General features: G+C 34.2%; 1 protein-coding gene and 1 long non-coding RNA gene across 2 annotated transcripts; one reads left to right on the forward strand and one right to left on the reverse strand.

Moving 5' to 3' along the window:
- Nucleotides 1-596: 596 nt before the first annotated feature.
- Nucleotides 597-5136, reverse strand: LOC123535616 (uncharacterized). Its single transcript, XM_053527698.1, has 6 exons — nt 5016-5136; nt 2694-2799; nt 2363-2454; nt 1834-1933; nt 781-908; nt 597-611 (listed from the first exon to the last, which is right to left on the reverse strand). The coding sequence occupies exons 2-6, from the start codon at nt 2797-2799 to the stop codon at nt 597-599; spliced, it is 441 nt and encodes a 146-aa protein (XP_053383673.1). The 5' UTR covers nt 5016-5136.
- A 22991-nt stretch (nt 5137-28127) lies between these two features.
- Nucleotides 28128-30911, forward strand: LOC123537622 (uncharacterized). The gene is made up of 3 exons (XR_008368146.1): nt 28128-29537; nt 30125-30294; nt 30587-30911. It is a non-coding gene; the product is annotated as an uncharacterized LOC123537622 (long non-coding RNA).
- The last annotated feature ends 41178 nt before the right edge of the window (nt 30912-72089 follow it).

A 72089-nucleotide genomic window follows, 5' to 3' on the forward strand; every position in this document is an offset into this window, starting at 1 on the left:
TTTTGAGGCGTGTAATTCCATGAAGAGCGGCGTTTGGTCCCCAGATAAAGTAAAGGGTTTGCCCTAAACGAGAGTCGCCATATGATCTGTTTTGTGTCGGTGTTTCGTTAAATCCAACAAAAAAAAAATAAATACATGTATATATTTCATGATTTTACACATCATAGTTGCATAACATTTGTTATTTTTCAGCGTTTTCCGATTCGCTCTCACCGACAGCTGTGTCCTTGTAAGGTAAAATACCTTTCACTTACAGTATTTCCGTGGTCTGAAACAGAAATGGAAAGAAGAACATAAACATGAGCCGCCAGTTTTATATACAGAAACAAAACATACATATACCTGTATGTGACTTACATTTGAAGTTATATATTTTTTTTACTTTGACGTCTTATATTAATGTTGTCTTTTATTTTACAAGATTTCTAAAAGGACAGCTTATGCAAAAATGCATCTATACAGTAGTAGGCCGAAGCTAGCGATTGCGCTTAATTTTACATTGCGCTCTAGTAATATCAATATAATTGGATGCAGTGATTATGATTCCATCAGTTGCGCGAATATATACAGATCACACATAACAAGACCAATGAGATTCAAAGTCCCCTTCCCTACAAATAAAAATATATTGAGTCAACAATAAACAAAAAAAAAAACATCGCAGAGGATATTACAGGATATATCCAGAAACTACGTTAAAAAAAGGTACCTAAACAAATCAGATGGTTATTCCGTGTTAAGAACACGAGAGATAAAGTATCTAATGAATGTTATAATTACCTCTGATTCTGTTGTAACACACGTAGGAGGGAGATATGAAGGCACCGGATCAATATCAAAATACTGCTTAAACGAACACTTGGTGGTTGTCATTTGAGCAAGCTGGCCAGGTATTTCTTTATAATATCCTGTAACATTCAGACATTTGTAATAATTTGAAACGATGATATTGGTCGCTTTTCCATGTCATATATGCCGTTCATGTATTATCAAAGCCAGATTATTTTATAACAGTATTGAGAAGAATACTGGCACGTCCAGACAACTCAAATTAACTGTACGACTTTGATCCTTAGCGTATTCCATACACCCTTGTATAAAACTGTAAAAAAGACTAATTGCAGATCTTGTGTTTAAGAGATTCAACAATACCCTGTGAGATTTGATGCACGGTAAAGCGGATTACACTCAGCTCAGTTATGTTTAGAACCACTGAAGCTGCAACTTCGGTGAACAACTGTGTTCTTTGTTTCATTTTCTCTGTTAATTTCGTCTATAGGTTTTACTTTATCACATACTCCTTATGTACATGTACACATTCATATTTACACTCCTTTAAAGGGAATTTGAATATAGCTGTTCCTCTTGGATCTTAAGTACTGTTTTATATGCCTTTGTGTCCACTGGGAACCCTTATCTTGATTTAATGGTAAGGCGCAACAGATTGTAATTGAAATTGCAACTACTATACAGAAAATCCACTATGCGTGAAAGAGTTATAGACAGGACACGTAAAACGAGATGTAAGACCTCTTAAAGTGACATTTACCTTAGTGCACTAGTATACCTTACACTTACCTTTTCAAACAAAATCCATGCGTAACGAAAACCAGGAAGAGTTTGAAATTCATCTTGGTTTTTGTTGAGTCTCAAACGTGAATATTTACTAGATGTCACTGTGGTGAAGTGTGTTGTAATTCATTTGAAAAAAAAAATGTTGACCATGGTAAAGAAATAAAAGTTTCATAAGAATCAATTTCTCTTTCAATTGTTTGGATAGTCACATAAGCAGTAAAGTCATTTAATTGAGATGAAATGTACCTCAATATTTACCTGAGACAACATAGTAGGCATTTGAGACAAAAGTAGTTCCACATGCTCGGCTATCTGCTGGGGTAAATAACTTCCATGGACCAGGGTTATTTTTTGTAATCTGTCAAGTTAATACTATCATTACATTTCTCCTTGTATAAATTGCCATTAAACAGTTTGTGCTAAATGAAAGGGTAATAAGTACAACATCTATAAATTTTAAGTTTGATATGTTTTGACGGTTAAAAAAACTTGGATTCCTTAAATCCCCACATTTCCAGTTTATTGTATGTTCTGAAACATTAAAAAGCTACTTCCATTTATTTACAATACTCTGGTGAATGAATATTCGTTCTTAAATTAACTGATTATTTCCGTGAAGGATAATGAAAAATTCTTTGAGTAATACAACTGACAACTGATTAAAAAATTGCATGAATAATAATCAATAATATATCGGAAGAATATATTTAAGTCAAGACAAAAATGATCTATTGCGACATTGAACTTACCATAGTTTTTTCAAATGATATCGTATAAAAATGCTTACAGTAGTTTTTCTGTATAGGGTACGCAACTTCACTTCATACACTCTGTCAACCCCTATAACCGTTCCATTGTCCATTATTTTAAACACCCCGGCTGCAAAAAACACATACTACAAAAATCAACTTAAACGATGGTATTGAAACATTCTTTATGGTTAACATCTTGTCCTTTGGTCATTATAAAAATGTAAACTATTAATGCGACAAAAAATACACAGGCTACTTTAAAATGTCCTCTTAATTAACAAATTTGGAAAGTCATTATTAATCAAAAAGCAAAATGTATGACTATGTTAATCCGGAACTACAATGACAAAACCAAACGTGCCGTACCAAAATCAGCTTGGCAGAACTTTTGATTTTCATTCATCGGTAAGCATCTTCTACATGCCGCCGTGACGTACGTTATGGTGCAAGCCAGTACCAGTAACTGTAACATCTGTAAAAAATAAGAGTATTTTAGTGTAATAAACTATAAATAAGTATTGTTTCCGTTACATTTTGACAATAGTTGTCAAGGTTGAACAAGAAACCTTTCCCAATATGTTCTACAGTACAGGTATTTTTGATCTAAATACAAAAAACACGGATACAAACAAAATCCCTGCACAAGTAAATGAAGGTAGTTCTGCATGTTTGATAATTTACAGGAAGTAATGACGGTATGTCGTTCATCCAGATAACATAGACTAAAACTTGTACACCGCGTGCGGAAAACAAAATCATCCTAAACGATCATATAAATGTCATTTCCTGTGTCGTTTTTCGTAAAACCGATAACATTTCTACAAGGTAAAATCTGCTTGAAATGTAAGAATCTCTTAAATGAAGGTCAAATATCTCTGAAATAAGACGCGTATATTTCATTTGAACATATACATGTAAAAGCATGATGACGATTTACATGTGTTAACAGTATCATTAGAATCTACATTGTAGAGAAATATCTATTCGCAAAAAATGTCATCACAATTATTATTACAACAGATATTCCGTTATGTAAACTTACGTGAGGTCCATTTTGTTTCCAAAATCAATTGCATGTTTCAAGACTACTGTCATTAATAAATATGCATGACGGTTTTGCAGAATGCATTTATTCATTTTCGTTAAAAGACAGCAAACAAAAAGTAGGTATAAAATAAAGAGTGATTATAACAGTAGCGTGATTAGGGATGTTGTATTCAGCTCTCGCGGATTCTGTTAAGCTGGATCACTACCGACGCCTCGTGTGATCCGGCCTGACAAACATCCACTCGAGTCGAACCAAGCCACTGTTATATACTTATTATCATATCTCTATGATTCATGGAAGCTTGAATCATAAAATATTTTTTTCTTATAGTTCAAAGATTTGCTTTCACTCAGAAAAAATATTCAATTATTTCAATGAATAAAATTGACATTTGGGTGAGCCGCGTTTTATTTTTATTTCCATGACATTATGACATCTTTGAATAAAGTCATTAAGGCAAGAATTTCCGATGAAAGATTGTCTACGGTCCTTTGTTATAGCAAATATATGTAAAACAGAATCGTTTTATTTGAATACAATATTCATTGGGTGAAAATTGGCTAAGTACAAAAATGCATTTGCTTCATGCATTCAGGAATATTTCCTTATTGCTATAAACGTTGGTAATAAGACGTTGATGAATATAACCAGAAAATAAAAGAAAAATGATTAAGTATTAGAAGACGTTCATTAGCCATCATACAATACTTTACACGCCCTGAAGCACTGGCTTAAATGGAAACCTATAAGGCAGAAAAAATGTATAGACCTAATGAGGACCAGAAAGCAAAACAAACTGGGCCAAAGTACGGTGTCTCAATTTTACAATCGTCGCGAAACATTTGCAAGACTGTAGCTGTGATAAAATACAATCTAAAGTCGTTCGGTCATAAAATGCAACACAGACTTAATTGATTGGGCCTCTTTAGTTCCGGTCGCTGACTTCAAATCACTTGCTCCTCACAGATGATCGTTCGAAACCTCGTCTGAAGTGCATATGACCGAATGTTGTTTTTTTTTCTAGATTTATTCTTTGGCACAAATGTTAACAAAATTGTTGTGACGAAGGTTTCGGTAGAGACATCCCAAACTTAGCACACTGGTGATAAGATGAAAAAAAGGCTTTTGTTATAGTTTACTCCTATTTGAAATATTTGTAGTTGATGTCCGTGCTTGGACAGTGTAACATATCGTTAATTATGACTGCTTTACAGAGGACATTTTTAGTTTCTGTGTAAGACTGAGCTAGCTTTCACTGCTTATCACCATATGCAATATGTAAACATGTATTGCCGCAGTTAGTGAAATTATAATCTCCGGTATTAACTTTTAAAATGTTATCTCCGGTATTGGCTTCCGGTGCTAACTTGTGAACATCTCCAGTGTTAACATGTGAAAATATTATTTCGGGTGTTAGTGTGTTGAAATGTGATCTCCGGTGTTCACCTTGTGAAACAGTTTGTTTTAAGATGTATAATACATAAACATAATTTTGATATTCTCCTTGTGATATAAGCTGACACAGTTTACTGTTATATTATAAAAAATCTGCTTAAAGTATTTTTTTTCATACATAAAAATATTTACTAACGACTGCCCTTTACATGTCGTATAAAAGCAATGTATATGTATAGACTTACAATTTTCACAGTTGTTCAATATCCAATTTCAAAACCAAGCTGCACAAAAGACGTACTACCAAGTCTCTACCTTAAAAAATCTCGGTCGAACCTTTTGAATATTCGCGAGACAACACTTTAATTAGAAACAAAAAGTATGCATTATTCATGAATTGATGTGCATAAGTCAGCAAAAGTTTCAAAAAAAAAAATATTTTGATTTAAATATCTTATAAATCACTGTCCTGTTTCACTTACATACATGACGTTTCATTATAATAAATTTGAGTGCAGTTTTAAATGTAGCAATAAATATGAGAAAAAGGTAATACATTGCATGTGCAATTATACAGTACAAACATGTAAATATTTGATAAAGCCATGATGAAATTGATAGCTTATCTTTTTTTCTTATTTCAAGGGGCTAACCTGAATTAGGTAACAATCCATTGCCCATATTTGAGATCAATTGAGATCCATTCTTAGTATTTCAAGCTAATCGCTCAAGTTTTAGGTGAAATATTTCAACAAAGTTTGGTATAGAAGTTATATAATTTATGACACTGAAAAATGATAAAGTGGGTGAAAATAAAAGTTAGATACTGGTAAAAATGCAAAAAGAATGTAATTTTCTGCATTATTTAAAAGCGTTGCAGCAAAATTCTACCTTCTGCTCAATATTTTTAGTTATTTATAAAAATATCTTGCTAAAATCTTAAGGCAATAAGTTTGTTCCACTAGACATTTTCAGAGTACTCATTTTTATGGATTGTTCGAGAGAAAATATTTTTCGGCTAAAATGTGTGAATGTGTGGGTTAGTCCCTTTTATTTTTAATAAAAAAGCGTAATTTTCATCAGCGGGTCTGAAATTAAACTTTTCTTTACTATAGATTTTATATCAATCGATCTTTCAATTTTTTCTTTTTTTATTATTCATTATAATTATAACATACGTCATTAAACTGAAGCAATAGTAAATATAAGCCCCGAAAGATATTTACAAAATTTGCAAAAACAAGCATTTTTTGCACTGTTGAAAGATCAGTGTGTTTGTGACTTGTACTAACAGGTTAGAATTCACGTCGAAAATGAAATTGGTGGTATATATTAATTTAACAGGTTTAAAATTTCACGACAGGTGATAAAATCAGGGCAAAAATAGTATTCTTTATTAACACGTTAATATATGACAGATGCTCAAATCGGGAAAGCAACTAATGGTCTCTGTTAACAGGTAAGAATACATAGCAGGTGGTTTAAATTATTAACTAATGGCCAATATTTTAGATGCATCACTGGTTTGGAAAATGAACAGTGCACACCATTTATCAACCTATGACCGGGACAAATAATATGTCGGCGGGAATCTTTATAACAACAAAGCAACCGGTAAACGCTGACAACGATGATAATATGCAAACGTGGCCTTGACACATTGTTTGGATGAAATCTTAACCCGTAGATTCTGAGTAGTCTAGACAATTAAAAAAAGCAGTTCATACATAATTTATTTACTTGATATTTTAAAGTTCAATAATTCTTTGAAACATCATCCAACTATAAATCGGTAAATTATGCGCAACTAGGCTTGGTACTGATCATAACATTTTGTGCCATTCTAATCCTTATTACAGTACTGAAAAAGTATTCAAACTGGCATTGATGAGACCATAGCTCAAGAAAGAATAAGCACCTATGAATAAAGTTTAAGTGCCAAACGGACAACGGATAAACAGACGGCGAAGGCAAAACAATATATCACGAGACATGATGAATACAAAAATGGATAAATCATACCTCGAAACAAACAAGTAAAACAAAACGACCTATTTACATAGTGAATTTAGATTTCGACATTTATGCAACAGATATAAACGCCCAGAGTCATATGAATCATTCCTTGAAAGAAGTAAGTTAATCACAACGACCCATTTACATAGTGCATTTAGATTTTGACATTTGTGCGACAGATATATACGCTCAGAGCCATATCTTGAAATGAAAGACATTAATGTCCGCTTGTAAAAATAAAATTATGTTACATTTGCACGACATATATATGGTGGCTGATTTCTGCCATTTTGCGTTTTCGCCCCGCAACACCGCCGAACAAAAACACGAGAATTGACAAGTTAAAATGGCGGGGCGCGGGGCGAAAACTCGCTAGCGGGGGTGCGGAGCGAAAACACGATAATTAGCGGGGTCGCGGGGCGAAAAGTCGGCATTGAGTAACTCTAATGTCGGGGGCGCGGTGCGAAAACTCGACGTTTGAAGAGCGCTAATTATCGTGTTTTCGCCCAGCGCCCTGACCATTTTAGTTACTAAATTTCGCTTTATCGCCCCGCGACCTCGTGTTACACGGCTTTTATGTAAATCATATGTTCAGAGTTATAGGAAAATTACTTTTTTATTAATAATTTTCTAAAGATGTGCCGCTTTGTGATCAGTATGAGCAGATGTACCAATTAATTGAACACATCATGTTCCTTAGGGACAGTTACCTTTTAGCTCACCTGAGCACGAAGTGCTCATAGTGAGCTATTGAGATCGATCAATGTCCGTCGTCCGTCATCAGTCAGTCCGTCCGTCTGTCAACAACTTCTTTAAACGACATCTCCTCCTAAACTGCTAATTTGATTTTGACCAAACTTCACAGCAATGATCCTTGGGTGGTCTTTTTTCAAAGTTATTCAGATGGTTTCGGTCCATTGCACAACTAGGTCACAGGAGCTAAACAAATATTTTTAACTGAAAACTTTAAAAAATCTTTTTGTTTTAAACCACAAGGCCTAGGCCTTTGATATTTGGTGTGTAGCATTGCTGAGTTCAAATTATGCCCCGCCCGGGGAGTCCGAAGTTTTACATACACTTATATAGGAAAAAAAACTTCAAAAAATCTTCTTGTCTGAAACTGCAAGGCCTTGGGCTTTTGATATTTAGTATGTTGCATTGCCTGGTGGTCCTCTTCTAAGATTGTACAAATAATGCCCCTGGGGTAAAAAATGGCCCCGCCCGGGCAATCCCAAGTTTTTCATAGCCTTTTTTTATAGGAAAAACTTTTAAAATATTCTTGTCTGAAAGTTCAAGGCCTAGGCCTTTGATATGTGGTATGTAGCATTGCCTAGTGGTCCCCTAACAAGATTGTTCCAATTATGCTCCTAGGGTGAAAAGAGGCCCCGCCCGGGGGTCACTCGTTTCAAATAGAGCAAAAAGCCCTTATAACGCGACAGTGATTGGGCCTAGGACTCACAAACTAATGGAGAGGTTTGACCTGATGACCTTTAAGTCAAAGATAAAGGTCCCTGCTTATAACTCTGCAATGCTTACGGCTACGACCTTCCAACTTAGTAGGAATGCTGGTCCTGACCAGTAAATGACCCTGAGGGTAAAGGTCATAATAAAGATCACCATGATCGTTAGTAACAAAAAGCTTGATAACTCTGCAGCGCTTGGTTCTAGAACCCTCGAACGTAGAAGACCATAAGGGCAAAGCTCACAGTCAAACACATTGGCTCAACATTCTTCAAAATAATTTTAGAACATACCCCTGGCTGACCTTTATCATGACCTTCTATGTTTTGGTTACTTGAATAACGTGATTCAGGTGAACGATATGGGGCCACCATGACCCTCTTGTTTGTCCCCTAGTTATAACCATGCTTACTTTTCTCATTAAAAGCATTATATCTCTTGAAAGAGTAAAGTAACGTCTTTTGGATTTGAGAAATACAAAACGAAAATGCAAAAAGTTGCGGGGCGAAAAGTACAGCATCCAGGAAGTGCCCTTTGTGTATTTTTGAGACACTGAATTTTATATTACTTTTTTGTAACTTTGCTCCTGTATTTTATAAAAACATGTAAATAATTCAAAGAAAAATCTCCAAAGTCTGCTGCCGTATGTCGTTACATCAGCGGACTGACTTTATAGATGATACGAACGATGGAGTTAAAAACTGTAGGCGTTGCCCCTATTGTTCAGTACGTTGCATACATTCAACTAACACTGTTTCCATTTGCTCTGTAACCCTATTTTGTAATGACAAGTCCGTATTGAGTCCAAAGAAACTTAATATTCGTGGCCACTTATTTGATACACGTCTATAAAATTATGAAGACAAGGAAAATATTATTTAAATTATTTCATATTTACGAGCATGCAAAGTAAGGTCAAATATCGACGAAATATTGTTATGAAGAACTTATCGTGAGGGCGATCAGTCTTAATCGTAAGAAGGTAAATATTGAGAAGGCGTGTTTTAAAAAGCAACGACAATAATATTACTTAAATCTTTGCTTTTTTTCTTAATGTATTTGTCTCATATTTTGCATACATCAATCCAAACTGAAAAAAAAATTGATTAAACTTGGAAACTTAGAAATTAACTGCAAACTATCTGATTCAGCATTTTTAGAGGAAAAAGTAAACTACCTGATTCAGCATTCTTAAGACGAAGACGTAGGCTTTGTTTTATTAAATTTTAATAAATGTGTATTTTTAACTATTCCATAAATAAATAAAAGGTAACTGGAACAAAACCTCGCCGACACAGTTAACCGACACTTTGTAAAACCAAGTATTAGAACATCAATGACAAATGATAGCAGAAAAGTGGTCGATCTTATTTTCAAGTAGTAATTTTTTTAGGCAAAATCGAAATTCTGAGAACTGCGCATCATTGAAATGAGTCATTATAATAAAATAATGCCTGTCACCGAGTATTGAAAACAATTTTTCTAAAGTAATAGGAAGCATTATTATATTTCATCTAAGTCTGTCCTTAAAGTTTTTGTTAAATTTTCCTATTATAGTATATATCAGCTTTATTTCAACATTTGTGATATCTTTTATTATGACAAGATGTTAAATTTTATCAATTAATCAAATTAATACATTAATGTTTATGTCCGCTTCTAATTATATACTTATATAACACGTAATCTAATACACATAGTTACATTACATTTACATATAATTAACGGGTTGTAGTGTAAAACTTGTCCTACAGAATCGACTTGGAGTTTTTAAATTCGTCCTGCACTACTAGCATGGTATCGGAAATCAGTCTCAAAGTAAACGTACATTTTCTATTTCCATTAAAACATAGAAAAGAGTGCAAACTTGCATGTGGTACCATTTAAATCATAATATATATCACAGAAACAAAGATTTATAATAACATCTTATTCATTTTAAGTTTGCAAAATTTACATGTATAAATTAAATAGGCCGTTAATTGTTCGTTCACAAAATCTTATCATTGACAAGCTTAAACACCATTTTCTTTTTTACTATGTTTAGTTATTATAATTGTTGTTTATTTTTTTTTGCTTTATTTAAAACGAAACATTTTAAGAGATATGGAGACTTTCCAGTTATTAATTGTGGAGGAAGACCCCAGTCAAAGGCCAGCAACAGGTTAGAAGCATTGGCCTAGATGACTCCTCACATGAGGAGTTCTACATCCCAAGCGTTTTTTACAAACCTAAAGAGGGCAAGTCAGTCGAAATCAACGAACATAATTTGGACACGGAGGCCCCATATATCATATTAGTTAAGTAAATTTATATATAAACTGATATAATCATGATTTAATTTCATAATTGAAAGAACATAAATTATAGTAAGAAAACACTGGTACTAAGTATCACAAGGCAGCAAAGAATGGGGACAAGTAAGTATCACCCATTGAATGTAATTCAGGTCAGGAAGAAAGTAAGTACTACACACAGCAAGATATTCAGATCAGGAAGAATTGAATGTGAGCAAGTACTAAACATGACTAGATATTCAGATCAGGAAGAATTGAATGTGAGCAAGTACTACACACAGCAAGATATTCAGATCAGGAAGAACTGAAAGTGAGCAAGTACTACACACGGCAAGATATTCAGATCAGGAAGAATTGAATGTGAGCAAGTATTACATACGGCTAGACACGAATATTATAGATATCAAGGAATGTTGGAACTCCACGAAATTCAGGTGTTTCAAATCGTAACCAATATCACCAATATTCTAAGTATAATACGGACCACAATTTGTTCCAATTGCAAAATGCGGCTATGATTTTTGATCTTCTCTGCTTACCTTATGGTGATACAGAGGTGAACAAACTTTCTAAGTTCTTAAATTATTAACGAAAACTTGTCCTCAACAAGAAGTACATACAATTATAATAAGGGATATTTTTCTGACAAAATGAATTACAGTAATCATTCCCGGCTTTCTCATCAAAACAATGATCGTTACTACGATTCTATATATTTTACAAACACCAAATCGTCTTACGAAACACCTTAAAAGTCGGTTAATTTTAAAGGTACAATCGCGGACGTTGGCCTATATCCAGACACATACATGTATATTGTAAATGTCACTAAGAAATGTCAAAACAATAAATAGATATTAAGCTATCTTATAATTTTCACTATTGTCTGACAGCAATCCATTTCTTCTATTTTAAGTTTTTAACCTATCACAAATATATAAGAAATCATTTATTTAAATTATGTTTAAACACGAAAATAATATAATTTTATCTTCATAAAGAAAATGTGGCAGTCAAAATTTAAGCAAACGCATATAAACCATTAAATTGGTGCAATTTAATTTTGTACGTTTCAAAAGATGGTTCTGCAAAAAATTGTTCCATTATGGATGAATTTTTCAAAACTTCATAAAAAGATAGAGTAGTGTGCTTGTTTCTTTTGTTGCTTTTTGCTGGACTGATTTGAACAAATTGGACCTCACACAAATTATTACAAAGGGAGTCTATGGGAAAATAACGATTTTGATAACATTTCATCAATTATAGATATTTTTGACAATGCAGATAGTGATGAATTTCCTCACAGTCGTACATACCCATATGGTCTATAATATGGTAAAATAAAATGTGTATGTCCGTGTGCTTGTTTTTGAGAGTTTTGCCTATAGTATTATTAAAGAGATTCGCAAATTTCAAGCTGATTTTAAGACATTATTTGAAATTGTCTAACTTGCGAAGCGCCATATACCGTATATTTCTTTAGGAAGCTAATAACGTTGTCGTTTTAATAAATTTACTAGCTGTTTGCCATTAATTCATAAAAAATTCGTTTGCCGAATCCAGACTTAATTCTATGTTTTGAGGATAAATGACGTTATGCCATTATATCCGATTCATCAAACGTGCAGAACTACCCAAAATGGGCTTATACATCAAAATAAGTTAATTCTCCTAGAGTTGTTTGAAATGTTCCCAAAGTAACTGCTACGGGCACGATTTTCGTGTGGAGTTTTTTTTATTTCAGCGCTGCTGAGCGTCATTGTGTGGTCTGCAACTTCAAATTAAACACAGCATACCGTATTCGACTGTTATCTGCAATTAACATTATTTCGGCTTATATTCGAAATTCTACAGGTGTGCATCAGTTTTACTTCTTTTATTTTTGCAATCACAAGGTCATGCGAAAAGAAATAGCAATTACCAGAAAGCATTTTACAATTTCTACTTGGGATACAAATACCTTTCGTGACAGAGTTTTAATTACATTTGCACATTAGATTTATGCGAAGCTGTGGAGATTAATTACATCTAAAAAACATTAGAATTTGTTATTTTTTGTGGTGTATTTCAAACTTGCTTCCGAGTTAATTTCCCCAAAGGTGTTATGTTCAATTGTAGCAGCTAGGAGTCCATAGGAAGGCCAACGAGATCTACAAAAGTCAGTCCAGTTAAGAAGGTCATATAGTACAATGAACTAGGTAGGTCAGCCTACCTGAAAGTCACGTCTACCAGACATTCAAAAGGTAACGGCCGCAGTGGACCGCCGCTCAGCAAGTGTTGTTGAATTACTTTCGAAAGTCAACATGGGCAACATGTCTGTCAGTCAACAGAGAAGTTTCAAGTCACGCAGGGCAGTTAAGTCACTTCGATGAACCTAGCAATCTTCATCGACAAGCTGGGAGGTCAAGTTTAGTAACGAAGTTGAGCCAAAAAGTCATATTAGCGAATCAAGCAGTCTACATAGACGAGTCTGGAGGTGCAGTTCAGCAACGTAGCTGAGTAAAGAAGTGACATCAACCAGTCAAGCAGTCTACGTCAAGTAGCCAGTAGACTTGTTGAGCAACCAAATCAGTATCTTTGATTCTTTTATCTTTATAGGCAGTGGTCAAAGCCACTGCCCCGGCGCATAAGCTAAATCTAGACATCTGCATATTCACCTATAAAAACAACACGGCAGTACCTTGCTCGTGGTTGCATGATAATACAACATCAATGGAAACTGCAAATTTATGTTCGGTCCCTTAGTTAGCAGCAAGCCTTCAATTTCTAACAGTTATTACCCTCTCCTTAACAAATCAATTAAATATGCATGGTTTTGGAACATAATTGTCTAGTTCCATGCTCTTTAAGAAAACTGCGAATACGTGATGTGTTCCTTGGTAGGATGGTTGATATTATTCAGCAGCAACGATATGCTAACTACACCAATGACAAACCAACGCAGGTCAGTCCTTTCTGGAACAATGCCAAACGGTTCTTCCTGGAACAACACCTGTCAGTTCTTTATGAGAATCACGTGTCGTTCACAAAAACGATAGGAATGATAGAAACATACAGATGCTATTCACGAATAACAATAAGCTTGGCAAAAAATATTTCATTATTTCCATCTGCAAGTTCTTGTATTAAATTCCTTTAGTGTAGCGTCAAAGTTTTCAACATAATGATGGCATTTACCGTAATGCAGCCAATCAGTTTTAAATGGTAAGGGGTTTTCACTTCTTTTAATGAACAAATTTAATCAAACCGAGTCTGTTATTATTTTGATTGGTTGCGTTCTATGCTACCAAAGGGTCGTGTCAACCGCCTCGATAGCCTAGTGGTAGAGCGTCCGCTTCGAGTGCGGGAGGTCGTGGGCTAGATCCCCGGCCGCGTCATACCAAAGACGTGACAAATGATACCAGTAGCTCCCTTGCTTGGCGCTCAGCATTAAAAGGGAACCTGGCCTCTTCTCTCATACCCTCGTGGCGATGGATTCCATCAGGAATGAGGAGTCGAGAGTGATTAATATAAGTTGCAGAACTTCCTTCACAATCGACCTTAAATAAAATTTTGTATAAACTAAAGGGTCGTGTTATAGATTTTACCGTTATCACAAGGTCTTTAATTCATTTAAATTGAAATATCAAAATCAATGTCATTCGCAACTGGGAATGAGGCTGGTATAGTAAAACTTTGAAAACAATAACCCCGGCTATTTCCTAGGCTGATATAATATTTCGCATGTTCACAATATTCACTAACGATCATTTTTATTTACGTTACGCTCTTTGGCACGTGAATTTTCAAGGAAAGTGTTCTTCAACAACGGGTTTTGTAACTAAACTGTCGCATATTTGAAAAATATGTTTGTTCTTGTAAGTCAGTGGCTGATAATTCAAACTCTATACACTTCTTTTAATGTACTCTTGATTCTACATTTAAATAGAATATTATGTTTTCTGTTCTATCCATAATCGGTGGAAAGTTATAACGATAATTTCCTTACCAATATTTCTAAAGACACCGCAACTGTTTGTTTGATCTTTTACCTATATTGTTTTGACAATTTTGGAATTCTGCAATTTATAAATCATAACTTACTATTTTGACAAATAAACAAGGTCATTTATTATATATATAACCAGTAATCACAGCAGTTCTTTATGTCTTGTTTTAGCCCGCCCACTTAGCTCAGTAGTGATAGCGTTGGTCTACGGATCACGGGGTCGTGCGTTCGATCCTCGGTGGGCGTATGTTCTCCGTGACTATTTCATAAATGACATTGTGTCTGAAATCATTAGTCCTCCACCTCTGATTCATGTGGTGTAGTTGGCAGTTACTTGCGGAGAATAGGTTTGTACTGGTTCAGAAACCAGGAACACTGGTTAGGTTAACTGCCCGCCGTTATATGACTGAAATACTGTTTGAAAAGGACGTTAAACCCAAAACAAACAAACAAATCAATACCATAAGGGTCATAAATATTATTATGGAGGTGTGTGTGTGGGTGTGGGGGGGGGGGGGGGGTGCATGTTAACGTCTTTTTCAACAAGTTTTTAGTCATATAAACGGCGGTGTCTACTTGTAGCAGTGAGCACAATGCCCAGCTTTGTAGTGCTGCCTCACTGGAATATCACGCCGAAGACACATGATATCCCACCCAGTCACATTGTACTGACACCGGATTGACCAGTCCTAGCAATATCCCCTTAATGCTGAGCGCCAAGTGAGGAAGCTACTGGTACCATTTTTCACGTCTTTGGTATGACGCGGCCAGGGATCAAACCCACGACCTCCCGCACTCGAAGCGGGCGCTCTTCCACTAGGCTACCGAGGCGGTCTATTATGTAGGTAGATGTACATAGTGAAAGAGTAGAAAGGATGCATTCGTTACACTAAACTTTTAACGGACAAAAATATCACAAACAGATTACTTCTCCTTAGAAGATTGATTAATGCGTTAATCATATTTTGAATAGAAAACTTCTTAATGTTAGGTAAAGAGCATCAAACATTGCCAAGCATACTTTACTGAAAGGCATATTTTGGTAGACTGCGTCGACTCCCCTCCACTGCGCTAGATATTATGAGGTTCTGTTGTATTCTGAAACTATTGCTAATACAATTGTTATTTTAACACTGTTTTTATATAAATGATACTTAGCGATATAATTAAATTAATGATTTGAATTTAACTTCTGAAATGCTATTTAATACTTTTTGCTTTAAAAATCCGTCGGTAGACTTAAATATTTTACAATTTAAAATCCTACAGTTTGTTACATTTACGAGACAAAATAACACACAATAAGCTCAGAGGGTGACAGTTATGTATAGACTGTGAATACCTAGAGGGAATGTTTCAATTAACGCACATGTATAACTAAACGGGTTCTACCCCTAATAACTTAGGTTATATTGGTAATCGCCTATTTGCCAGTATAATATTTCTTTTCTATAGTCTCAAAGAAATCAAGCTTGAAGTGATCAACTTCTACTCAAAGCTTTATATACTATAAAAACGTCGGGCATTTTGCTTTGTACTGGGATTATGACAGGAACGACTATTTTGCCGTCATTAAAATTTAATGTCCGTTAAAGCGAAGTTGCGTGTGACGACCTAAACTGTGGAGAACAGTTGCATTTCATGAAAACAGCCATGAACATCATAAATATTGCATGATAATTTTCAATGATATTAAAATATCAGAGTCATCAGCAATGCAAAACGAATAAAATGGCACGAAGCAAAAAAAGTATGATTCGTTACATCTTATACGCAATATGGCCGTTCTTGTGAACAAAATGCTCTATTATTACGGTCTGTTTTGTATTAAGATGGGATTGAGGTTTAAAAGCAATCAAAAGGATCGAAATTTTGGAATCCCATCAAGGCATTTTCCTTGCTTTCTGTGCGAGCAATCGCAAATGCACTGGCCAGCTGAGAAGCTGCCTGCAGTATAAAAACCAAAAGAGACTCTTTCTAAATAAAGTTGTTTCCTTTTCTGCGTAACTTGACAATGGTACAGCACTGTATATACTTAACAAATCTTTTAAGTCTTCACTTATGTTGGACATTAGCTTAATTAACAGGCCGCTAAACATAAAGCTAACCTTGTACTCATTCTGGTATACTGAAGCATGAATGTTTGTTACGAATATTAGGACTAAATTTCAGGATTTATAGAGGAAGTACTTGTAGGATGTAACTTTTTTATGTAGAATTTATAGACTCTTTGTCAATAAGCGTCGGTGTGTCAAAATTCAGAGAACTTTCCTGCAAGTACTTGTATGTATATATACATGTATATGCTAAAGTATTTTCCCTGGCACTTAACAAACAATTTGGTATTTTACGGTTTGCAAAACTATAGGATATATATTATAACTGAGAGCGACTTCTAACTTAAGTACAAATGAAATAAGTGAAATCAAATGTTGAAACAATAATGTAAGAAAACATAATTTGATAATAGATATAAAGTCTGTCCTTTTAAATAATGTGTGTGCCTGGATTGCAGCATAATACTCAAGGTGCGTTTGGTCTTGCTATATGTTTCTAGAGAGACATATTCCAACGTCACGTGAAAGTGTTATTAAAACAAATCTCCAGCTGCTACTACATGTTATGGCTTTCTAATCGTATATGACTCCCTTCTAATATAGCCCCTCAGGAGCAGTACTCGAACCGCGCATTCATATATAGCTCCCTTGTTGAAAGTGGAGCTATTCAAAACACTTGAACCATTGATCTGAATGTAGCTCTTCATTGACATGCAGTTGCATAATATTATACACTGAAAAACATTTCTACAAGACGACTAGATTAGATGTGATCTAAAGCAAGTTCAGTAAAGGCAGGAAAAAAGCTCGGTTTAAAATATATTCTACTGCCAACACCTTAAACTGATATGAACTGTCGATTATGTTACTAGACATTAAAGTTCGCCTCCAATATGACAAGCACTTGACTTAGATACAAGCAGACAGCCATGTAGTTTCCATAGGGTATTGTATATTATACAGAAATCATACGGCAAAGAGACACGTATTGTGAATCACTCTAGTATTATAACATTTTAATCAAAATTTAAAAAAAATTAAAAAATCGTCGCCCGAGAACCATAGTGCTCTATCTGTCATTTTGGTAAAAACTTAGTGTTATATACCATTGGAAAGATCTCGGTGAGATCTAGGTCACTGTGACCTTGTCCTCTTTCGGTGGCATCTCTATTTTCTCTATTTTCAGATCTCAACAGATCCTTTTTGTTCTATCTGCAATTTTCTGCCTTCCTAGGAACCAGAATGTTCTATCTGCGTTTTAACCAATGGACTGCTCCTATCAAGTCACGTGGTAGTATATAAAAAATGCCGAAGAATGAGGAACATGTAGAATGCAATAAGTAAAATTGTCAATATATTCTGAACTTCACAAATAAAAGTATTCTTGATGTAAGTAGTCATTTTTAATTCGACACCCATACATAATTGTTCAATTGTTCTGATCTAGGGATTGCACATTTAATTAAAAATTAGGAAACATGAGTGCTGTAGTAATTCGGATGAGAACGTATTTGAACAAACGTAATTCACTTCGATGTAACACTTAAATGGTTCCTTCGAAAGCACCGAGAGACCAAACTAGACAGTGAAACTGCAACCTCGGTTTAATTAAATTTGCTCAGAGACATTATTCATAGGCAGGAACAGAAAATGCAAAACTGTCCATACTGTATAGCGCCAGTTGAGGTAGCAGGGATATAAATGAACAGAAGCCCAGTAGCCCATGGCCCTTAGATTTTGGGCTTGGCCCCTAAATTGTTGGAGAAAATGCCCATATATCTAATGTTAAACATTTAGTTTTGACAGTCTGGACCCGTAAATAAAAAAAAGCTAGATTATATCCCCGGGAGGCGTTCCATTTCTAAAATAAATGTGTTGAAACCAATGATCCCGAAGGACCAGACAGTTAAACAACACTGAGATGAAGCTTCGAATCTTTATTTCGTTGAACTATGTCCATGTGCTTCATCTGGTATTTATTGCAGTTCGGGTCAATTTGTCTTATTTTCAGAAATGGACCAATGAGCTGAAAATTTTATGGACCATCAAATTGCTGTGAAAACACATAGTTTCTTTAGAGTTCCACTGTCGCAGGTCAAATGCATCAAATATGTCAAGGAGTTTCCCTTTCATGTGTAGTTTAAACGTCATCTGCTGATAAGAGGAAGGAATAAGCGAAATCAGTCAGAAACTAATTTCCCTGAAGTGAGGGTCCATAAAAGACTACAAAAACTCTGTCCAATGAAAAAGTCTCTGACTTGAAAAGCATGCTGAAGTTTACGCCTGATATAGACAAAAACTTTTATGCAGCTAAGAAAATCACACTTTGAATATACATGTACCTGAAAGTGTTCATATGACTTAAAACTATTAGAATGATTAATAAATTTTGCCTTTGCGACCACTGCGGAACCACCAGATAACCTGACAAAACTAGTAATAGAGTCCACACTGTTTGCTTCTTGGACACTTTTTGGACTAAGCAAAGAACATTGTAGACTGAGAGAAGCTAGCGTGATCGCATGAAGGTTGGTCTAGCTCTACACTGGTCACAAAGCCCTAATAGAATCATGCTTAGTGTTCTACGGGCTACACTCGGCTATGTTTTGTTATATTGGTTTTTTTAGTCTGATTTTATTAAACTGTTAATGGTGTGTATACTTACACAGTCAGTAGACAAGGAATTTACCTTGTTTTCTATGGTTCACATTGACCGTGAAACTATTCACCTTTGACTTTTCAATGGAATCGGATTATATATTCAGTAACTTCATAGCTGTGTTGACTAACAGACATTTATTCTCTTGATCTAGTCTGAATACTGCAAAACGGTTAGTGCTAAATAATAAGTTTAAGTGAGTTAAATTCCATTGTTTGATCAATAAAATGATTTGAAATTACACTCTCTAGCTACTGATTTTCAATCAATGTTTTAGGTAGTAATATTATAGAGTTTAAACTTTTCATTCGAGATATTCCTTTAACTAGCCAAATGAACAGAATAATAGTGCCTATGCAGCCCTGTAAGACCGTATCAGGCAATAACCTAGTCTTAATTTAAGACTCTTGAACAAGCATTTTTTTTTCAAAACCTGAATTTCAGTAAGAAGGTGGCTTTGTATCACTTGGACAATGATGTTCTATCTGGCAGATAGAACAAGTCTCTCTGAATGAAACGCAGTGCACTGTGTATACCGTTAAGACCATAATGTACTAACTGCATTGAACATTATGGTTCTGAGTGGAACAGCGATTACATTTTGTAGAATGTTTTATCTGCACTAGACAGATTTCCAGTGCGGTATGTTTGAATCAACGAATTTTTATAATATTTGGTAGCTTTCCTAAGAACTACTTAAATAAAACACATACCAATTTCTGTTAGAATTCGTCAACAAACAAGAAAGTTATAAACCCCTGAAACTTCAAACTTGAATTTCTCGAAAACAAGAAAAATACACATAGAACACTATGGTTCTCGGGCGACGCAATGTAGATGTAGCCATATTTGGATAGCTCCTTTATATATTGTATATAGCCCTTCATACAGTAAGGCTCACCGATGAGCTATATAGGCCATTTTCCAAGAGAGCCGTATACGGAGGGACATCTAATAACAAAATACATGACAAGTAAAATTACAGACATTCTCGTGTTAAATTCTATGAAAGTCAAACGTGAAGAAGTATATACCCGTGTACTCACTGTTTCTAGAGAAGCAGAAATGGACTTCATAGCCTACTTGATTTCTATTTTTATTGATAAATTTGTATAATTCAGTGTCCTCCAAGATCAGTGAACCACTTGCAAATTGCTACGGTTGGTCTAAAAGTTTGAAGTTGCTTGTTACAATTTGTTTTAAAAATGATAAAAGTAACGCTAAATAGACATGTTCCTGTTTATAAACTGTAATCATAAAGTTTAATTCAAAGAACTACACATGAAAATGTTTCTTGCTAATTAATACGATTCTAAATTTTATACTTGTCTACAAAGATACCATTGTGAACAGTTTATCTTGAATATGTATTTGTAAATGTTGTTTTATTTCCTTTTCACATTTTCTATACAAAAAAATTCTATAGAGGGATTTACACTCGGCGAAGTCCTTAGCAACGTAAGTAAAATTTCGCGCATGCGCACTCTACGTAGAGCAAAAAGACATGACCATACAATATAAAATATGTTATGGTCATAGCATATTTCAATCTACTCGATCAACTTGAATATGTATTACAAAACATTACCACTGTAGAACAAAGGAATATATAATTATATGTAAATATTTGCACGTCCACAATTGTCTTGCTAAAAATTAGATACTTCAACTAATGCGCTTGATATTATTACTGGTTATTTGGGACTCATAATAAAGAGGCAATAAACTATTTTTCAATTTTTCAGTAATATTGATCTTTTATCTTGACAAATTTAGGTTAAAGAAAAATGAGAAATTGTTATTTTTCCATTTATTTAAAAGATTATGTTTGCCTGGTTATTATTAGCTTAAATGATAATATCACTAAAAGTCGTGCTTATAAATGAAAAGTGTAATGACGGGAGTAGTTAAAACAGACATTTTCATTTTCGTTTCGTCAAAAACTGAAGGTTTTCGATAGGGTAATGTTCAGATTAATTATCAATACCGAAGAGGTTGGAGTGAGGGTGGTGACCGAAGCGGTCAAATTTAATTGGGGATGGGGATCCGGTGAGTGGGAGTGGGAGTGTTCTACTCTCACATTATCTGTTGTTAAACAATTATCTCTTTTTTTTGTGGAATTCAGTTTAAGTTTAATTATTCTATTAATTGAAGAGTGTTGATTTCTGTGCACAGTATATTTTGGGTAACATTTAAAATATAAGTGTTCCACAATATAAATATATGAGATTGTTATATAATTATAAGCTAGTTCTTTAAGTAAATAAATACCAATAGTAATTTCTACCAATGCTCCAAAGGACTTTCTTATTTTCAATTTAGGTATCGTGTGATATGTTTATTTTTAATTAAGAAACGACCCAGCCACGTGATATATTGCTCGATTGATTACTAAGTATGGCATTGCTGACTTAAGGGCAAAAGTCAGTTAGGCACATAAAAGACTTTTATGACCCAGGCTAATCAGGTGACATCCTAAAATAATGACTGGAGGCAAAAGTCAGTAAGGCGCATAAAAGACTTTTATGACCCGGGCTAATCAGGTGACATCCCGGAACAATGTTACGGGCTTAATCACCAATGTGACCTATGTTTTACCATGTATGCTGCATAATAATTACGTAACAATTTACGGTATTTTATTAAAAAAACATCTACTACAGTGTTTCGTAAAAAGATATAATAAATAACAGTCGAGTCCAAGAAAAATACAACGTATATAATACAGCTATTTGAAGAAAAAAATATTTTGACAAATAAGATTTCAGAAAATATTACATTTTTAAATGTAAGGAACAAGTTTAATGTTTATTTTGGAAGTGGATTTTTGACTTTAGAATGCTCGCAGACAGAACAAAATTAAGTAAACATGCGGAACCTCAGGTAAGATATAATTAATAACATATGCATATTTAATCAAGCCATTCCTTCTAATAAATTGTGTGATGAAAATCTATCTATAGTGGCAATACAATTCTTAATATGATGATAATTTAATGTAGGTTTACATATTGTTTAGTGGTCTTTTTGCCACACATGCGGATGAAAATCAAAACATTCGGTAAAACTACGGGGCAACCAACCACATTGTATATTCGTCTAAACAAAATACCTAATCCTAACAAACAAAAATATTTCGAAATTTCAATACTTCTGTTAACAAAGATGACGTCAAATAAAAATATCAAATAGTTAGCGATGTGTATTAAATCTGATTAATTTCAGAATAATAATTTATAAGTTTCATTAAAACAAACGAAGCTTAATGAAGTACGATTATTTACATTAAAATATATATTTTCATTCTAAACATAGAAGATACTCGTAAGTAGAATATGAGTATGACAAATGTTCGCGTGCAGTCCATTTTGTTATTGCACTGAAATTATTCAAAATAGAAATTGATGGATTTCACTTCACAATTTTAAAGTTGCCGTCCGCCCTGATGACTGTTAAACCTTGAATTGTGATAATTTTGATTGAATATTTGTCGGAGAAATGTAGACATTTGCTCAGCAGGACCAAAAATACTGTCATATTCTTTTCGAAGCACAACACTAGCCTGTCAACAACGTGGATTTAAATCAATAACATTAATTCTTCATTGTAAAGACGTATTCAAGCAAGCTTGTGGAAGTTCGGTGCCACTGACAATCTGGGGTAATCTTCAACCAATAAAGCTAGAATGTAAAAGTATAGCATATATTGTGTTGGTACTTTATCCCCTATAGTTTTACCCTCTTTCAAACAATATATAACTATTATTGATTATAACATTATTGTGTACTGAAATACATTGTTTTTATCCAAACTGTATATCCAGTTAAATGTCTGAATTTGTAGGTCAGTTTTACAACATATTGTGGGCGGTCTATAATTATTAAATATCATACTGTATTTGCGATAAAATATTTCAACTAAAATTGATTTTGTCTGAAAGCCATGAAAGTCCATAATGATTATCTATTATCAGTTTATCCTAAATACAGTAGTGAAATAAAAGACATTTTCCTTGATACAGAATTGCGATTTTGGCAAATCTATCTATTACAGTAACGAACTCTGACAAAATCTGTTTACACTAATCTTGCTTTATTTTAACAAACAACGATCGCGTTTTAATAAAATTAAGAACTATAAAATTTCGATGAACAAATGTAAATTTCTGTTCCTGAATAAATGTAAAAATTCCTCATATCTGATGCAAAATTTCCGAAATGGTAATGCCGTGGCTGTTTCTATTTACACCCAACCTTCCCGAAAATGTTTTCCTGTAGAAGTTTCTATTTCACACAACCGTCCCGAGTTCTTTGGCAGTTTACGTTACATCCAACTGTTCAATGTTGCCATCTTTTTCTTACAGATTTCAGTAACTATTACAATTGCTTTTAAATGTTGTGAGGCTGCTGTAAAAGGTCTCCCCTTACTAAGATTTGATTGTGTTTCACATTTTCTGTCATGGAGTCCCTTTTATGATTACAGATAATGAATATGTCTTCGATAAGTTCCGCCTAAGCCGGTGCTAGGGACGTTGTTTATGTTGAATATTTCATTACCACTCAACAACATATTTAATCAAACCGAGTCGTTATTATTTTCTTTTGTTGCGTTCTAAGCTATCAAAGATTCGTCTTACATCTTTTAATAGTCTGTTAATCCTGCTTTATGTACTCTTTGAAATTACATCAGCTTGAGAATAGGCTGAAAGTCATCGGCGGTAGTAAGAATAAAAAAATAGAAACAAGATAAACATGTGCACATTTATGCCGGCTGTAATTTTACTGCTTGGAATACTTACGTGAAATTTCGAATATAATATGTCGAAAAGAAATTCCCCAATATAAGTACAGGCAGCAGGCTTTGGCAAATATTGCACTACTTTGTCTTAGATTTCATCGGATATTGGCCGTCGGGACTGTCAGAAAGGTGTTATGCAATGTTTGTGCAAATGCAAATCGAGCAACATATTTGGCACGCTTTGTTTGTCTGTTAACTGCTTTCTAGGCCTTCATCCGATTACAAAATCACACTTTGTATTAGATTTGACTGTTTTTATTGCGAAAACGACATAACTTTTGCACTTCTTGTGTCAGGCGTAAGAGTACGTTGACGTTGCTAAACTGTTATGATCGCAACGCATTTATCAAGTGGCAACAGTACTTTCACCGATCTTGAAGTGTCAGTGAAAGAGTTCGTTCAAGCAGACGAAAGGTAACGACTGCACGTCAAGACAGGAACATTACGTTAACGCATCTATGTAACAAGTCTAAAACCGCTGTAAGACCCGCGTTTCAGTGCAGTATATCTAGACAAAGCGTTCTTACCAGTGTGTATGTGTGTGTTTGTGTGTGTGTGTGTGTCTGTGTGTGTGTGTGTGTGTGTGTGTGTGTTCGGGTTTAACGTCTTTTTCAACAATTTTTCAGTCATATAAACGACGGTGTCTACTTGTAGCAGTGAGCACCCTGCCCAACTTTATAGTGCTGCTTCACTGGAATATCACGCCGTAGACACGTGGCATGATACCCTACCCAGTCACATTATACTGACACCGGCTGACCAGTCCTAGCACTATCACCTTATGCTGGTACCATTTTTACGTCTTTGGTATGACGCGGCCCGGGATTGAACCCACGACCTCCCGCACCCGAAGTTTGAGCGCGAACACAAATCGAATACGGGTTAGGTGGTCATAAATAGGTCAGATTATTATTATTAATAGTAACATTTGGCGGTTCTGGGCTTAAGGTCATTTAAGTTGGATTCGTGCCAAATTGTGTTTTTTTTTTCAGGATCTTTTCTGGACTAACCAGATTCCAATCCGTGTCCCCCTGCTAAAGACAGTGTAACGTTCGTTGAACAAGGGAGATACAGAGGTGGCATGTAAAACAGAATAAAGTAACTTTTAGGCTTCATATTTTCTCAGATATGTTTCGTTTTACTGACAGTTACTACACAATGCTAAAACATAACTGCGCTTCGATGTAATACAAACAAAGATTGCATTTCTAAAAGTATTAGTAAAATATATCAACTCGTTTCTTTTTGTCTGGCAGGAGAGACAGTGGAAATATTTCGGCACAAAATGTGTTATTGATCATGACAGCCATTATTGTAAAAACTTTATTAATCGCCGCCCACGTGCTTCCTGAATTTTATGGATATGCAATATCAGCAGTTATATCAATATCGCATCACGCAAAGGCCATCCAGCTTCATTCATACACTTTTATCATACGTCTATACTATTCCTTGTAGACAATTTGGAAAGTCTTTTTTGATTAAGATATCCTTCCGGTGGCAATGATCTGTTCTAATAAGTAAATGCTACTTGTAAACCTACTTAGAAAATTGGGCAAGTCAAAATTATGGTCGTGTGCTTGATTTTTTTGCCAGACTGATTTGAAGATGTTGAACCTTGCACAAGTTTTCATAATGGGCGTCTAAGGGAAAATCACAATTTGGATAACTTTTTTGGTTATTGAATATTTTCTACAATGTAGATTTTTATGAAACCTCTCACAATCGTAAATAAACATATTTTCTATAATATGGTGAAATAAAATGAATAAGTTCCTGTGCTTGTTTTTGAGATATTTGCCTAAGACTAAGACATACTTAGATTGATTTTAAGACAATGTTTGGAATTATTCAACGTGTCAAACGTTTTAATCTCGTGCTTTATCTTTAGAAAGATATAAACGTTGCCATTTTAATACATTTACACACGGATTGCCACTAATGCCTTGGCCACAAAACCGTACGATGTCCGTACGGTTTTAAAAAATCGTACGAGTCCATAAATTTTAGAATACTTACAATCTCAGTACAATGGTAGCGTCTGGTCACAGTACCTACGAGTCCCATACGATCTTTAGAGGATGCAGTCATAGGACATTCGTGCGAACATCGCAGACTTGCAGGGAGCTCGGCCGTACCTCGTACGTTGCTCGCGAGTTCGTACGACGCTCGCACGGCACCCGTACGGTGACAAGAATTAATCAGTTCGGCGAGGTTTGAAAAATTTGCATTTACAATCGTAGGATATCCGTATGGACATCGCAGACAAGTCGGACGGAACTCGCAAGGAGTCCGGCCGTGCCTCATGCGATGTCCGTTAGCTCGTACGGCGCTCATACGGTGTCCCTGCCACAAGAATAAACTAGTTTTGCGACGTCTGAAAAAGTCGTTACGCCCTGCGAGCCCCGTGTGGACATCGCACGCTCTCCGTACGGTGTCCTTAATATCGTACGGACATCGTACATTGATCGTGCGAGTCTCCTACGATAGTCGTGCATCAGCAAGCTCGCAGTTTTCCAAATCCGTGCAATGCCCATACGAGCCTTTCCGGGGCCCGTGCGGTTCACGAGCGGGCTGCTCCTGACTTCTAAAATCTCTACAAGTCAGTAAAGGACTCAAGAGCTCGGCGAAACATTTTCACCGAGTTCCTGAGTCTTCTACGAGTTCAAAAAATCCGACGACAGTCGTACGAATCAACGATGTCCGTGCGGACGCCGGACGAGTTTGGCAAAATTCGACTGAAAACCTACTCGTACGGAGCTCATAGCGTTCTTGTGACCAGGGTATAATTCATAAAACGATTTTCATTTCCATATACGAAGTCCAGGCTTTTTTTGTATTTTATCAAGATAAATGACGTAATGCGATTACTTCCGGTTTATCAAATGCGCAGAACTACATTAACTATAATTTCTTTTGAAATGCATTTCGTAAGTGAACAGAAGCGTGACGAGTAAGTTATTGTCTCATACTTTAATTTCTTGGGAATAAAATACACAAAATAAAAGAACGCTGCCTCAGTCTCACAAGGCAAGTGTACAGCAGTCACTATGTATGTATGTGCACATTACTTAAATTTCCACAGTGCCAGAATGTCACAATATACGCCCGTCATAGCAAATTTCTTTACACTAGCACTTGTATTTACAAATAAAATTTTAATTCTGTGGTTGTGTAGTAATTATTGTAATTATTTTGTTTTCAATTAATCCTTACCAGGTAGAGATACCTTAAAATACACCTACAATTTGAAAGTAACATCCATGTTGTACAACAGATAAGTGGTCTTGTTTTTTCCCTACGGTCAGTTATAAAAAAGTTATAATATAAGTTATTATAGTAACAATAAAAATGAAGTTAATCTTAAAAAATAAATCATTAAAAAATTAAAGTCCATTAACAATCCTTACCAGGTAGAGATAGGTTAAAATACACCTCAAAATTGGATTTAACATGCATGTTGTACTACAGAAAAGTGGTATCGATTATTCCCCATGACCAGTAATAAAAAAATACAATATAGGCCATTTATAGCAACAACAAGGGAAGTAATTCTAAACTAGCGACCTGGTTTTTGCTCATGAAACTTCGTCTCATAATGGCGAACAATTGTGCCGAGTTCTTGTATCTGAACGTTGGTCTCTAAGTGTGACCTTGACCTTAGATCTATGGACCTAGTTCTTGAGCGTGACTCTCCGTCTTATGATGGTGAACATTTGTACCAAGTTACGTCGAAATTCCTCCATGCATGAAGAAGATATGCTCCGGACAAATTTTGTGGACGCCGGGGAATTCCCATGATACGTATAAAAATGCAAAGAATAAAGCAAAAACAGCATGAATAATCATACACATAAAGGAACAAAGTGCGACACCGCCTCAAAACGGTCACTTGCAATGATGATATGTGGTGCGCGCCAAATCTCACTCTTAATCCGAACTATGTTACTGAAGTTTCGCTTAAACCAACAACACAAAACAAAACAAAACAACCCAAACAAAAAAATAATTTAACAAACAATTAATTCTATATCAATTCTATACTAATTCTATACCGTTTAGTATACTATTACAGTATAGAATTAGTATAGCATTGTATTGTATACTATTTGACCGTCAATAGTATACTCCCTCATAAACAATGATGAGTATACCATTAGTATACTATTATACATTGTACCCTGCTTGTGTATATCATTAGTATACCATTGTACTTTGTAAACTATTGAGTATACCATTAGTATACCATTATACTTTATCCTGCAAGACTTTAGAAGAATCTGATCTTTTTCATACATATCCCTGGTAGATTATGTCACGGGAACAATTGTAGAAATAAACAATTATTTTTGGTCATCTCTGCTTTGTTTTATTACAGACAGAAATTTACAGCCTTCTGTAATTAAGGGGTTGCTAGGATATTTATTATTAATGTGGGGTCTGAGTGCATTCTCTTATAAGTTTTATAAGGATTAAGATGTTAAACTGTGGTGATTCAAATGGTTTTTAAAGAAAACTCATGCAGGTTTGATTTATTATCTTTTTAAAATTGTTATTATTAATCTTCTAATTAATGCAACAGTTTTTGTTGTTGTTGTTGTTGTTGTTGTTTTAGATTCATGCATCTTTCTTATTTTCTTACATTACAGCAGTAAATTTTGGAAACATTTACAGCAATGAAAATGTACTTTGACATTTTCATAAGATATTTTTCAATCAAAGAAGTATAAAATACTTTTTTTTTTAATATTATCTATGTTTAAATGTACAAGCTGCAGATCTCGAAATCTGACACCAGCTGACGTCGAGGTAAACACCCCGGATATCTGTAGGTTGTAGCCTAAACCTGCATGGGAAGAAGATTGTTCCAGCCGAAACATTTTCATGTAAAAGCATCAAATTACACTAAATCAAAACAAAATATTCATGTTTGAAAGGCTAATAAAATTATTTACAATATGTATTTTATTTGTTCTTTTATTGCCTTATTACCGGATTCATAATCTTGTTATCTAGCAGCAAATTGCGAGTACACATGTACGCTTGCAGAATGACTGGTAATAAAGTATAAACAATCGAGCTATAAATGTTAATGACTTCTTATCCAATCAGAAAGGGGGAATTTGAATGCCTTATAACTTGTGGCAATACAACACTTCTACGCAAAGAAGTAGTCCCCCTAAGTGTCACCTGTTTTTCTAAAAAATACGAAATTTTCAGACATGCCCCACATATCAATGCAAAATATACTTTCTTAACTTTAATTTAGTTCAAAACTTTTGTTTTGGAAACACTATTTACCGGGTCGCATCTGTTTCTGAAAATAGCAACTTTCGGAAAAACCCATAGGTCGCGCACGTTTTCAGGTCGGCCGCCATTTTGAAATTTGTGAAAACAATAGGACACACAATATCGTCAAAAATCAATATAACTGTTGATTAAAAAGCTTGGAAACGATTAAAAATGAAATGATTGTTTAATCATAACATTTGGTGAGTGTTTTAAGTTATTTGTTATCATTCAGAATTAAAAACCTTAGCGAGAAGTTTACAAATCTTTTGTAGCTTAACAGAGGGTACGAAAGATCGAAAATTATTACAGCGCCGGTAGCACAAAGAAAACGAGTTATTCTTTAGTTTAAACACAACTATTTGACTTTAATTCAAAATATTATTACATATTATATGTACCAATATATCATTTCTTCCGTCTGTATGCGAAATAATTAGCTACATTGCCCAATATTAGTCCGAAACATTTGACCGTTTCGTCCCCCATGGATTCGTACTTAGAGGATTGCTTTTAGATTTGAATTTACAAATGTAAACGATTGTTCAATAGTAGTTTTTGTATGTAGTTTTGATTGATATTTTTAACATCGTTTAATGTGTTACAACTTATGTAAAATAAAATCAGGAAAGTAGATTCCTCGGAAGCACTGTGAACAATGCAAACTGAAAATTACAGACTCGGTTGTATTATTTTCTATCATCTGATCATTTTAATCGGTGAGAGATGGCCTCATATTTATTTGAAAATAACAGCTGCATCAATTGTCTTATCTATCTGACTTTTGCAGATAAGACTGATCATCGATAAGTGACCTGACGGCCGACCGGACAATAAATTATCAAGTGCTGGTTTCATATTGGAGATGATTGCATGTACGGGCATTGGGCTGGGAAAATCAAACCCTGGCGATTAAAGACTGACTACCCTAAAACCCGATGAATGTGGAAGACCTGAAAGGTAAAAATAAATATTTTATATTACGTTTGATAAATTCAGGATTTTGTTTTTGTTGGTTTTACAATTTTTGAACATTGACTATGATGAATATTTACATTTTTTGCAATCCACTGAACTTCATGTGGAAGTAACGGCTAATTATCTTTAAGACCGATGACATAATGAGTATTTTGGTAATGTTGATTACAGTTACAGTGCAATTTTCTATTACCAGATTAAACATTTTACATTAAATTAAGACATATTATGATATTGTAAATGTGGCTGTTAGTTTGCTCTTTCAACTTTTCAGACTATGTGACAGTGTGGTGTAAAAAGAAGTATGGTGCAGCAAACTGATGCTAGGCGGAATCTGGCAATAACAGAAAGAATTGGATATATGTCAATAAGTTTGCCAAAAAAAAGAACAAATATTCGGTGAAAATGACTTCAGTGTATACTTCTCTAGTGTTAAATGGCAGTTGCATTTAATGGAATAATTCTTATTTTGAATTTTATATATATTTAGCAGATTAGAAAGCTTCAGAGGTATTTCTATCATTCGTTTCTAATTTGTCATGTTAAATCATATTCATGTTATTATTTTGAATTCTGTGAATTAAATAATTTACAAAGAATTCTCTGCTATGTATCATCTATTTATGTTTTGAGCTGAATACTTAAAGTGGCTTTTTTACTACTGTGAAATAACCTATTAACAGTATACAATTAGTATAGTATTAAGAGTATACAACTGGTATAGTATTTGCAGTATACAATTAGTATACTATTAACAGTATATAATTAGTATACTATTGACCATCCGTGGCAATCAATTTGCATATCATTACACAGTTTGATTAGTAATAGTATCTTGATAGTGGTTTGTTATAGTATACTATTAGCTCATTTGCATGTGAAATTTTTACTAATTCTATACTAATGGTATACTGTATACGATTAGTTGTTTGTTATAAGAGTTTGTTACCCTGTTTTTTTCGTTTGGGAACTGTTATTGCAAATGTCAGTTTGTATTTAGTTTTCTAAAATATACGGATCATGCAGAAGCTGTTTTCCTGAATCACTTTCTTTTATGTTTAACATCTCCATAAATGGGAGACTCTGTTACCTTAGCTCAAACCCTTTGAAAGTCTGTCAAAATATTGGCAAAATTCTTTCATATATAGGTATATGTTTCTCTTTAAGTTTGTGTACTGAAATTCATTGTTTATTTTGCGTTTTCCCTGTTTCTATGATTTGAGACAATATTCGTCGGTAAGAAAGTCTTCGCTTTAAAGTCCTTGGATGATTCATCAAGAGTTAATTTGCTAGAAAATAACAAGAAATACTTTTCATTCCTGAAGAAATTAATAAAATGAAAATCATAAATATGAGACAATATCATTTATACATTTATAGACGGCTTGCCGATCTCTTTCGTAGCGATGAGTTTTTGTACTCGATATTTGATTTATTATGTATTTGAGAGTCTGTTTCCTCTGAAGAAATTTTATCAATATTACAAGTTCTATTCTGTTCTTTTTAAGCGAAGATACATCAAGCAAACTACAATTAAACTGAACGACCGGCTGCAGAAATTCGTCGATCGGCCCGTCAGTCGGTTCCACCACATTAGACGTTGATTTACATCATCTTGGAATGTTATGTAATGAAAAATATTCAGATCTTTCTTTATATCGACTAGAAGTAAATATGTAGGCGTGAATGGCTTCTAAAAGATTATTCTATATATAATGTATTGTTTCTCATGTGTAGATATATCTATGCATTGACGCTAACATGATGAACATGTTATTATCTCTTTTTTATCAAATGTCTGAGGCAACGGTGCAATGTTTATAATTGATTCAAAATCAGGATTGTTCTCCATCTCATTTTTAAATTCAGTGACAATTTTACCTACATAAATTAATTCCATTAGCAATACGTAAAACGCTAGAACTTTACCGCAGCCACATGAAAGGGAATAATTTACGTTGAAATATAGGTCTGACAACAACATCTCACGCAATTTTACGAAAAAATATAAACATGAATGAATTTATGAAATACAAATATTACTTATAAATATTACTTATTAATCAGAATTACTAACAGGAGAATCATATTAATATTGTGTATTTCGCTAAAGAACAGAATTATTCTGAACTCGAGAATCCGTTGATCTGCACACATTTCCACGTTTAGGTACAAAAATGAAAAGGGAGAGCTCAAAGTCATCTGTGCAAAAGATTTGCATTGAAAGATTGTGACCATCTTTAATTTCAAATTCTAAACAATTTGTTGTATTTGGTGTCAGTTCGTCATGCTTAGCATTCATAGCATCAGTGTCTTCTGAGACTTCAGTAGTAAGAGATATCAGTCGACATGCAGCAGCAATTTTCTCTTGTTAGGAACTTAACTTTACTAACTATCACAACAGCAGTCAGTCTGCACGTGCTGTGTGGCGGCTGTTAAACGCCCCCCCCCCCTTCCACACACACACACACCTCCCGTATTTGAACACAGTGGTGTAATATTTTCAGGTATTTTGAGGTCATGGAGTCTACTCAGTTGTATAACAACGTCGGTTCTAGGACACATGAGCAGTATTGAGCTCTTCGTTATCTCTCATCAACAGACTAAAGTAAATTGAGTCTGTTATTATTTTTGCTTGCTTGCGTTCTATGCTTTCAAATAATATTCTTAAAGACTTTAATATACATAAATGCCGATTATCAAAAATTCATGTATAGAATATTCATATGTGTTTTAGATATGTACTGAAGTTTATAACTTCAAAAGTAACATGCTGTATATAGAAACTAAGGTATTTCAATTGTATAATAATACTAACATTGTGGTGAGTAATATTTAACAAACTATCTTTTTGATTAGAACTATTTGTGAAAGAAAAAAGATCATCAACTCAGTGCGGCGACGAATCTACTGAGATCTCTTGACGGTAGTGTATAAATTAGATTTGTCTGTATTTATTTGACTGCATGCTTTGTTGTGTGACTAAATCTGGGTATATCTAGCAATATTATTACACACTGAGGGATAATACAATTTGTTGTATCAACAATGGGAATGTGTCTGGTATCCATAAAAACCGATAATAGTTCTTTATCACCAATTTATTCTAAATATAGCATTGACGTAGAAGATTTTTGCTAGATAAAGAAAACTGCTTGGGAGATATTTAAACGTGCAAGCTTACAGATTTGTATCAAAATTGCTTATTGTTTATTCGTATAATGGTTTAATATTTATTTGGAAATAAATTGCCTTTCAATGGTGTATGATGTGAATAATATTGTGTACAATAAATTCAAACACAAAATAACAAGCAATCAAACAAACGACAACAGGTGACCACTTTGAAAGCGTACATGTCCCCATTCTGCTTCATTTGAATGGATAAAACTTTGGTCAAATCCATCCATGAACGACACAGACTTGACACGAAATTTGGATGAATATTCAAGAAAGGGAGATAATTCAAAACGTAAGATGATTAGAAAATGGTCAATGTACATTGCACTTTTAAGTCCCTTACTGGTTGAAAACTAGTTTCGGGGACTAAAGGATTGCGCTTTTTCGTCCGTTCGCAATTTCATGCCCTGTTCATAAGTCTGTCATTCATCAAGGGATTAATTTATATATATCTTTGCACAAATGCTCCCCATGATCAAACAACATGTCAAACTCAAGACCCAGACCTTAGGCTCAAAGGTCAAGGTCAAATCTGGAGGTTAAAGATCAACAGAGCATTTTTCCTGTCCGGTCTGTAACCAAACAATACATGAAGGGATTTTGATATTACATGGCACAAATGTTACCCATAATAAGACAGTGTGTCATGCACAACTATCAGGCCCCTAGCTTAAAGGTCAAGGCCACACTTGGCAGTTATGAGTAACACTCAGTACCCTAGCTCAAAGGGCAAGGTCACACTTTCAAAGGTCAATAGGTTTTTTCCAGTTCTGTCCATAATTTTTTTCATGCAAAACATGATTTGAATATTAGTGGCACAAATATTCCATTGGATGAGATGACATGCCATGTTTCAAACCTGAACGTTTAGCTTAAAGGTCAAGTTATAACTTGGAGGTCAAAGGCCAAGAGGGCTTTGTTCCTTTCCAGTTTGTAACTCAACAATACTTAAAGGGTTTTTTTATATTTCTTGGCACAAATGTATCGTATAATTAGACATGTCATTCGCAACACCCATACCCTTAGCTCAAAGGTCAAGGTCACATTTGGAGGTCAAAGGTCAATAGGGTGTTTTGCTGTATGGCCAAGTCTGTCACCCATGAAGGGACTTTAATTGACAAAAATGTCACCCATAATGAGACAATGTGCCATGAGCAATACGTAGACCCCTAGCTCAAAGGTCAAGTTCACACTTGAAGGTCAAAAGTCAACATTGATCTTTTCCTGTCCAGTCTGTAAAATATTTAGGAGTGTATCATATGGACCCAATTAAAAAATGTGTTGGTGTATTTCTTTTTCAGAATTACTTCCCTTTAATGTGGTTCCTTACATTTTTCTCATATTTTCCCATCATATTCAAAATGAAATGTAGCTATCAATAATGTAGTTATCGAAACTGAAGTTAAATACTCTTTTATATCTATAAATGTTATAAGCAATCAACAACTGTAGATTTTTGTATGTGCAAATTTTAGACCAAATTTTTAGTTAAAACACATTATATATATACTACAATATTGTTTATATCATTGGCATACATTGCGGTAGAGAAAATCAGTTGCCTTTCAGTAGGGGACTTTGCAATGCATGACAATACTTCATTCACTTATTTAAATATCCTCTGTGATTGTGTGCATTTTGCATACATTCCCTACTGTTGTATTATAATTATGGCCTGGACAACCACATTATATAAAAGGGGATGGCTCAAAAAAAAAGAAGGGTAGGATGACCGTAACGGCCATGAAATCTGGATGGACATTCAATGAAGGGAGATAAAGTAAGACGGTTAGATTACGGTCAAATACACTACATTTTCTCTAAGTGTCCCCTGTCTTTCTCTATGTTTACATCCCCTTTAGTAGTTTTAGAGCTATGCTTCAATATAGAAAGATTAGTAAAAAAAGAAGAAGGGTAGAGTTATGCTTTTAGCACTTGACATATCATCATGTCGTGCTGATCATAGGTGCTAAGTTATTTTTATTATTTCATGAATGGCAAAGTTACAGACTGGACAGGAATTCGGATGGACATTCAATAAAGAGGGATAACTTAAAAGGTAAGAGGCAATGGTTTAAGGTTCTGCACGTGGCATATTGTCAGTTATGCGATGTTTTATTTCGAAATCTGTCCATAATCGATCGTTTTACAGACCAGAAATCAAATTGGAATACATATTCAATAAAATGTAACAATTAAAGAAAGACGGGTAGCTTTATGGCTCCTGCACGCGACACATTGTCATGTCAAGTCTTGTAAAAACAAATCCAGTAATGACAAAATTTAATATACTGAAAGGACACGAATTCGGGACTGTATGTTGTTTAAAAGCGTTTTACCATATCCTATGATCGTAATGGTTGACCTTAGAAGCCGTAATAAAATCATAAATGACGTCGTGAGGTGTGTAGAACATATATGTCCTTATAGGACTGACAAACTTTTCTTATCACAAACAGTTACGACAGTCATACTGTTTCTAACGTAGTACGAACAAGGAAACCACATCTAAAGATACCAACTCGCTTCTTTCAGCCTGGAAGAAGATTAAGTGGTTATAATTCGGCACACAGCTTGTTATCGAATATGGCAGTTATCTAGAGACTTAACTAGGCCTTCTTTACACAATGGAAATAATTTGTTTAGAGAGTGAAATGGTTGAGCGAACACCGTTTTTCACTTGTTAAATCAATGTAATGGAGAGGTAAGCTATCTATGTAACCTGCTACGTAAGATAACACAGTCATTCATCTTACAGTCTTAATATTGTTTTCTTTGATTTTCTCATATTTCTAGATATTTTACAGATACTTTGACGCATATATATGGGTAGCAGAGATTGTTCTCTTTCAGCAATAGCTAAATCAACATTTTTACCTTGTGAAATTCTGTGGGTTTTAACTTTAAGGAAAAACCGTTCTTTGTTCACAAAAAATGTCATACTTTTCCCCAGGGCATTATATGATTTGATCTTTACATAATTTTCTTTTCACACTTCTGACCTTGCAGTAATTATGCATGATTTTTTTCATGCCTAGAGGTAAAAAGTGCATGGTTTGCATGAGCCTCTATTACATAGTCAAGCCTACAATTACGTCTAAGCGGAGTTGTCTCCATTTATTTACAAATATTTTACATGGGCTCATTTTTTTCAGCTAAAAAAGACTTTTATTCCAAAAAATATATTGCAAATACTTTTTCATGCTGTATACTTTCAAAAATTGAAGGAGTTAGCTACACATATATCTAAAATAGGTAGTGCCTAATTGAAGTTTGTATTTTCAGATCCAATGCCTAAGTTATCCTTGTAAAATTTTATTAAACCCGCCCACTAGTTTTGTTGTTGTTGTTATGTCGCACCGACACAATTATAGGTCATATGGGGACTTTTCAGCTTTGATGGCGGAGGCAGACCCCAGGTGCCCCTCCTTGCATTATTTCGTCACGAGCGGGCACCTGGGTAGAATTAACTACCTTTCGTAAGTCAGCTGGATGGCTTCCTCACATGAAGAATTCAACGCCCCGACTGAGGCGAGAACCCACATCAGTGAGGGGCAAGTGGATTGAAGATAGTGACCTTAACCACTCGGCAACGGAAGCCCATCCGCCCACTAGTTATTGTCATTTTTCGGATATAAGATGTAAGCGGGTATATCAAAATCGCATCACGCAAAGCCTGCCCAGCTTTATTCATACACACATAATTATGTTGTGTCTATAAATGCCTTTGCAGACAGTTTACAATATTTTGTCTGTGTTAAGCGACATGTGATTACATCCTGTCATTCTTGTTTTCGTAAGTACTTCTTGTTAATATGCACAACCACCTTTTTTCCAGAAAAACACCAGAAAATGGTTCGGAAAAATAACTTTATTGTCATTCATTAATTTCCTCATTGTAGATATCAGGATAATGAACCTTTAACCGTTTGATCAATCAGGAAGATCTGGAACCGACATACTTATGACATCGTAATTGAAATTTCGTTTCTTGAATCCGTTTGGTGTAAAAAAAGTCTGAACAAGAGTGCCAGAATGTCAAATTATAAGCCCGTCATAACAAATTTCTTTACACTAAAAATGTATTTGCAAATGGAATTTTAATTCTGTGGTTGTGTAGTAATTCTTGTAATTATTTTGTTTTTCCAAGTCCTATAAAAACACCTTACCAGGTAGAGATATCTTAAAATACACCTAAAATTTTAAAGTAACATCTATGTTGTACCACAGAAAAGCTGTCTTGGTTTTTCCATACGGTTAATCATAAAAAAGTTACAATATAGGTTGTTTATAGTAACAACAAAGGGAAGTTAATGTAAAACAAATAAAAATAAAATAAAATTATAAATCCTTACCAGGTACAGATAGGTCAAAATACACACCGAAATTGAATATTACATATAATTTTATGTTGTACTACAGAAAAGTAGTCTCGATTTTCCGTACGACCAGTAATAAAATATAAGCTACTTATAGTAATAACAAAGGGAAGTAATTCTACACTAGGGACCTGGTTCTTGTGCGTGACACTTCAACTCATGGTGATGAACATTTGTGCCAGGTTATATCAAAATCCCTTCATGCATGAAGAAGAAATGCTCCGGACAATGTTGTCATTGAATTTGACGTTTGACCTCTAAGTGTGAACTTGACCTTAGAACTATGGACCTTATTCTTTTGCCTGACACTCCCTCTGATGATGGTGCACAATAGTGCCAAATTACATCAAAACCCCTTCATGCATAAAAAAGAAATGCTCCGGACAGAGTCATTATTGAATTTCACCTTTGACCTCTAAGTGTGACATTGACATTAGACCTAGGGACATAATTCTCACACATGACACTCCTTCTCATGATGGTAAATATTTGTAACAAGTTACATCAAAATCCCTCCATGCATGAAGAAGATATGCTCCGGACAAAGTTTGTTTACGCCGCCCGCCAGGGGTATGAAAATACATGTACTATAAATTGTCTATTTTTCTAGGAAATATATAGGATAAATTAAAGACTTGGTATCAGTGTGCTTTATGTGCATTGTTTTCAAATTAGACTAAATAAGTCGTTGTTATGTGTATTTAAATCACATGCAATATCCTATTAAAATCCGCAAAGATTATTTGAAATTATTCCTAAAATTGATCAAGCGTGGGACTTTGATTAAAATGTCATGATCCTTTATTAATTATTTAATAAGTTAATTACTAAAACATTTACAGATTGACCACGAATAAGTTTATCACCAGTGAACGGCCCACACCACAACCGACATGAAAAGTTCTGTTCAAACTATATTATCAAAACGTATCATAACTGTATGCGAATTTAAAATCATTTCTATTTACACTAGAAGTGCATTTTTTCAAGTTTGTTGTTATCGTTTTTCGTGTCTGTTTCATGCCACAATACTGTTTTGGTATTCAATTATCATGGTTAAGTTAAAAAGACTACGTTTCAGATATTTTTATCAATTATAATTGATCAGTTTTATCTCCTGTTTTAGGAAAATGCTTTTTATGCATATTAAGGTCTATTTTTACTGTTTAAGTCCTCGCATTGATCAGTTTGCTTCAGACGTTTGATTGACACTCAAGAGATGAGCTTCGATTTTAAGCTCTTGGATGATTTATCAAGAATCTATTTACTGACAAATATCAAGAATTACATTTCATTCAATAAGAAATGAATTGAAAGAAAAAGCCAAACATAGAGTTATGAATGTAAGACAGTATCATTAATAAATTTGTAGACTGATTCCATTTGCCGATCCCTTTCACAGAAATGAGTTTTAGTAATCAATATTAGATTGTGTCTTAGAGTCAGTTTGCTAAGAAGAGATTTTTTAGTTATGTTATCTTCGAGAATAACCAGCGAAAATGAAGAGAAAAAAACCCTTATTTCGTTACGGCGATATGAAGCTATTTCGCAATTGTTAAGAATTACATGCAGATGGGCCCTTTTTAGACGACCATAATCTTGCTCCATTTTGTTCGGCTCAATCTTCCCTCACTAGTTGCAAAACATTTCTCTAGGGCATCTTATTGTTACACGTAGACAGAATGATTTTAAAGTAAATCCAGATAATCTTGACAATTAGTTATTGCTCTTATATCTGATAACGTGAAACCCTGTCCGAAGAGCTAATATTTATCTAACAACATCGATAAATATATATTCAAACAGCTCCGAGCTGTCAGATACCGTTTAAAGCTTAAATAGCGACTAAACGTGAATACAAACAGTCACGTCGAAGAGGCTACTGACACCCCATTAAGAAAATTTGCCTCTACTTATTTCAAGTGTACAAATGTCTTTTTTAATGACTAGATCTAGGGCCATCTCTCAGTTTTATAATGCACTGAATGGCAATATAATGTGCTGCAACAAATATGGGTTTTGTAAAAGACCGATAATAATTATCAGTTTATACTACACATAGCCGGTCACCGTGGCCCAGTGGTTAAGCCGTCCGCCTCGGAATCGGGAGGCCGAAGGTTCGAGCCCCATGGGGATCGTTCGTCCGGGGGATGTTTGTCATGGGACTCGTTCCGAAATGGCCGGTTCGTGAGCTGCGAGCTAGTTAAATTAATGGTTACCGACTTCTATCCGCCTGGCGCCTGGCATAGTGGTAGGAGTTGGGAGGTAATTGGTACGCACAATAAAGGTGTCTCATAAGCCAAATTGGCTGGCCCTTTCAGTAGGGGTGACACTATAATAAACAAGACCTTTACCTTTTTTTATAGGAATTAAGTAGAAGATATTTTCTCCATTAGGAAGGCAGAACAGGAGAAATATCTGAATATGACGGCTATGTTTAAAGACTTTACACGAGAAAAGTAATAAAAGAGTTATTTTCTTTTCTTTCTTATATCAAGTGATATCGCATTTAATTATTTCAAAGTATGTTATCCAAATAACAATTTATACCTTATACAGTAATACAAAAGAGAAAATAAGAGTTATAATAGATTAACTTGAAAATACAACTTTTTATGTATACTTCCTTAGACCCCGTTGTTTATTTTCATCTTTATTTGGTTCCGCTAAATGTTTAACTTGTAGATCACATGTGATGCAGTTTTCCTTAATGTAAGGTAAACAAATAACTTGAATATAATTATATCGGTCATAAGAAGAACACTTGGAAAGCAACAAAGTACGAAAATAACATCCTTGGAGTCTATCAAATGGCAACAACTCTTTCGCCCATAAACTTAAGCAGAACATTAAAATCTGTTTACCAAACTGAGTTAAATCCTTGGTTGTCGCAAAAACAAGAACTTTGCTATTATTTTCTGCTAATATGTATGAGTCATGGATTATAGTATCAATACTGACATTTAGTGAACATCTACATCTACGGAGATACTCCCAACAATCAATCTCTGATCATAACTGGGAGGTCGGGGCAGTTGTTAAAAGAATGTTGCTATGTTGCATGATACATGATATTTATGTTGTTAAAAGAGTAAGAGCAGTAATAAATACAGCTTGTTAAAAATAAAAACAGGATGATGACATTAGTACATATACGAATCTAGGTCAGATGTGAAGCACTGAAGGTTCACACTGTCCTTGATGTTATAAGGTAAGGCATTCCAGTATCTGATTGTGCGGGGAAAGAAGGAGTTCATATGATATTGTGTTCTTGAAGATGGAATGATAAAGTTTAAATTTCTAGAGGTTGTCAGGTGGTTATGACCTACAGAGACGGGGTTGTGTGATATTTTATACCACATAATTAAAGATGCATGTATTCTTCTTTGTTCTAATGTCTGCCATTTAAGAGTTTTAAGCATTGATGTTACGCTGCTTTGGTATGAGTAGTCATTCATAACATATCTGGCTGCGGCTCTTTGTACCTTTTCTATCTCATATGTTAAGTTTTTCTGCCATGGATGCCACATGGTGTTACAGAATTCTAGTTGTGGGCGAACGTATGTTTTGTAGGCAGTTTCTTTGATATTACGGTTATTACATTGTACATTTCTTTTTTTATAAATCTGAGGGTGTTACTAGCTTTTGAAGATGTAAATTCAATATGTTTCTTCCAACTAAAGTCATCACTAATATTAATCCCAAGATATTTAGCATTTTCTGTGGTTTTTAGTTCTTGATTATGTAATTTATATGGAAAGATGATATTTTTTCATCTTTTTAGAGATTCTTACGATTTCGCATTTATCAGGATTAAATTTCATAGACCTTTTACGTTCCCATTCTTCTAATTTGAATTTGACATAAAAAGGATAATAAAGTAATTATATAATACGACCTTGCAAATAGACTAAATGTAAGGATGACAGCCTATTGACTTCATTATATTAGATAAGACCTGCTTTCACATGTGCAAGAACGTTTCAATGGTCATCATTAAAGATTAAAAACATTCAAAAATAAAATAAGGAATTTGTGTTTGTACCGCAAATGGAGTAATATAATTTCAATATTACGTTGTTTATTTCTACATTTCTGACAATTAGACCGTTACATTTTTTTATGCTGAAATTTTGTTATTAATTCATAACATACAAATCCTAGCTAAACAAATACAAAACGTCAACATGAAAAGCCACGTTGAAAGAATAAAATGTCCTAAGACCAAATCCCTACATCAGTGTATAAATGAAGGTAAATATTATTGCAATACACATACAATTCATTATACAAAACAAAACATAAAGACAATGAGAAAAAACACAAAGTCTAACCAGCTGAACAGGAAGGTCAGAGACAAAACACCATAACCGCGAAGTATCAAAGCAACACATTTCATTTAAGGACCGCTTATCACTGAGTCTTCCACCGATCCCACAGAACACAGTCAACGAAAATCGCAACATCAAACTGTAAAAATAGAGTGAAAAAAAGAGAGGAACAAACAACATGCAGTGTGTCTGAAAATAATCATGTCACAGCCACTTATAATACAATATATAATGTATTAGAATTTGAAATTTGCCATGACTCAGAATCGCACAAAAATTGTAAATAGCATATCAATAAAATGCATTTTTGTAAATATGCTTTGTCGCAGAATTGTCTTTAAGTTAAAACTATATCCAAATTACGATAGTAAAATATTTAAATAATAATAAAAAAATTACATGCCTTCAATTTTTGCGTTTACGTTATTTCCTTCCATCTAATAACGTTAATATTTCATTCACAGTAACATTTGACGCCTTGATAGAGTATAAAGATAAATCATTGCACATCCTTTAGACGAAGAGTAACAAACAGAGTCTAGATAGAATAGATCATGTCTAATTTTGTCGACATATTTGTTTGCGTACTGCCAAATGGGACTTTAAAAAACATTAGCGTTGGCGGGCCATTTGTTAATTGATTCTATAAAGAAATAGACTCATAGCTTGCCAGCGGGTATCACTTGTCCTTTGAAAAAATAAAACGGACAGTTTGTAAAGCATATTGGATAATGTTTACTTACTACATTCAATGCTTCCAATTTATCTTCAAATAGATTTATATAAGTATAGGTTATAAGTTAAATACAACAGTTGTAAGATATGAATATAGAGCGAGCGTTAGCGAAGCGAGAAACTAATATCTTAAAACTGCTGTATTCAACTTATAACCGGCTTGCATATAGCTCCTACTCAGAGTTATTTGGCGGAGTCTATTAAATCGTAACCTCTAACAATTAAATTTAATAGCTATAGTTGATGTGACACCTGTATGTGAAATAGAATGGCCAGATTTGAACGAAATGGAGCAATTCCATTGGCAGAGCAATTTGGGCGAACTGTAATTATTATTATTATAGCAACCAATCGTCAAACGTGTTTCAACTCTGCATTATTATTTTTTCACTCTTTAGCCGATACTTTGGAGTCGTGAGAGGTATTTTTATTACTTCACGAAGAAACCTACACTAAATGTAACGTCTGTTATTCACGGGTGAAATGCATTTTGATTTTAAATGTCAAACAAACTTCGCTCTTTTTATATCCATTTGATTTTATAAACTTTTACCTATATCGCCCATAAAACATCATCCGCACATAGCATCATGCCGTCAAGTACAATATCATGATGAAACACTGTTAATATTGGAAAAATGTGAAAAAAAATTATGGCACTTATAAATTTCGTTAATGGTAACAGCGAATGCCGAAATCACATACGGAGAATTAGCCTGTGTTCTGACACGGGAGAGAACACCTAATTCTGTTTAAATTTCTCTTTTCTTCTCAAAACAAAAAGGTTTTCAGCAGTGAATCCTTAGATAGATCTTTAATCAGGTCAAGGTAAAACAGCTGATAATGTATGTTGTTTCATGTGGGTCACAACGTTGTTTATGAAAGAGTAGTTGACTTATGAATACGACTTACTAGTTTTCAAGAAAACATATTACATAATACTACTGCTATTCCAGATTTATATATTTAATATATAACATATGTACCTTTACATACTTTTTATACATTAATTACACTGATAAGCAGAATATATTTAATTTATTTCTTGATTGTAATGGAAGATTAAAGGAAATTCGGATCTTTCTGTTTTTACAAGCATGATTAAAACTAGCTAGATTAAATTTAAACACGAAACTGAATCTCAGCTCAGACATGTGCTGACCACTTGTTATCTAAATGCGAACGAAGGTATTTGTCCATAGGTGAGTTTATTGCAGTTGCCATACTTGTGATGGTCAGTTAACAGTTTATCATAAGATATTAGCCACAAGCCCTGGTTAGATTTTACCAAACTAGATAATTACAGCAAAGAAAGATCAATAAAATCTGTAAATAAGATCCTTTGGAAGCAATGAATGCAACCATGAAGAATAATAGCAGACTCGGTTTGACTGAGCCTGTTATGAGAGGTAATGAAATGTGCTACACCTCTCAGGCCCCCCCCCCCCCCCCCCCCCCCCACCAAACACACACACACACACACACACCTGCCCCCATAGTACCGGCTTTTAAAACGGAGCTCTATTACACATATGTTGCATGGACTCCAGGATTCAAAAGGGCCAGAAAATATAACAACACTGAATCCAAGTACGGGGTGACTTTTTACAGCCGCGTCAAGGCACTTACATATTGCAGTAAGAATATGTAGTACATGCAGAAATGATTAATAAAGATGAAATTATATTATTGGTAGACAGACTAACGGACAATACATAGTTTGCCACCTACCTTCTGTCTTGATAAGAAAAGAGCACTATTGCCTTTAGACAGAACACAAAATTCACATCATCATATATTAAGTTCATTACTGTATGGTTTGTTCATATAAATACAGTTTTTCTTTCATTTCGGCCATCGTTACTTGTTACTATTAACATAAGTTAAGTTTGTATAAAGGACGTCATAACATTATGTATCCCACAACTGCCTGCTTCATCAAATAGGGCGCCGAATGGAAACCAAATCATCGATAAGCTGTCGAAACGAAGAACGTTAAAAGATAATTGAAAATCATTCTCTTTGCACACTGACTCACACGTTATGACAGACACCACCAGGAGAATAAATATGAAATACAGAATACCATGCGGACCTCAAATTGCGCTAAGCTGTGTATATATATTCATAGTAATTTATTAACAATCTAGCTAGAATGAGAGACGTAGACACGTCTGGTCATTTTCAAGATTGTCAGAAATATTAATTCTCTCTCATATGTAACAACTTAATGAAAAAGAATTAGACTATGAGTCATTATCACCTATTTTCGAAAATAACTATAGTTCTGTGAAAAACAGGATCCAGTGAAAACCGTAACCCTCTGAAAATTTTCCTAAGTGTTTCTGCTATACATTCAATTAAAAGAAGTACTCTGAATACCGGAAACGCTAAATTCCGAAAACCGGACGATTTTTATTAGCCGCATACGAATATCTAGTATATAAAATATCCTGTGAATGTCAAAGTTGTATGTTTATTGTCACTTTGATTTTCTATATATTATCTCAAGCAGTTGACATATTTTTGATCACAAATGTTACCTAACCAGACATTAAAGACACTTATCTGTGTGTTTAAGTTCTGTATTTTAGTTATTAAAAGAAAAATGGTCCGCTTTTTAGAGTTTTTACTGTAATAATAAAGATCATTCCAACAATTTCCAGTCTCGCCTTCACATATGACAGTACAGTAATAAACCTTCGTTGGTAATTGATAAAATTCAAATTTCTAACTTCCTACATTCTATATGTAATTTCACATATATACATATATGAAAAATACTTTTTGAGAAATCTATAAAGTGTTTAGCAATAACAAGTAATTATATATCAACGGCTTTTCGCATGGGATGAGCGTAGAGAGGATTTAGCTCGTAATAATTATAATTTTATTATTAATGGATTTTCCCTTTAAATAATTATTAGTCAGTGGACCTAAATTGCAAACTTCAAGTAGCCACTAATTATTTTAGATATATATTTTTATCAAATTAATCAGTTTCAGATTGAGTTTTCAGTTTCATATAATTAACTGTAGTCAACTGCATCAAAAGTGCACTGTCTGAACAAAATACTTTAAATATAATTTTCTGAAAAAGAGCTACAATGTATTTGAATCGGAGAAAAATGCTCCTGGGTCTTATGTTTTAGAAAAATGGAGACAACTCTGCTAAAACTTTACTGTAGGCTTCACTGGCACCAGACCAGAAAGAAAATGCCTCTTAACATGTTATACCCTACCCCTAGGTATTCTATAAGAACCATGGTCATGAATGGGAAAATGCACTAACCCATTTCAAGCACACGTTTCTCACATAAAACGCGCAGATTGGTACCAAGCTTATTGAACAAGCGGTAATTTATCTTCCTTCGTGCACCAGTCACACCGTCTCACTATTTCATACTGCAGAATTACTTCATACATTTTATGCTTTCGTCAACGTTACTGAAAAATCTTGCGTGAACTTCCCTAATGAACATCCGATCTAGAGGTCACAGCGATGTGCACATGTTAGGCGGAATGTAAACAAACAAAATCAGAATGCAAAATATTCACAGTTATAGAATAAAACTCAAAATGGTGAATGGAATTCATCTTAGAAAGGATTTTGAATTTGAAGTTATACATTGGTAAACATCTGTTTTGTTTATTTTATTCACATTGCACGTTTATGCTGCATATACACATATTAGCAAACACGTGTAGTTAAATGACGACTGATCTACATTTTCACATCAACCAATCAGAAACGTTTTGTTATCTAGACCGGAACTTCAAACTTCAACATGGAAGTTCATCAAAGTTTTTTTGTTACGTTGATGAAACTGTAAACTACGCATTGTTTCTCTAAGATAAGAAATACTGAAGAAGTGTGACCGGTACAAAATGTAAGATAAAGTATCACTTGTTAAATATCCATATTACACATTTATCGAACTGCGCGTTTTAAATGAGAAATGCGCGATTGGAATGGGCTAGTGTATTTACCCGTTCATGACCATGGTTCTTATAGTATACCTAGGGGTAGGGTATAGCACTTACAGAGGCACTTTCTTTCTTGTCTGGTGCCAGTGGTAGGCTTATGCAACCATGCACTTTTTACCCATAGATGCATAATTACTAGAGTGGTAAGTATTATGAAAAGCAAAATGTTATGCTCAAGTCAAGTCCTTGATAACATTTTTGTAGTTGTTATCAACAAACAGACGATTTTATTTTTTGATACTAGTAGTTAAAAAACACGGAATATCACGTAATATCACAAGGTAGAAATGATTGAGAGAGTGACTGTTAAGAACATGTCTAGAAACATGAGAAAATTAAAGAATGTTAGATGCAGGCCTGTATAGCAGGTAAAAAGCATAGATTAGTTTTCTACAGCACAGATATAGCATGGACAGGATAAAGATGAAACAAGAAACATGGAAATTCCACGAAAAGCAGGTTTTGAATCTTTGCATCGCACCAGCACGTTCTTTAAAAAATTGGTTTATATAATTATCTGACTGCATCAAATCATGCCATTCAGAAGGACAGGTATTAGAAAAGAACATGTGTCATTTCCCTATGTAATTTATGATTCTTTGATAAAAGCTATCAAAACACAATCTTGTCTGACAATAGCTGAACCTAACTAAAGATATTGAGCATAAACATTTTTTTTAATTTTTCGGCGAACGCCGTCTAAATTCGTTTTCGTTACCTATGCCACGTGACTTCAGTTTGCAAATCAAACTACTTGATAACGCATTATAGATAATTTATCAAAATGGAAGATTTATGCAACACTCTGCCTGATTGGACGAGAGTGTCAATTTCTTTCACTCTGTTGATTGTGCTACGCTGAGTGAAATGTAGACAAAGCGTTTATCCTAAACGAGACTGTTCACAGTTTTAAAGCTAACTTTGGCTCAGTATATTTAGCATGAATATTGATATATCCCAAAATGATAAGTAAGTTTAATAAAAAATTAATATGATAAAAAACCTGTTCAAATACCAACATATATCAAATTAAAGAAAGAGCTGAATACGGTCTGCGTATCACATGAATAAGGGTGTGATAAGAGTCTTTTATGTAGAGAAGTGCTTTTTAAAAGATTTTCCTTGTTACAATTGTCGTCTGTATATGAAAAGGTTTCTTGCTTTTATGTCTTATTCAGATTGCATATTAAAATGAGTACTTGTTTGCTTTGATATATTTGTTATAAATTATTTAACTGATTTATTATATATGAATATTTTTCTTTAGTATGGTATGCAAATATTGAACTCAGTTGAAATCTGTTTTATTATATATATGCTATATAATGACTGAATCTCATTACACTGAAATGAAGGTATGCTGCATACAGTTTATCTATGTGATATGACTACGGTCAAACTTTGCTTATGAAACAGAAATATTGAAATAATTACAATTGTATGTTTTGCTTGACCTTCACTTTTTTATAGGTGTGACGTCATTGTCCAAAGATTCAAGAATAGCGAATATGCATTTGTTAAAGCGGGATCAGTCGGCCTATTTTAGAAATAAAAAAAAAAATAATAAATAAAAAAAATCCTTTAATTGATTTTTTCTCATGTATTCTAATCAAACTTGATTTGTAGCATCTTTATTAGGCCCGCAGCCAACTTTGTTCAGCTGGGACATTTGACCCCTTTTAGGGGCTGCTAGAGCTAAAACTAGAAATGCCTTTATACAGCGTCTCATGAACAGCTTGGTGGATCTTTGTCATACTTGGTCAGGAGCATCATTATAAGGTCCTCTTCCAAATTTATTTATATAGGAACTTGGGCCCTATTAGGGACCACTATAGCTAAAAGTAGATATGCCTTTCTTCGCATTAACCACTAAAATGTAATGGATTTTTATCAAACTCGATGTGTAACAATATCGTAAGGTCTCCTGCTATTTTGTTACAAATGGGGATAGGGACCAATTTAGCTAAAAATATAAACACGTTTAATGACCTCTTCTCGTGAACCGCTTCATGAATCTTCATCAAACTACTGCTGTAATTATTCGTCTAAGGATAAACGAAACACAATTGCAACCCTACGAAACCATTGCGAAAAATTAAAATAGAACCATTTAAATTGTTAAAGTGCGGTGTTTAGTTTTGCAATTTGAAAAATGTTAGATGAAAGATGAATGTTAGATGAAAAATTCATAAACTTTTTTTCTTATTACAATTCGCCGACCATCATTTTTAAAGATATTTCTTGTTAGTTACTGACCCAAAGTACAATCCAAAACCAGTTCTTATATTTGGAAGATACAAAAAGTTATCCTGACCTTGAACTAGGCAGGGTTTATTTCAATATATTAAGGCAAACTCAAGTTATTGAGCGGAAACCATTTTTTTTTTCATTTTTTAGCAACAGCGACCTTGACCTTGACCCAAGTGATCCCAAATGCAATCCCAACCTTTGTCTATTTACCGTTAATTTACAGGCTATATTTAGAATATATAGCTTGTTCCAAACTAAAGTTATTCTGCGGAAAACCAAGTTTGACGAACGCCCACCCGCCCAACAACATACCCCAATCTAAAAACCCGTTTTCTACGAAAATCTGGTCAACAATTTCACTCTATAAACAGATTGTTCCCCATGTTTAAGCAGCCTGACCATCTTAAGCAGAATTCTGTACCTTGCACATTCATAAATCATCTAATACACATAAAGATTATCTTGAATCAACTGGCCAAGCTGTTGTCAACTGCATTGCTTCATAAACATTGTAATATAATTAATTTGTTATCGCGTTTTAAGGTAATTCTGTACATTTGATCAATCGAAAGTGATGGCGTAACGTCATTTATCAGGAAAACGTAGAATAAAGTCTGGATTCGGCGTACGGAAATAAAAATCATGTTATGAATTAATGGCAACATAGACAAACGGCAATGTAATTTAATTGAATAGTCCATGTTAATCTCCAAAACCTTGACAAAGAGAGCCTCATATAAACATTATTATAGTGTTGCCCAGACATAATATTTTCCATTTAAGGACAAAGCAGGATTAGTAAGCATTTCTTAAATGGAAAAAAATGAATATTTATTTCTCAAATATCAGTCAGTTATTTACCAGCAATAGAATATAATTTTAAATAATCTCCTAAAAGAATCTTCTGATGATTATATGAATACTTTTAAAAAATCTTTTCAACGTCGTGCAGAGGATCCCGTACAATATTAATATACGGCGATATCTGTTTATTTCTGTAAACTCTTTACAGATGATGCACCAACGCTAGTTTCGACTTTCCAGGTAACATCTGTACAAAAGATTTATTAAACGTATTATTTATTTCCTTATCGCAGAATGTAAAGGAACTAAATCATTTATTTCTATTATATACATCACCCTGCAGTCTTTTAAATATGTTTATTATGTTATTATTATTATATGCCACATTTATATAGAACTCTTTTCATATAAATATACGTTCAAAAGTGCTTTACATAAAAAGCATCTGTATAATGTTCAATAAAACTGGTAATTGAACTAGTATAGTACAGAATCGTGTTTATAAGTCTAAATGTAAAATGAAGTCACAATAAATAAAGATGAGTATTGATATATTCAAATTCAAACGATTATGAACTCTGGAGTTCTGTGACGTGCTGCAATCATTTTATGCGTCTTATTTGTATGTAAACGTACTTCTGAAAAAAACAAAGGAAAACAGATTTATTCAAAACTTGGATTTTTTTAAATGTTACATTACTGTCATGTAGAAAGGGGTGAGTACTTATCTACTACTAATATTGCTTAAATCTTTTGTCTGTAAATAAATTATTAAAATCATATTATAATCATGTTTTATACCTCCATTACATACGAGAGCAACCTAATACCTTTGCCAATTTTGAAAATGATCAGTTGTTTGCATTTAACGTAATTCTAGCTAAATTGAGGTCCACAACGTATTTCTCATTTTATATGAAATTTTCTGGCGTTGTCTAACACAAAGAGTGAGTCACTGAGCAAAGAGATTTCCAATTATCTGTTATCGTTCTTCGTTTTGACATCTCATCGATGATTTGTTTTCTATTCGGCGCCTTTGTTTGATGAAAAAGGCTATTGTCAGATATATCCTGTTACGTCGATCTTATAACAAATTCTATAAATAGTTGTAAGCAAGGATAAACAAAAAATGATGGAAAACATTCAAATTGATACAAATAATGGAAATATAAAACTTAAACATGAGGGTCATTACCTTAAAGCTCTCACCTGTGTACAATGCTTCAAGTGCGTTTTCATACGGAAATGGTAAAAGTACAGAGATAGGGTTCTTCTATGTTAGGCTATATTATATACATGTCACACACATTTTTGAACCAAGGACCATAATTTGAACAATTCTGGTAAACAGTGAAACTCTGTCTCTATCTCAGTCTCAGGCTCTAGCTATTATGGATCAATAGAAGAGGATTTTTAAGTTTCTTATAATTATATAAGCCTATTATAGTAAGTACGTCAAAAACAGGGGAGTGACCATTTTGGACTTGAGGGCAATTTGAATAATTATGGTAGAGAGTCAAACATTTATAATCACATGCCAAATATCAAAGTTCTAGCTATTATGGCTTCGGAGAAGAAACGTATTTTTAACCAAAAAGACCCATATGTTCAATAAACCGGAATCGTTTGAACAACTTTGAAAGAGGGCGGCTCAGAGATCACTTGTGTTAACCGTCATCAAAATCAATTCAGTGGTTTTGGAGGAGATGTCGTTTAAAGAAATTGTTGATGAAAAGTGACCACGTCCTATGGCGGCCATGTTTTTTCTTCTTTTTTTTTTTGACGAATCGGAAAGATTTGAACAATATTTGTAGATGGTCACATAAGGACAATTTGTGTGAAATCATTTTATAATCGGGATAGCAGTTTCATACAAGATGATTTTCTAAGTTTCTACTATAAACATATAGGGAAAGTAATAACGCCTTTTGGCGGCCATGTTCTTTTGACGAATGAGAAAGTTTTGAATATTCTTGGTAGAGGGCAACACAAGGACCATTTGTGTGAAATTATTTTAAAATCAGACCAGTGGCTTAAGAGGAGATGGCGTTTGAAGATTGTTCGTTTTTAGCTCTGGTGGCCCATATGTCCAACCAAGCGAAACTATTTGAATAAGTTTGGTAAAGGACTACACAAAGAATATCCAAGCCAAATTTCATCAAATCCATTCAGTGGTTTTGGAGGAGATGTCCTTTAAACAGAATTGTTGACGACAGACGGACGGACGACCAGACGGACGAACACACACACCACGGACCGGCGACCAACAGCTTACCATGAGCACTCTGTACTTAGGTGAGTTAAACATGCTAATTCTGTGTTATGTCTAAAGGAATCATTTGTTCTTTATTAACTTAAAAATTTTACTTTGAAATTATAAGTTGAAAGAAAAAATATTTCAGGCAACAGGCAGTACTACTACTAAATGATAAAAAATAAGTTAAAAGATGTTATATTTTGATTTCTTGACAAAAAATATTTTTCTGTGTTCATACTTTTGGTCAGTATAACACTGGAGTTCATTCAAGTCAGACTTTTCTGACTGTTTTATTCTGTCCCTATCGGATGAATATGTGAGTATATAAAAGTCCTGCAATTAATGATAAAATATCAAACACTTTGTCTAGAGTCTTCATTAACAAACATCATTGTGGAAATACTGTGCATTCTTGAGGCATCATAATTCGTAAATGTGAATTATGTGGTATGCTTACAGACAATTAATGTGGCTATGTCCGGAGAATGAGCGAGAATTGTAAGAAAAGCAGCTTAGAACTGTCAAAACATCGTCAGCTTATATATATTTGCTTCATATATAAACCATGGGAAAATAATTCACAGTTCCACATCGTATACGTGACGTTATTTTGAGTTAAAACTTACTTTTACGAACTGCATAAATTATCGGTACAAGCAAGTATGTCATAAATACAAACCCATTTGCATTATGAATCACTATTTAGAGTATGTCAATTGCATTTTCAATAAATATACTATGCATAACACGTTGAAAATAATGCATTTCTTACAGGTTTTTTGAGGCGTCATTAGAAATAAAACTGACCAGGTGTTTCAGAAACATGTATTAAATTAAATCATTACAAAGGTTCTCTTGCACACATTGAATTCTGCCAATCCATTTTACTCAGTAATGAATAGAGCAGCGCCACTCACGGCCATTAGCAATGGCTTAAGAGGATCTCTGTATGGAAACTACTTTGACAGCAGTACTTTGTCCAAACAGAATTTGATAATCGCCACATGGCGCTACAGATTCCTTTAACGATCATAAATCATAAGGCGCTACAGATTCCTTTAACGAATGTCAAATGAATTTGTAAGATGATTCTAACTTTGAATGCATCAAGTACATGACTGTATCTGTTCAACTGAGATTGACAAACTGTCTCCTTTATACCCTTGAATGAGTGGCGCTTTCTTGTGGCAAGCTATACGTTATTTCTGTGCAGAATCAATTAACAAATTGCCCACCAACGCTGATATTTCTTGAAATCCCTGTTGACACGAACGTAAACACAACGTAAACAAATATGTCGACAAAATTAGAATCTAGTCTCTGTTTGTTATATTTCGTCTGAAGGATGTGCAATAATTTATTTCCATACACGGTCAGGCGCCTTCAAAATTTCTTTAAATAAAATTTTTAATTGTGCACTGTTTTGTAACTGAATTGAAAGGAATAAAGTATATATAAACTAAGAATATGTGTTCTAATATTAACATTTATAACATCTGTTCATGATAAAAGTTTTTCAAATTTAATATGTTGAAGTCAATTGTATAAAATACAATTTCGTCTGTGAACGCAGTCAACCGTCTATTTCAGCATGCGTGGCTTTTGCAATTATAAATATTTTACTAAATATTTTGCTACAATAATCCAGATTTTGTTTAAAGGTATATAACATCCAAATGTCATATTTAAAAACATGAACAGTTACTTCATGCAGTGTATGTAAAACATAAAACTAACAAGTTGGTGTATTAACAGTACTATGCATTAGGTTTTAAATAGTACATTCTGTATGTACGTGGTATGTGTAACGCAGAATAAATGTGTGCAGCAACTGAAAATTGGCTGCTGCTAAACAATCAACTGTTACTGCATGACATTTAATTATGAACTATGCTCCATATGCAAACTTAATTTGAGCCGTGCCATGAGAAAACTAACATAGTGGGTTTGCGACCAGCATGGATCCAGACCAGCCTGCGCATCCGCGCAGTCTGGTCAGGCTCCATGCTGTTCGCTTTTAAAGCCTATTGGAATTGGAGAAACTGTTAGCGAAAAGCATGGATCCTGACCAGACTGCGCGGATGCGCAGGCTGGTCTGGATCCATGCTGGTCGCATACCCACTATGTTGGTTTTCCCATGGCACGGCTCATTTATATTATCAGTAAAGTTAAAAACATTTAATCAAGATTTTAAGCATTAGAAGTAAATATTTTGGGAATATTTTAGTGAAATATAAAGGTCATTGGATACTTTTAGAATTTATAGGAGCTCTGCTACAAACATATCAAACCTGTCTATAATAATAGTCAAACTTTATAGATTGTTAGCATTAATGTATTCGTAAAATACGTTTTTTTAAAGGGGATTATTTTGGCCGCGGTTTTGTAATCCTTAATCGATGTAGTCAAATGCTCCATGATATGCAATCTTGAAAGCTGTCATGGATTTTGTCCTGCACTGAACATTTGACTTGGTATGTTACGTTCTTATCTTTGCAAACGTCCTGCTCAACCCGTCCCGAAAACGTCAAAATATTGTATACTTTACTGTACGTATATTTCCATTATACAGAAATCAAATTAGGTAGTCTCATATCATAATGACTACCTTTTCTTCGGCTGTAGTCGTGTGATCAAACAAAAAAGATCTTCGAAAATAAAAAAAAGATAATTTAAAAAATTAATTACCTACAGTTATTATATTTTTACGTGAACAAGTATATCTGAAGTTGGTTTGAATTACTTTAATGTCCCCCTTTAAATAAATAAATAAATAAATAAAAATAAAAATGAGAATCTGTCGTGTATGAACGTCCATGCCAAGATACGTATATGATGGTAATATTTAATATGATAAATATTGATGTAAACATGTAAACCTTCTACATACAGGTTATAAAGAAAAAAGATGGAAATATCTTGTAACTACATAATTTTCCAAAATAATGTCATTGCCTAAAATGTCTAAACTGGATAACTCATTAAATGACGGATTTTGTCATTGTAGTTGGACAGGAGTTTTCGGTTTATCAGCATGCCTGCTGTATTTTCGCTGATGTTTCTTACTTTGAGGAGAAAATTACAAAGCTAATTATATTAATAAAGTCCCTTCTTTGTTATGTGATTCCCAGATACACAATAAATCAAATATCAAATGCTAAAACGCATTTCTATGAAATGAATCGACAATCAGTCTACAACTTTATTAATGGTTTTGTCTTACATTCAGAACTCCGTGTTTTGTCCTTTTATTTCATTCATGTCTTCATGAATGAAATGTAATTCTTGTTATTTCCTAGCAAATAGACTCTTGATGAATCATCCAAGTACTAAAAATCGAAGTTCATCTCTTGATTGTCAATCAAACATCTACAGGAAACTTTCATATAGACGAAATATTGTCTTAAAATAAACCAAAAAGGAGTAGAACCACGAGTATAACAATAACAAGAGACGTGAAAATTCCCAGAAAACCAGATTTTTTCACATATTTTCTACTTTGAATAACACTGACTTAGACCTAACACTGATCTTGACCATAATGGTAAAAATCAATAACATAACGTTTCTTTCCTATTAAGCTACATATAGGCTAAGTTCCATTGCAATATCTCATTCTTAAGTAGAGCTACAGAGCAGAAAGTGTTTTCTAGTTTTAGTAACAGTGTCTCAAAATACAATCCAAAGCTTGTTCTTCATAATAACCTTGCTGTACACAAAGTTTGGTGACAGTTTGTCAATCGGCACTAAAGTTTCTATTTTTAGTTTTTAGTGCCTTGATCTTACTATAAGCTATCATTTCAATATCTCAACAACACTCAAAACAAAGTTATAATAACTGTGACCTTGACCTTGACCCAATCGCATTTAAATGATCTGTTTATCAAAAAAGGAAAAAGAAAATTAGGCGCTTAGTGGGATTTGAAACGCGACCGATTCGTTGCACGAAATGTAGCTTTGGTCCAACACTAGTCCACTGTGCCACCGTGACGGTGGAATTTTCTAGGTATGCAAATCAAATCAGTTATACTGACCTTTACCCTGATCCCACTTACCCAGTATGCAGCCCCAGCCTTTTTTGTTCTATAAGCTACTTATATACAAAGTTTAACGTCCTTCGTTCAATTGAAAAATAAACAATTGAGCGGAAGCTGTTTTTTCTATATTTAGAAACAGTGATCTTGACCTTGACTTCATAGACCTCAAATTCTATTCTAATCTTGGTCTTACTATAAGTTATATATAGGTCAAGTTTCATTTCAATATTTCTACGCAAACTAAAGCTTTTAGCGGAAACCAAATCTTGAAGCCACTAATCTGTCCATCCACCCACGACATTGCCAATGTATTTATCAGGTTTTCAACTTGGAAAATATCAGTGCGAGGACTTCAACAGTGAAAAAAGACCAAAATATGCAGAATTGTTTTCCTCAAACAAATGATGTAACAACTCTATATATATTGAATAAAAAATGAACTATCATGGTTTATTGAACTAAACAATGAGCATTGAATACTTGCAAAACCAAAAAGTATTTTCACATGAAATAGAATGAAAAAACTATAACGGTAAAACTTTAGAAAATGCACAAGTAAGATTAGAAATCGGCTTTACATGAAATATGCATAAAAATGCGATATACTTTGATAATAGTAAAGTATTATTAATATAGAATATTATTTAATAAAATAAAATAGTCCCGCTAAAGCTAGAGTGGCGTGAGAGGTTACGTTTCATGAACATACCCAGTCACACCGAGTCTGGGTGGCATTCAGTGCTTCCAAACGATTTGGCAGACCAATCACCATCATTCGTTAGTATGTGATATGTGCATTCTAGATTAAAAGTAAGAAAGAAATATATTTAGACATTGTGTTTCAGCATTAAGTATAAGTTTGACATTATTTAAAGCTTTACCTGTTTTTTCCGTGACAAGATTTTCTCTGATTTCACTTTCAAAAGAAAATAATAGTTACCAATTATACATTTGTATTATAAATCATTATCTTTCTAAAGATCTACGATCGTGGTACATGTAACAGGATCGTTTTAAATTTTAATTAAATTAAAAATATCTTGATTAGTTTTTGATTTATCATCGGAACAATTTTCTATCGTAACATTCACCCATTTTGGACACCATTGGTTTAATTAATTCTTTTTGTGGATTGATCATTATAAAAATTATGATATCTTAATAAGATTGAAAGCAACATTTCCATGAAAAAGTAATTTAAAATTTCTATTGTTTCAAAAGTCTGATTTTCCTGATTGTTACAATGGGAAATATATATTTCGGCAATAAAATCGACATATATATTAAAATTCTTAAACATCTACTACCACCCACCGCCGCCTTTAGAATGATGTATTGTTTTTATCTTGGTCTTGCAAAACGAAGTCACAACTCATGAAAAAAGCCTGAAACGGATAACGTGGATCAAACTGTAGATTTGATTATCTTTAGCCGTAGGTTTTAATGAAATTATCTTAATATAAGGACTTGGCTCTGTGATGTCTGCACATTACTTTGCAAAATAACTGTATTTCAAACGTTCAGCTTTAATCAAACATACAAATGACATTATCCACTTTTTTTGTTACTTATATACCTGAAGGACAACCGTTTAATGTTACGATTTCAAAAATGAAATATATCCTGATTTTTATGATTTTTATCTATCCATGTCGCAATATGCTTTTACCTCTCTACATTATGATATAAAATGTTCCTACATTTCTAAATACCGTTACAAGACCATCGATATTGTTTCGAAACCAAACCTCGTTTGGTTGTAGATTTCTTCCATGTGAGTAGACTATCAACCTGGCTTACGGAAGATCAGTGGTTTTACCCAGATGTCCGCAGGTGATGATATTATGCCCGAAGGACTCCTCGTGTCTTCCTCCACGACCAAAAGCTGGAAAGGTCGCCATACGTCCTAAATTGTATCGGTGTGATGTTGAACGCAACAAAACAAACTAACTCTTTTAATATTGTACCTGTACAACATACTCAGCCTATGGTAGTAATATCCACGTAGATTTATCTCTTCTGCATTGAACACCATGTAATACGTAGGAAGTTGACCTGTTTTATCACCTTAATAAGCGGTGCAAAGTTCTGGTTGCCATTGTTATCTGCACCTTGCATCTGTTGAATTAAAAGTTATGTTTTATGATAAAAAATATTTTGGTTTATTATTCTGGTCATTTCCATGACGTGCTGAGTAGGGGAAAAACAGCTATTAAAGTCCCCATGCCTTTGTAATACAAAATGAATAATACATTTGCCTTTTAATATAAATGCGTTGTAAAACCTAAAAATAAAACACACACACATAAAAATCTAGAAATATGGCTGAACACAGAGTAATAGGAAAGACTATGTGCACAAATGAACAATTTTGAAAATGTGAAGGTTACAGTCCTTTTTAGCAAATGAAGATTTTCTTGAACCCATAATATTTGGAAAGTTCACGCGTTTAAGAATTGCTTTCGTTAACTTATGGTAAAGAAAACTATAAGACAAAATATTTGTCAATGAATATGTGATATGTGCATTCTATATTGTAATATTGTACAAATTATATCATCTAATACACGCTAGATTTTGCCAGCAGAGTCAGTGAATTAATACCTAACAGGCAATATATCATATAATTTGGTAGGGATCGTTTTAAGATCAGAATAAATATACTTGAAAATCAACATACTTTATTTAGTTAAATGACTTTTTATTGAAATAATCATTACAAAGTAGGTTATTAACACCCAATAGTAAAAGAATAAATATACAAAAGTTCAAATTGATTCTTTGTACAGGTAAGAAGTCCAAGGTCGTTCGGTCAATATCGATTAGCTCCCGTTCTTAAATGTGGGTATTGGACTGACCTTTGTAAAACTAAGACTGAATTGATCAAGGACGATGGAAATAATATCCACTTGGTGTTATTTCTACAAAATTTATGACATATCAGCAAAACTGTACCGGTTATTGAATCCTCGAGGCCCTAGAAACACTATATAAGTACCTTACAATGATCGCTTATGCCATTGCTGTAGAATGATCGCTTATGACATTGTTGTACATGAAACAAATATTTTTATTCAGGCTATGTCGATCAGTATTACGGATTATAATACCTCCTATAGATGCCTAATACAAAGTCCCAATTAGTATTTCTTGAATAGGAAATATTCCACAGTTATTTAATATCTTAGCGTAAAATCGTTAATTTATCTGAACTCTATTTGTGACCTTGACCTTTGAACTAAGGACCAAATTCTTTCGCCATACACATCAAATCACCTATATGGTATGTTTAAAGTTAATACCATGAAATGTTATTGCGCTATGCTCTGGGCACGAAATATGACGGACAGGCGGACAGACGGACGTACTCATTGCCACATAAAACGTCCTTTTTTCTAAATGGACGTATACAATCTGTTTCTAACAAAGCTTTAATGCGTAGCATACTTTGATAAACAATAAACCTCTTTTGTACATAACGACCTTAATGAGTGTGTTTGGGTTTGACGTCTTTTTCAATAATTAATGACGGACAAGCTCACCTGCTTATAGTGAACACTTGCAGTCAGTCTCTCTATAGACCCTTATAAACAGGATAGACTGTATTTTATGGTATTAAGATGTTATATATTTATCTGATATGTTATAATTTATAATATCTATAAAATCGTTTAACATCTAGTACTTCACGGTATAATGTTTACTACTATTTTGCCATCAGTTGTACTTATTTATTTATGATTTATATGTTTTTCGTAAATAAAACAATGTCTTGTATGCCAATTTTTTGATAAATATATCCGATTTGTAGGCCACGTGAATATATTACAATATTAAATGTGACCAAGTTAGAATTTATTATTTTATCTAAACTTTTAATGCTATCTATGGACGATCAAGTTTCCACAAAAGTTTTGTGTATGTACCGGATCAGAAATGAAATAAATTTGAAATCTGTGTATCCATTTATTGTATTTCCTGTTGTTTTTATTAGTAAAATAGCAACAACCCCGAAACGAAATAAAGGTAGTATCTGCGCCTTGAACCCAACTGCTTAATTGTCACTATATCAAAGTTCCTCAGCACTGCCTAATGCACTAGTAATTAAATCGCGATGAAAAGTCTGCTTGACAAAAGAGGGATGAATTCATTCGATGCGTAGGAGTTAAAAGCCACAGGCGGTAACTACCATTTATCTATTATATACCGGCTTGAGATTCACACACAATGATGTGGAATACATTAGGGTTATTATAACAGCATGTATTAAGCTCGTCTTGATTTTTTGTCAGGTCTGGATCATGCGAGGCGCTTTCGTTAGTTACTAATAGTAGGTAAATTAGCTACCTATCCAATTTGGGTTGTTTCTAACTGACAAATATATATTTGAAGACAACTCTGTCAGTTAGAAACGACCCGAATTGGATGAACAATTACGTTATACATTGTGTGACTAGGAACTGTTATTGCTCATGAATAACATACGGCATCTGTATGAAAGGATATTATTTAATCTGCTCGTACTGTTCACATACCCCATGAGCACCGTCGCACGAATTCTAATTACCCTACCCTATAGCGTATGAATTATGACTAAATATACAGAGAATTACCAAATGTTTTCATAGGAATATTCAGATGCACTGCTTTGTGAATTTAGTGCTCGATTTAATAATACATTAACTTTCATTTTGCATTTTTACCATAAGAGTTTTCATGCACTGTCAGAGAAAGAAATCTATTTAATTCTGAAGTTTTCTGATAGTCAAAAATTTAGCTATATACGGTATATTGATTTAACCTATGCCCCTTTTTCGACTGAGAAATTTTTGGTTAAGGTTTTATATGTAAGCTGGTATCTTAGTACCCACTTATGGGAAAGGATTGAAACGTCACACTAGTCTTCACTGTCATGACCAGGCATGCAACGCACAGGTTCCTTAACCCTGTTTAGCAATTTTAAATGATTATGCCCCTTTTTCGAATTTTGTACTCATTCAATTGACAAGGCTGTTGAATAGTCGAGCGTTGCTGTCCAGCTCTTGTTGAGAAATGACAGGATTTTATATTTGAACTTCAGTCTTTGATTACTGAAGAAAAGTACTTAGTCTAGAAGTGGAAAACTTTATGTAGATTAGTAATAATTAAAACAAGCAACTTCACATAAAATGTAATACGAGGGGCGGTGAGAAAATATCCGGACTTTTCATGATCCTGTTTTTCGACGTGTAGCTACCTACACATATAACACATGGCTGAAAACTACATTTATCGCCTATAAATCGGTTAGATTCTTTTCAATAAGAAGTGTGTATACACGAGGTTTTGAGCATTTGAACAAGGCAGATGTTCGGGCTACCATGGAAGCTAGAGGAACAAGATCTTTAATAAGATTCCTGCTTTTAGTGGATGAAAAATCTTGCTACAGTTTTCAAGATTGCAGAAAAGATTTTTCTAAAGCCTGCATATCCCATTAAAGACACTGATTCTGGTATGCAAGGTATGTGGCCTATGGTCTGCGTATTGGCAGTAAGAGCCAATATACAAGACTGGGCGATTGATAGACTTGCTTCTGTTTATCATATTAAGCTACTGTATAGCTACTGTGCATTACATAGATTGCACGTGATATTTTTCACCTTTATAGCAAACCAGTTCTGACTTCTATAACGAGTTTAGAAAGCCGGATTAAATTGGGTCTAAACAAACAAAGTGATAAAATACAACAGCATATCTATTTTTCAATTAATCAAGCTTTATATACAATTATATCTCATTATTGCTTGATTTTTATAAAATAAATTAAATAAAGAAAATGCATTCAGGAACTTTAATTTTAAGAAAAATAATGAATCATCTATAAATAAATCATGTGTATTTTGAACTATGATATCTGTTTATTGCTGGATTTTATCATAAAGGTCCACTTTTTTTCCATTTATTGAAAATGCAACTGAACGCTTCCTTAATTTCTAATAAAATCCAGCAATATTCAATTTTTCTGTTTTTATTTTGTTACTTAGATAAAAAGATCGTAATTAATTAATAATTGAAAAAAAAAATGTTTGTCATTTCTCTTATTTAGTTTTAAATAATTATTTCATTTTTATGCCCCCGAAGGGAGGCATATTAGTTTTCAACTGACCGTCCGTTCGTTCGTTCGTTAGTTCGTTAGTCACAACGTTATCTTTTTGCATGAAGGCACTTTACTCGCGAACCACTGCACCCAGGACCTTCAAACTTCACACGCTGATAGCACTTATTAAGTATACTAACCCTACTAACTTTGGGGTTACCAGATCAAAGGTCAAGGTCACAGGGGCCAACGTTAACTTTTTGCATGAAGCCACTTTACTCGCGAACCATTGCACCCAGGACCTTCAAACTTCACAGGCTGATAGTACTTATTGAGTACACTACACCTACTGACTTTGGGGGTCATCAGGCTAAAGGTCAAGGTCACAGGGGCCAACGTTAACTTTTTGCATGAAGGCACTTTACTCGCGAACCACTGCATTCAGGACCTTCAAACTTCACGTGGCGATAGTACTTACTGAGTACACCACTTCTACTGACCTTGGGGTCACCAGGTCAAAGGTCAATGTCACAGGGGCCAACGTTAACTTTTTGCATGAAGGCACTTTACTCGCGAGCCACTGCACCCAGGACCTTCAAACTTCACATGCTGATAGCACTTATTGAGTACACCATTCTTACTGAGTTTGGGGTCACCAAATCAAAGGTCAAGGTCACAGGGACCAACATTATCTTTTTGCATGAAGGCACTTTACTCGCGAACCACTTCACCCAGGACCTTCAAACTTTACATGCTGATTGTACTTTATGAGTACAGCAACCCTACTGACTTTGGGGTCACCAAGTCAAAGGTCAAGGTCACAGGGGCCAACGTTAACTTTTTGCATGAAGGCACTTTACATGTGAACCATTTCACCCAGGACCTTCAAACTTCACATGCTGATAGTACTTATTGAGTACACCACTCCTACTGACTTTGGGGTCACCAGGTCAAAGGTCAATGTGCTGCGGGGGCATTTGTCCCCATTAGTGACAGCTCTTGTTTTTTTCATGAAATAAAGGTGAGAGTTTTCTAAAATGGTGAGAACTGTTTTGATGTAAAAATTATAATTTAATTGGTCAGGACATTTAACTCAACAAGAATGAGCAATTACAATTTGTATATTATCAATTAAAATATTTTTGTGCATAATCTGAAGAAAAAACAACAACTGCATTTCGATCAGTGAAATGTATAGCACTGGAAATAACCAATTAGCTTTACATATCAATAAAATTTATGATCCTCTGACATGGACTACATGTCAAGTCTACAGGGGTTTATGGACCCTTATCAGACTGGTCCAGACAGGATCCTGTTTATTGGGGATTAAAGTGTCTGGGTTTTAGTGGGGTGGGGTCACTTATATAGCAGACTTTCTTTGCCTTTAAATCTTTTACAGCTAGGTTTCACAGTTTCGGCAGGATAGGGCATGCGTGGAAGACAAACCTAGCCAGGGAGGTCTGCTGAGGCAGTGACTCCTGCAATGGTAGCACATTCTGAGGCTTTTGTCAACAAAGTGACATTACAGGAGGTAGCTAATCAATTTAGGATCGGTAAAGCGTCGGCACATCAGATTTTACACGCAAACGAAGGTATGAGCAAGGTAAGCGAAACAACTGACAGAACACAAACATGATCCATGGTAACCATAGCAAAATAACTTAGGGCGTTTTAACCGTGATGAAAATAAGTGTAACTATTTTGTAACATGAAGTGTGGGTTCATAATTCTGAAACTGAAACAAACGCCCAGTCAAAGCAGTGAAAGCGAGCTGGTTCCCAACGTCCAATGAAGTTTAAGCTGCCTCCATCTGCCGGCTGGCAAGGTTATGCTGGTTGCGTTTTGGGGAATTACGTGAAATTGTTCTGGGTCATTTCATGCCAAAAGGTCCAAGTGTGACTCCTAGATACTATTCCGAAATAATTTTAAAAAACTTCGAAGAGAAACTGAAAATGTTGCGTCCCAGGCTAGCCCAGAAAAAAATATTATTCTTTTGTATGACAATATCCCTCTCATACTGCTGTACAGTTGAACTCATCAACTCCTTCAAGTGGCAATTGTTTTTCACCCTCCGTACAGCCCAGACCTTGTCCCCTGCGACAATTTTTTGTTTCAAGATCTGAAAAAAGCAAAATTTAAGTGACCAGGGCGGCTTTGATTTTAGCTGTAAAACTACTTCATGGTCATATGGCAACTTGTCAGCTTTAATGGTGGAGGAAGACCCCAGATACTCCTCCATGCATAATTTCATCACGAGCAGACACCTGGGTAGAACCACCGACCTTCTGTAAGCCAGCTGGATGGCACCCTCAGATGAAGAATTCAACGTCTCGGGTGAGACTCGAACCCTAATCTCGGTGAGGGGCAAATGACTCAGAGTCAACGACCTTAACCACTCGGGCACGGTGGCCCAAGTTGAAGGTTGGAAGGTTGGTAATACTTTGAAAAAAAAAGAATTTTTGAAAAATATTTTACGTTGCTTGAGAGATAGCAAAATGTCCGGATATTTTCCGAACGCTCCTCGTATGATGCATTGATGTTACTATGAATTGTATTCATGTGTTTTTTAAGATAACATTTTGAAGATAATTTCTCATCTACGTAAAACATTTGGCAGTGCAACGATTTATTACGGATATACATCTTAACACGGACAAACCTTCTATACGAGAAGTCATATTGCAAGAACGCATCCTCCGTAAACTGAAACCCTATAGCAATGTGTCTATGCATGTGAAAATGATTGACATCTACACAAATACATGAAAAAGTAGAACAATTAGATATCATGAACAAAACAAGGAAATAGTTACACAGTGCAATTGTACAAGGTAATTTCTCACTAAAAGTGATTTTTGACAAAAGCGTTGTCTTTTGTGAGTTTAAATGTAAATGGATTGAAAGTGCCAGAAATAGACAGAGAGAAACATTAAACTAAAGAAATATCCGAAGTCTGACGGCTTCATTTTGTTCTGAAACATTAAGCACGCAACAGCTAGGGGAATATCTCAAAAGGTGTATGTTTCACGAAAATTGTAAAATGTATTTTGAATTCCTACATTCCATGAAGTGAGGTCTGCATAGCTGTTGCCCCTAAGCTGTGACGCTGTTTTCTGTTAAAGTTTTGTAACATAATAATATTCATCTTGAAGTAACATTCAACCAATTTAGATATTGACACAGACATATAGCAACACAACCGTCAATCTTCTCGATACCACATGTCAGCCTTTCCCTTGTATTTCATAAAGCGACAAATCAATAAGGATAGTTACTATCAACAACAACAAACTACTGAAAGTTACACAAAAACTTCACAAAAAATTGCTACATTGCAAAATTTGGCATATTTTTTTGACAAAGCCACATAAACATAGAATTACAGAATCTTTGCATTACACACCGTACTGACCTTGTGTTCTATTCAACCGGGGCTAGAGGGCGTGGACGGTAGCATACATTTACCGTCAATGAACAGGCTCAATCAAACCGAGCGCGCAACATTTTCAGTTTTGTCGTGCAGAGCGACCTGTGCCGTATCCACTTTTTTCTTTTTTGTCTTTTCAGTATATAAAAAGCTATGATAGAAATAGGCAACCTTTTTGCAACTGACTAATTTGTCTTCAAACAATGACGTTCAGCAGAATGAACTGTCGAGCTGAACATCAATAAATTGTAATTTGAACTATTTGGACACGGAAGCTCACGCTTTGTCAAGACAATGTCTGGCAAAATGTTAATAGGATATTTTTATGTAAATGTTTAGTCTGTACCTTGAAGAGCTGTTGACTGATATGTTCATAAAATTGTATGGAAGGCTTAAACCGGTGCTAGGATTGCACATTTCATTACCTCTCATGAAAAGAGTTTGCTATTATCTCGTTTGGTTGCGTTCTATGCTTCATAGGTTTTATTTACTTTGTAGGTTATTGTGTACAGGAATACTTGTCAAAGAAGAAAATGATCTTTATTTCTTATATATTACATGGAGTATAAGTTATTTCAAAACTTCATCATGTTTCATAAATATCTGCATATCTCAAAACACACATATGCATGTACAATTATTACTGGTAAGTTGCCTGTAAAGGGTTCCCTTAATAGATTAACAATGGAAGACGTAGGGAATCTTTATTTGCATATTGGTTGATTGATGGCATTGTTATTTTTCCAGTTCATAACAGTTAGTTCATTAAGATGTACTCTTTCGTAAAGGTAAATACACCATGTATTACTTTTCTTTGATCAACAAGATGTACATTTGTAAACAGATCATAAAAATATCTTTCAAAATTTTAAATCACATTATATTTTTTACATTTACTTTTGGCCTAAAAATAAAATTATAAGAATTTGCCATGCAAAGAAATTTTCATGATGTCTTGGTTTTGTATTCTACTGAATCTACTGAATCACTGTGCAAACGTTTGAATACAAGTGCTAAATACAATGAAAATTTCATTTCCTATTTTCTGAATATATTGACAGCTTGGATTTCAAAAATAAAAGTTATAAGCGTTGGTGGATCAGTTTTAGATTTAGTCTACGTACAGATTGCCAGTAGATATCGTTTGTCCTTCGAAATTACCCAGTATAGTTTTAGGGAGAACTGGGTTTCACGTTTGGTATACATACATGGGTTTTAAGCACCAGCCATTTCAAACTCCAACACAGTGTTGCTTCCCCTTATCGGTACAGTAGACACTGCCAACACGTATAAATTGGGCTGAATTTCAGCCGAGTTACATTTTTCATTATTTTAATTTTGTTGTACAAAGTTTTTATCTCAGTAGCTAAATATTATATATTCTGATTGTTAAACGAGCAACAAACTAAAAAATAACGCAATAATACTTAAATAACTTAAATACTTAATACTTAAATATTTTTTCTGGTGTTGTGACGTACACCTGCTAAAAATGTAAACAATGAAACTACTTGACGGTATTTAGAGTACAGTAAGAAAATTTGACGAATGGCATGCCGCTAAATATAGATACATTAAATACTTCCATTATGATCTTAAAGGTTGTGACATAAATGTCGATTTTGCTGTAGATTAAGGCAAACATTTGATTTGCCCGGCGTTGCCAAGCGCGTCGCCAGTTTAGGATCACATGGTTTTACCATCATCACGTGTTTGACAATATTCCTGCGTGGAGGTTGCAGCCATTTCTGTTAAAAACTGAACACAAGTACAAAAATACAATAGAAGGAACAACAACCTAATTAACCCATGCTATTATGAGAGATCTGTATTGACGCATGTATTCTGTATACGTAGAAAGGTTGTCATATTTAGCGTAAAATGGCACCACATCGTTATGCACCTCTGTTTCATAATATAAACAATAGCGTCTGGATTAAGTAAGACGGAATGAAAGAGTTACTTCATTCATATTTTACACGTATTACGGGAAATTACGAATATATTGTTTCTGGCTTTCTGGCTGTCTCCGTGGTTGTGACAACAATTTGGTAAAGGATTTAGCTCTCTTAGAAACTATCTCTTTCGTTCTTTGTGTCTAAATCTGACTAACTTTATTTTGGTGAACATGTCTTGTAGAATCAGAAATTTATCAAATCCTATATAATGGATGCTTAGAAGACGCCATCTTGTAATTATACTTTTGACAAATTAAATTTTCACGTATTTTAAATGAGATTGAAAAGTATTTGCGAAAACGAGACAGTCAGTGCTTTATATCTAATCTATACGTGCGACGTGGACAGAGGTTATAAAACACTTAATAAAAAAGTCGAAAAAAGATATAATATCATAATTTATTTGTTCCCTGTTACTTTAAACATAACTATAACATTAAAGTACAGTTATAGCTAAAAAGAAAGTAATACAATTTCTTGAGACATAATACCGAAATGAGACTTTCTTTCTTATTGTCATAACCTCATGATTTTTTGCCATAATTTCATGTTTTCATTTCATTTGTTCTATCCTCACTTGATACTATTAATAGAATAAGCTAGAAAAAAAGTCGAACATCTTTGTAACACTATATATCTCGCAATTGCCTTTTTCATCAAACAATGGCGCCAATTAGAAGACAAATCACCGATGAGCTGTCAAAACGAAGGACGGTAAAGATAATTGGAAATCGTTATCTTTGTACAATGACTCATACGGTGTGTTATACAACGCCAAAATATTAATAAGAAATTGATAACACCCCGCGGAACTCAGTCTGTTTCTTTGTATAGGATATATTCACAGTAATGCATTCAAGTATTTAGCCAGATATATGATAAATATGGTATGAACAAAGCTCTGGCTATTCTTGAGTTTGGCAAAAGTATCAGTATTAGAAACTATAACATGATTACAACCACACTATTTACAATGATTGCCGTAATAACAACTTCTAGCAACAGGTAATGGTCCGTTTCTTTCGTGAATTAAAATATGTGACTATTGATAGGATTAAGTTTAATAAAATTAGTTTTTTTTCTGAAGAACACACTTTGGTAAAAACTACAATTATACAAAGACGAGAGTTCGTTCGCATTTATATTAATATAACATTGAGGCGACTTTTCCTTTGACCTTGCTACCTAGTTCAGGCATTTAAATACTTACCACAATGAATACAAATATATATCTGTTTTCTTTCTTCGGGGTGGGGATGGGGGAGTTAATGTCGAGATGAAGGAGTCATTTGGATTGCTGCACTCCTCAGACCGCTATATCATCACCCATCTATAGTCCAAGTTTAAAATCAATACCTTAAATAGTTTTGCAGTTGTGCTCCGGCCTCAAAATACAAAGGACATGTTAGATGTTTGAACGCAATTTGTGCCCTTTGCGTTTGATCTACGACCAAGTTCATGCACTATGCACATTGTCTCTTACTACCTATATGCCAAGTTTGAAGTAATTACCTTGAATGGTTATTAAGTTATGTTCTGGACACAAAATACGACTGACAGATTTAAAATTGCTGTAATCTTGAACTTTGACTTACAGATCTGGTTTATATGCTCTGCACATCGTCTCATTGCCATCTACCTACATTCTGAAATTAAAGTCAAAACCTTGAATTGTAATTGAATTATGCGCCGGACACAACGATCAAACTTGACATCTGAGGTCAATTTGTGACCTTGACCATATGGCCACAGTCCTCGTTTATGCGCTCTGTACAACGTTTAATAAAATCTATAAGAATATCCTTTGGAAGCATAGAATGCAACCAAGCAAAACAATAGCAGACTCAGTTTGATCGAGTCTGTTTATGAAAGGTACTGGAAAGTGAAACACATCTCACGCTCCCTAGCACCGGATTAAGCGGAACTCTATCATACATGTATTGAATTGATTCCATGATCCCAAAGGACCAGAAAATATAACGGCACTGAATCCAAGTACGGGGAGACCTTTTACAGCCGCTACATGGCACTTAAAGATTGCTGTAAAACTCACCTACCTTTATACCAAGTTTTAAGTCAATACCATGAACAGATATAATGTTAAGCTCAGAACATAAAATTTGAGGGACATATTCCACCTTTGAGCTCATTTATCAGCTTGACCTTTGACGTACGAAACTGGTTTATGCGTTTTATACATGTCATATCGCAACTTACCTATTCGCTAAGATTAAAGTCACTACCTTGAATGGTTATTGAGTTGCGATGGACAGACAAGAGACAGACGGACGCACGCACGTGCTACCACACAATACGTCCGTCTTTTGTTCACAAAAGTTCTAATTAAAATATATAAATAGACTGACTTTGATCAAAGTCATTTGATCATAAAACATTTTATAGTTACAGGAAAATATGTACTGCACTGCTTGCTCGAAACAAATGATTATCGATTTAAGGACAAAATAAAATCTTGTTACATTGTTAAAATGATTCAAAGTGGTACGTTATTACGCAATATGATCAAAGTTTGTATATCACAATAGCGTCCAACGTTATAGAGGCACCTGAAACTAAGTATGACGTAAAACAGACAATTGTTTTGATGTATGTCCGTGACGGATAAAGATAATGACCTTTGATATCAAGAACTTATCATGGTGATAATTTTCTTTTATTCCTACGCATCTGAACTCCACACATGATTTTATTTAGCGATAACTATTTGGAGTATACAATTAAACACAGCTCTTCAAAAACAGAGTGAATGTCCCGCGACGCATTATAGCTAGAGCATCATCATCAGTCATCTACTTAGGCATATCGCAACTATCATTATATCATTTCGTAGTTATACCACCAACGTTTTATGATTTTAATCCAATGAATCTTAGTTAAACCATATGGAACCTGTGCACTACATGTCAGATAATCACAGTGATATAAGTGTGTGGAGTTTCAATCCGTTCTCACAAGTGGTAACTGAGCTACCAGCTGACATACAAAATGTAACCAAATATGAACACGGACACCGACAAATGGGTGTGTGCAATAAGTCTACATATTCCTCGAGTAGTCGATCTAATGATAGTCGAATATGCACAATTGTGTATTGTGTAACGTCTACCTTTATCTCTCTACATAATACATATTAAAGGGCGCTTTTGTTTGTAACAAACTCAGTTCGGTTTCAAACCGGTTTGCCAAACTTTCGATTTGTTTTGTAAAACTGGTTTTGATCTCGAAAAGGTTTGTGTCATTTGTTTTCAAAAACCGCTAACCAGTTTGTCAAACCGACCAAACTGCCCCCGGAGGCGGTTTGTTCGGTTTGTTGTATCCGAAATTTATTGCAGTTCGAGAAAAAATGGCGGACCGTGTGGACCAAAATGGAAACGGGTAAAGAAAAAAAATTAAGAATTGGTTCATTTCTGGTGAAAACCCGTGGTATCTTTATGCTCAGCCGAATTCATTTGTCAATAGTTACTTCTAAAAACATTCTCTTTGATTGGCATACATCGTTTTCATCAGTTTCTCTAACCATCGAAATATTCCATTGATTTCGTCCCAAGATTATTCGACCTCCAACAGTCCAAAATCCAATTACTGTTATAGAATAAAGTTTTAATTTATAGTAAATGTGTCTGTTTCTGAAGGATAACATACATATGCAATATTTTGTATTTAACTAAAAGTCTCTGTTGCTAGGCAAGGGATCACTTCTTGTAGTGTAAAGAAACACACTTACTTTTGTAAGAATTCTAGGTTCAAGTCCTAGCAAGAAGCCCTATTCACATTGACATAACTTTATATGCACATAAACATCATTAGTATATAAATACATATACAAAGCAGTTCTCTAGCCTGACTAAAAGATGCAGTTTTAAATTTTAAGAGCAAAATGAGTATTTTTTTTTTATTTTCATGCATACAACTGAACATTTCATTTTCCAACTAAATTTTCAATTTTTTTTTTATCCCTGACTAGATATTAATTGAAAATAAATTGACTGACAGCTCTAGGACCTGTTAACTTATGCAGAAAAATGGCCGAAAAACACTGCAAAGTCATAAATACTTGTGGGGGACTAATTTTCATGGATTTCATAGTTGTGTAATTAATTTCTAACAAGCACATAAATACCATCGTTTTTATCTTCAAAAGTTGAATTCCATAAATTCGTGTCCCCATGAAATAGCCATTTCAATATAGACAAAGCAGTTATCAACAACAAAAATAAAATGACTATTAACTCTGTAAAAAGAGCTGATCCTTGTTGTCAAATGTTGTACAATTGATTACAATGCTAACTTCGGAAACAAGTTTGCACAAGTTTGTTTCAATTGATAATGCAT

The sequence above is a fragment of the Mercenaria mercenaria genome, chromosome 17 (assembly GCF_021730395.1).
Source record: "Mercenaria mercenaria strain notata chromosome 17, MADL_Memer_1, whole genome shotgun sequence".
In the NCBI taxonomy this organism is placed as follows: domain Eukaryota; kingdom Metazoa; phylum Mollusca; class Bivalvia; order Venerida; family Veneridae; genus Mercenaria; species Mercenaria mercenaria.

What these genes read in the sequence shown, in the direction of transcription:
- LOC123535616 (XM_053527698.1), bottom strand. Translation starts at nt 2,799, where the DNA reads ATGTTACAGTTACTGGTACTGGCTTGCACCATAACGTACGTCACGGCG. An exon ending in GTTCTGCCAAGCTGATTTTG is followed by an intron (nt 2,455 to 2,693) that starts GTACGGCACGTT and finishes TGTTTTTTGCAG; the next exon opens with CCGGGGTGTTTAAAATAATG. An exon ending in TGCCTACTATGTTGTCTCAG is followed by an intron (nt 909 to 1,833) that starts GTAAATATTGAG and finishes TGAATGTTACAG; the next exon opens with GATATTATAAAGAAATACCT.